Source organism: Oreochromis aureus, linkage group 7 (assembly GCF_013358895.1).
Source record: "Oreochromis aureus strain Israel breed Guangdong linkage group 7, ZZ_aureus, whole genome shotgun sequence".
NCBI lineage: Eukaryota > Metazoa > Chordata > Actinopteri > Cichliformes > Cichlidae > Oreochromis > Oreochromis aureus.
Window position 1 is genome coordinate 40,903,268 of NC_052948.1, and position 66,337 is coordinate 40,969,604.

General features: G+C 39.5%; 1 protein-coding gene across 1 annotated transcript; it reads left to right on the forward strand.

Moving 5' to 3' along the window:
- Positions 1 to 6,207: 6,207 nt before the first annotated feature.
- On the forward strand, positions 6,208 to 41,712 carry si:dkey-1d7.3 (transmembrane protein 132D). Its single transcript, XM_039614199.1, has 10 exons — positions 6,208 to 6,512; positions 9,477 to 10,404; positions 16,525 to 16,671; positions 20,868 to 21,039; positions 25,085 to 25,228; positions 30,923 to 31,131; positions 35,800 to 35,980; positions 36,228 to 36,341; positions 36,431 to 36,622; positions 39,396 to 41,712. Exons 1-10 carry the CDS (start codon positions 6,452 to 6,454, stop codon positions 40,878 to 40,880), a joined length of 3,633 nt encoding a protein of 1,210 aa, XP_039470133.1. The 5' UTR covers positions 6,208 to 6,451; the 3' UTR covers positions 40,881 to 41,712.
- The last annotated feature ends 24,625 nt before the right edge of the window (positions 41,713 to 66,337 follow it).

A 66,337-nucleotide genomic window follows, 5' to 3' on the forward strand; every position in this document is an offset into this window, starting at 1 on the left:
TTTTCAGATACTACAACTAAGAAAATAACACACAACAGGAATTGTCACACAGGGACATTTTGCAAAATTTCACCTGTTCTTTTTTCACTGCAGTTTTTTTGTTGTTGTTTTTGACAAACTAAAGAACAGAATAATTCAAGTTTAGGTACAAATGTTTAAACTGCCTCAAGGCCCCATTAATGAAGCATAAGTAATTACCAAACAAATTCACATTAATCAAATGATCAGAAACTAATTGCTACACTGTAAACCTCCAGCTCTTAGTCCCTAGAGGCGTCTGCTCACTTTGCCTGCAGTAACCCAGCCTTGCAAGGAAAAAAAAAAAGGAATAATTTCTTTTCTGGCTTAAAATGCCACAGACGTACACTACCCGCACAAGTATTAATGGATTTTATGTGCCAGAAAATGCAAAATATAGCCCGATGGTATGTTATCTTTTGGAGCTGTATGCAGTCTCTTTTCACCTTAGGCGAGAAACTTTCAACAAAAAAGCTTGATCACACTGAATAAATAGTTCAACTGTGCACCCATCCATCCCCTCCAACATTAATGGGGTTCCCAGCAGGTGGTTGGAGGTAAGCTTCTAACCTGTCCAACACAGCACTCTGTGGGAAGGTTGCTGGTGGGAGGATATATCACCTGGCCAGTAACTCACTGGAGGCATCCCACAGGGGTTGAAAACTGATGTTCATGGCAGCCACACTCCAAAAAGAGCATTCATTTGTCATAAGAGGATGGCTGTTGGCTGACGTCAGTGAAGGGAAGAGGCCAGGACACAGGCCTTGCCTTGGTGATTTATCTTTGGCTAAGACTGCTTGAAATGGGAGACATCCACAGTGCATGACTAGGCTGAAGAGCTCTGGGAGCTCCAGTGCAATGACTGTTGAAGAGACTGGCTTTTCTTTAGCCAGCTATAGGACTACTGTAAGTGCTATTACGCATGTGTAACGACAGCTTTATGTTCAGAGACTACACTTGAGTACTCCCCAGAGATATGAGCGGAGAATGCAGAAGCAGTTTGCAATGATTTCCACTCAGAGGGATTGCGTATTGCTGCAATTGACTTGGTTGTTTCTGGGCGGCTTTTTCCATTCATTCGTTTTGTTCATGTGATCCCTGCCATATGGGTGAATCCCCAACAGGTTAAAAATTAGTTGAGTTGACTTGAGCCCTGCTTTATACATAGATGAAAGCAAACTTTATTACTTTTTGGCTCAAGATGAATAAGAAGCAGTATTAAGGAACTCATGAGATGGAAAATTGAACTTTTCATTGACCTGGTGATCATGTAATAATTAACATATCATCTTGCCATAAGATAACCTCAATGAACACTAAGACTAGTGACAAGCATGGTATCTGTAACAGTTCAAAAAGGCTGTATGCAACCCCTATTTGTTGTTTTTCTATATTTTATGTTTTGGAAACAGACCTCCTAGTCAGCCAGTATCTTCCTGTGTGGAGTTTTCATGTTCTTCATATTCATGCTCCAGCTTCTGTCCATGTACTCTGGTTTCCTCCCACAGTCGAAAGACGTGCTTGCCAGTTTATCTGGATGTGTGCATATGAGAGTGTGTGGCTGTTTGCCATTTGAGGTAATGTCCTTGTGCAGTCTTCCTCACAGTTAACAGGCAGAGTCTGTTCTGGAAAGATCAGGGATTTTTCTTCATGCAATTGTAGTGTACCTAAAGGTTTCCTTTAAAGCCCGATTTCAATATTGCACTCCCTTTGGATCGATTTTCCACAAAGGTAATATCTGCTTATGTTTCTATTTGTATGCTGATGACACACAAATAATGCCATTTAATCTGCATGACTCCACTTCTATTACTCTAATCTTAAGGACAATTAAAAAACTTTTTCTCTCTTTAATGTATGATGAATATAACTGGAGATTAGGGTTATTTCATGTTAAAATTTGGCAACTATATCAACAGGATGCTTGAATTGCTTTCTTTAAGCTGAGAAACTACACCAAAGTAAAATCCATTCTCTCCCTCTTTCAATGTCATGAACACCACCATGCTAATCTCCTCATAACTGGATTACTGCATTTCACTATGCCTGGATATTGTACTGTCTCATCTGCAGCTGGTGCAGAATGCAGTTGCAAGTCTCCTACAGTAACTAGTACCAGAAAAAGAAAAAAGCATTACACGGGTAGTCTGCTCTCATCAACTGCTTTTAACTTTTCCAGGTTAGTGAGTAATGAGGATCATGGTTTTTGTATTGGCAAATACAACATCAATATAACTCAACATCAATATGATCTGTAGTGCAGCAGATAACTTAACATCGCAGGGAAATCATTCACGGGTGGATACAAGTGCGATGAGTGGTGCATACAGTGTTGATGATGACATTTTTTGATTAAGGTCATTATCAATTTGAAAACTAAAAACAGTGGCCCTTTTAAAGATGGCTGTCAACAAAAGCAAGAAAATATGATTCCCCCCCCCAGTAAAGTAAAGTAAACTAAACTTGCCTTGTCTTTGTTTGTCTGTGTAGGTTCTCAGTCATCCAGGTCATGGTAGTCTAGGGAGCTTGGAAAGAAAAGCGACCGTACTTCTTTAAGTTTCTTGAAGATTTTTCACCTGTCATCCGAGAGGCTTCTTCTTCAGACACAACCTTTTACACACATTGGCTCCTGTAATGAGGCACATGATCAATAGTGGGTCAACAACCCTCTTAAGGGACACTTATGGCTTAAATACCTGGAACTCTCCACCATTTGGTCTTAGAACTGAAGAAGGTTCTCAGATAAGAGGTAAAACATCTTCAAGAAACTTAAAGAAGTCCCGTCACTTTTGTTTCTTGTCTTAGTGTCATATCATGCATATTCAACCATGTAGAAGTTGACTTTAAAAGTCTGAAATTACTTTTTACCAGTTTGCAAACAGGGGAGTGGGGTATATGGGCCTTTATAGTCCTCACTGGTAACTCAGTTCTCAATCATGGTCATAGAAAATATTGTTCTTTATGATGTATGATTGTCTGTTATTTAGAAGGTCTGTTGTTCAATGCCCAGCTCTTGCAAACTTATGTTGAAATGTCCTCGGGCAAAGTACTCAACCCCAAGTATCATCTGATGCATCCATCTCTGCATGTGTGTGTGAATGTTAACAATGCATCTGTGGATGCAGCTTGCAGTGAAAAATACTGAATGGTAGGTGAGAGTAAAAAGGTGTTAAATAAACTGCAGGACTAAACTAGGAAAGGGCAGAACACTAACTAACCTCAGAAACTTGAGAGTGAAGTTATGGGAGATAGCCTGCCAGCACAGTGGTCATTAGTTGTCTTAAAACAAGATGGTTGTGGGTTTGAACCTGTCCAAAGACATTGTTGGCTGCCTCAGAGCTGAGTCAAGGATAAAGGAGTCTTCATGCACTGAATACATAAGATTCATTGAATCTCACTGGAAAAAATTGGCACCCAGTGAATGTTAAATGTCATGGTTGTATATATCATAGTGGTAAAAGAGGTAAAAAGGTGTAAAAGGTCAATCCCTTGACCTGCATAGCATCATGCAGCTAAAGCTATCACTGGACCAATGGAAAAAACACATAACAAATGTGTCATTGCAGTTATTTTGTTTTATGTGAAACAAAGAAGCTCTGAAGATGTTTACTTACTTATAGTGAAAAGCATATAAATCAAGAGCAAGACCTTCTAAATGCATCCAGTTGGTTGAAATTTTGTAGTAAAACAGCACGGACCCCATGCTGCATGATGGCCAGATTTCAAGTGACTAATGGGAGTTTTCAATTTAATGACTCCAGAGGGACAAACATGCAAATTTTGGCACTTGTATCCACTTTTGAAAGATTGTTTCAGTTATCTGCGGCACTGCCTTCACTGACACTTTTAAGAGAAATCTTAAGACATAAATGTTTTCGATGGCCTTAGGCTGTTCTTAGTGGTCTTAACATTTTAGCTTTTAAAGTGCTCTGCCTTGTTCTTTGCATTTCTTTGAGCTTGCCCATCCATAATGTCTACATTTAGCTCTTTGGTCGACTCTGGCTGTTTTAAAACTTTTTGCTAGAGAAAGGACCCCAGGACCTTTGTCAGCACTTGAGGATGAAGAAAACTTAGTGCAGGCTTCAGCTTTCATTGCCAACATCTTTCTCATAAGAGAGATTTAAGATTAGTAAACTTTTGAAGTGTCACATATATGAAGAGATGAGTTATAGATGAATTAGTGTGACAGATCTGGAAAAGCAGGCACTGAAGCTAACAACAGATGGAATACACATAACAAATATAATTACTTCTTTATGTATAATTAATTATTAATGCAAAAGGAATTATTTTGCATGCTTGAAACATCAGATAAGAGCTGAGCATGTTTTAAAACCAGTGTCATTTATAATTTGCAACAGATCTTAATATGCTTAACAGCTAATCTTTTAGCATGTATGTTTACAACAATTGCAATGCAAACACTTACCAATTACTACAAAGACAAGATACATGTAATAATTTGCCAGACATTGCCAGCAAGTGTAGATAAAGACACTGGATGTAATTTCTCCTGCTATTTATCTGTTTCAACAGCTCGGTGAGGTCTTCCATTTAAAAAGAAATGTAATAAATTATTAAATGGATTAGTGTCCTGACTGCTGCTTCACATCAAATGACCTCTAAAAACCTTTGCGCCACCTGGTAGCACCAGCTCTATATCCAGTACTGCAGTCACAGATGGTGACTCCAGCCACATCTCTGTCATCTCTAATGGCACTAGCAGCAGGTCGCATGTCTGGAAAAACAACAGAGATCTGGAGATGTTACCTGACTAAATAATCTGCAGTGTCAGTGTTGGCAATCCCATCCAGCCAAAAACAACAAAACTGCTCAAATAGAAACTCACTGACTTTAAAATGCATTGGAGGGGAACACCAGGTAAAATCAGATTCAACTATTTATACAATGCAGACTGTTTCAGATCCTTAAGTGTCTCTCTGAGGCACATATTTAATAACATGTAGTTAATCAGCCTCTGCTGTAAAGTGGGAAACTATTTATTCACCAGTGACACCTGCATGCTTTATGCTGTCACCCTGGCACAGGTGGCACCTCGTAATAAAACATGCACTAGGGTATTGAGTGCAGTGAGTTTATCTGACATACTGCGCCAGTAATTGCTTTAGAGAATGGGTATTTAAGACGGTGTTGGAGAGTGAACTAGTGAAGAAAAGTCTGACCAAGCTCATTAAACCCTGGTATTCTTTACCACAAAACTGATGCCAGCACTTAGTGTGATGTCTCTGGGCAAAAGAACAGCAGGTGGATTCCATAGTTTCTAAATGCAATCTTCTCCCTGGCCTTGCTTTGGCTACACGACACATACTATGGCAAGAAAACACCATGCTATTTCAGTTTAGCCTTTGAACTGTTCAGTCTATCTCATTATAAAATTTTAGGTCAAGGCAGATGAAGTGATATACTTAAAAAAAAGAAAGGAAAAGAGAGACAAAGAGAGAGTTACAAAATTACCTCTGTGATTTTGAGTGTTGAGAAATTAAATATGGCCCGAGGGCCTGCAGTAGCACAGAAAAATACATCTTAACTTTGAAAAAAAAACCTTTAAAAATATTTTAGCATGTAGCTCTGAACAGAGATCTCAAATAGTAAAAAATAAACGATATGTTTGTTTAACACGGACTTATGGGCCTAAAAAACTAGAGTTAATTTGAGTGACTGCTGATGCTTTGTACCAAGTGTATGTGTGCTGTGACATTAGGAAGCGTTTGTGACTGTATCCATCTGCTCCTTCCTACGCTCCAAGTAATGTGTAACGCTGTCTATGAGTGAGAACATACAGCTGACAGCTGGCAAAAAAAAGCTCTACACTTTTCTTTTCTCCACTCAAGACCAAAAGTCAACCAATGCCACCCTTAAAGGCCGTCTGAAAGTACCGTGCACATGTACGACTAAGTAAGAAGAATTCATTTACATAGTTACTTTTCCCCCCTCATCCACAAGTGAGTTGTAGAACTGTATGATTATTATATGCTTAAGTCAAGAAGGTCTCTATTTATCCTTAATTTGTTAAATCAAAACTAAAATGCGCATGTAGAAATCACTGATCCCCGACCTTGTATGCATTTAATTTGCCTGCGGCCCTTCCGATTATACCCACGTGGGTCTAGTTAATCTGCCCCGCGGCACATGTTTACTGATTTCTATCATGGTAAGAGCCGTGTCTGATGCTGTCCCACAGTGCCAGCTAGAGCACTGATGTCGGAGGGGGAAAAAAACTGTCATCACTTAGAGGACAGGGAAGTACATTTAAAACTATTTTTTTTTCCTAGTTGAGCCTCTACATTCAGAGGAACCAAGACACTCGGCAATGTAATGCTTTGTTTCCAGCGCTTTTTTCCTACCGTGTGCGTGCAGTCACCAAAACTTACCTCCGTGCGTACTGGGGACCAAAACCTGCAACTTCACTAAAATGTTTCTCCTTCGTTTTCTGTTTCCGGTTGTCGCGGCGGCAGTTCTAACAACTGTTGAAGGTGAGATTTATGATTGCTTTTGATGGACGATGATCAGTTTCAGCTTTTATTAATGCATTGGTTTGAAGTGTTTATGGTCTGCTGGATGAGACGCAAATAACGCGTAAATGGAAAGCTTTAAATATGAAAACAACTGGGTTGGAACTAGCTCAGAGGCTTCAGCTGTGTTTACAAGAGACGAGTAATGAAGATAAAATGTGTAGCTATTTTATACTCTTGTATATACTTTGATAGTGCAAGCACATACACACTGGGCATATTAGACCCCCTTTAAATGACTCTGCCGTAGTTTATTACGCACATCCAATATACTTTTGTTTCCTTTTGGCTTTTATCAGCACAAAATTTAAGCAGGCCCAAAAATTGCTATGAAGTTGTCATATTTGCTTGTCATGACTATTTTTTGTATTTGACTGGCTCATACAGATATAAGGTTGTGTTTCATATTTTTGTAGTTTTGTGGTTACCATCCATGGCCTAAGCCCATTCTGTTATCCCTCAGTCTAAATGAAAGTGACAGCATGCTCTCCAGTGTGCATCAGGAAGCCTCATCTGTGGGATTAAAGAGGCCTGAAGCTGAGGTTGCACAGCTGTTTCTCTGGTTGTTTAAAGATAACCCGCATTGGGAGCCACAGAAAGCAGTCTGTCCCTCTGTGATACCGATAGAATGCGAAAGACTACTGTCTGAGATTGCCTGGGTTTATATCTACCCATGCTATCTGTGGGTGCATTTTTTTCATCACACATGCATGTGTGACTTCCGCATGTCTGCAACTGCGGGACTCGGCTGTGTTCTGACTGCGTGTCTAAGTGATAGGGTTCAGCCTTTGATATCTTCCCTGCTTGATCACCATGAATATGCATGACAGCCTTATCTTTTAGTCCAGTCACAGTCTGCTGTCTAATGTGTCTGTGAGCCTCTCTGAGTTAGAACTGCCATTTATAACTGTTGTTCAAAATTGCCATATAATTAATTTTTTCTGTAATATCTCTGGTTTATATACTTAAAGGGATCCCGCCAGGTCTGACCAGATTACTTTCTGATCAATACATTATTCTGTTAAGCAGCAGTGTTCATGAGCAGTGGGATAATTCTGAGGTTACAGCTAAGAAATACTGTGGATTATTTCTGTCTTTATATTTTATGCTTCCATTAATTGCATTAAGTTTCACAGGAGATATTTAAACAAGCTGCATTTATAATCTTGCCACAGTATGGGGAAGTCTTTTGCATAAGTCCCTTCATAATGAAAAAATATCCTATTTTTAGATTCAAAAAGAAGGATAAGATTCAGGCTTTTCTCCCGGGCTGGTTTGAGCAGAATAATGATGGTAAAATAAAGTAGATGGCTCTTAAACTGGAAAGCAAATGCAGCTGCCGCCAAAGCCAACATTTTGATGTTTTTTTTTGCTAGATTTTTAAAAAAAATTGCATTGTATAAAATCTTTGCACTACAGTCAGGTTGTAACAGTTTGAGTACTAATTCAGCAACCTCAGAAATGAATCATCATCAAAATCTAATTAGCTGAAATTTGTGTATCAAATGCAAAAAAAAAATAAATCAATTCATGGATCTTCAAATGTCTGTTCACAGACAAACATGATTAACAACACTGATTGTACACCCTACCAGTGAATTATAAGTGTACAGTGCACTGTCAGCTAAATTAAACAATTATTAGTCCCAGACAGAGATAATTATAGCTGGAAATAGCAAATGAGCATTGATGCGCTTTTGTTTTATCTTAAACCTGCAGACACGAACTAATAATGTAAAACTAAAACTTTTATATTGGCCTGCATGTGAAATTCCTTACATCATTAGTCTGATCTCTGGGATCTATAAGACACTTTTCTTGTGTGTCGTTGTTTAATATCCACCCTGACATCTGATTTTCTTTTCCATTCAGCAAGTAATCTAATTTAAATATAAATTTATTCATGAAATATGGTTTGGAATCAGAAAACAATAATATACCACTTCTAATGTGTCTGAAGGAGAGGAATATTTTATTTTCTAAAAGTTTTTTTTGTGAGGTAAGGGAAAGTCATATTCAAAAATTCATATCTTTGAGCACTTCAGCATGGAGGAGGGCAAATTACCAAGTGTCTCTGGCAGCGGGAAGAGTGATCTGTCATATACAGCGTTCTATCTGGACAAACAGTCATCCCACAGAAGTTACCAGACAGGCTTTTTAGCACTCAGATGCCACATTTCCTTTATTGGCTCGGATAGATGTAGTACGTGAATAGCAGAGAACAGAATATCCGTTGCAGGACAGAAATGACGCAGACCTAATTTCCTCATGTTTTAGAGCTTGAATGTTATAGTGATGTGTATAATTCTCTGTAATAAAGCCACATGCCATGGTTAATCTGGCTGAAAATTTAATCAGCAACTTGTATACCGACTGGAATTGTTACCATCTGGTCGTATGATATGCAATAAGAATTACCCTGTTTGGCTTTCCTTTTTCAAGCCGCACAGTGTTTTGCTTTAGGAAACGTGAATGGTGTATTCAGGAAAAGTAAGGGAGAACGAAAATTCAGTGAAAGAAAACTGAAAGGCCGTTTTTTTTTCTTTTCTCTTTTTAATGCAGGAACTATATTCAGAAATAAACCATGTTTGCTAAATGAAGTCATTTAATTGTCTTGAGTCTTGTTAGCCAAGACAGCCAACTGTCATCATCAGTGTCGTGATCCTGACTCTGTCCTTTTGGCGCCTACCTGAACCTCATGCCATCGCCCCTTTGCTTTGCTTCTTCGACTCTGATCTCTTTTCAACCCTTCATCCTCCTGTCATCCTGTTTGTAATTACAGTAGCAAACTAGCTTTGTGAGCAGTAACTGTGCTTGTCAGTAGATTTGAAACCTAACAATGAACCTTGGAGTTAAAGCATATATATGGAAATTTTCTATCTAATTTCTCTAAAGTCCTAATTCCCCAAACTCATCATTTCACAGGTGCTGAGATTCCAAGAGTGGCTGAAGACACTGGGACATTCACCACTCCATCTCCAGTTTATCCCACCATCAAGTTTCAGGTCCTCAATGTGGACCACATGTTTGTGAGACAGGACAGTCCACAGCCATCTGGGAACTCTAGTCTGAAAGCTCAGACTCAGACTTTTCTCATCACTGGACCTGGTGCCGGGCTTCTCGAGCCATCTGTCAACGCTTCATTTGGCCCCCTGGCTCTAGATGCCTCTATTCCTTTAGATTTGCTCCTCAGTGGGCGCAAGATACTGCCAGTCATTTTGAGCCGCCAGGTTCGTTCCTCATCCCCAGTTGTTAAGATTCTTTTCCACATGCCCACAGAAAGCAATATCACTGCTTGGCAAGAAACAATGGGCTCTCTAGAAGATAATGGGAGGAAAAGTGATGGAGCTAAGGCTAAGGATGGAGCTCACTGTGTCACGGCTTATGCCTTCTGGGAGACCAGAGAAGTTCGTGGGGCTTGTCTGGTGTCTCCTGGTGGCTTTTGTGTGGCACAGCTTAAGCCAGAACCCTCCTGGTTCAGCTCAGCCAGTAGATCAGGAAGCTCTAGCAGGGAAGCAGAAAGCACTGACGGGATTAAGGGACTTCAGGGGAACCTTGTGGAAGTCTACTTCCAGAGTCGGCGGGACCAGACTGGCCAGTGCACCCCACAGGATAGCCTGCAACGAGTAGGAGTGGGAAGAGGCAGAGACACTGGTGGATCAGGGACACCAATGAGGAGGGTAGGAAGTGTCAGCCTGCTCAAAAGTCCACCAGGGAATCCCACCTTTCTTCGGCTGAGGCTGGGAGGCGCTGTGGTGATCCAGACTTCTTCGAAGCCCCTCAAGTCTGGTGATGTCGCAACTTTCTATGTCTTTCTTGCTAGTACGTCCACCTTGGAAAGTTTCACACTGAGGTGAGAGATATTCTGTGTTATGCTATTCTTGTCTGTTAAGCTATTTGGTCTTGAGTAATGACTTCTCGCCAGACTGATTTTTAGTTTTTTAAGTCAGCTCTTGCACAAATTACTTACTGATCTATTCGACAGTATTAAATTCACAATGATCATGCGGGTCGACTATATTCTAAAGTTTTTTTTAAAGTCCTCATGATCTAAAAGTCCTTACAAAAAAACTACAATGAGTCTCTTTTGATTGTCAAATCTGTTAGTATAGTTCTCATACCGTAAGTCGTGTCTGCAGATGTCTGAGTTGCTGAAGGTAAGTAAAGTGAAGAAATTTGCAAAAAGTGATATTTTAGTTTAGTTCTTTTATGAAGTTAAAGTCAATGTAAAAGCCTTAGACTTAAATATTCAAGGTATGCGGACTCAGAGAGTAACAACCTTTTTATGATTTTCATTATTCCTCCAGCTAAGGAGAGAGCTGAATAGGTGTTGTATGTTTTTAGTCCTGTTTGTTTAGGTGTCACAACTCTTATTAAAAACAGTCAGGGAAGTGGACGAACCCATACAATTTTGATGATCTGGATCCCTTTTATGAAAATTAAACAGCAAAGCCTTTCCAGCTCCTTTCTTGTTGTGCTTAAAGGGGCGTTTAGGAAATGAAACAAAGAAAGGAAAACACTGTAATTACTTTCCAGTCATGCTGAGGATGGTAGGGAAAATAGTTTAGGTTGAATTACATAAAAATTCATTGTCGCAATGAAACATGCGAAGCATGAAAAGACACTGGAACCAACTGGAATCATCAGGTCGTACGATATATTGAAGCGTATTCATGAAGGATTAGCTCCATGCATTTAAACTGTTACTTAAGGCACTTGAACACTGATGGGCCTCGCCATCAAGGCCTCGCAGTTAAATGCTTGAGCGCCAGCAGGACTTCTCTTGCCAGCCACATTCACCGGCTTCACAAATTACTGACATGTTATATCTTGTCTATGTCAACTTATCAGTTAGTGGAGGACTTACGGGGCGCACTCTTCCATAAACAAGGAAGTAATTGGTAAATGATTCACTGATTTTCATATCGCAACATGTCAACAGGGTTCTCTGGTTACTTGACTTCATAAATAATGCATCTAATAAATGGAGCAGAAAGACAAATAACTAAAATCTAAAAGGCCCCATTGGCTAAAAGTGAATTTAATATAAATATAGCCCTGCAACACGTAGAAACTCACAGCTGACTTTACAGACTTTTTCCCCTGCTGTTTTTTTTCTTTTTTTTAATGCGCATCACTTGGTGGAGTAAAACTGTTTATTTTTATCAGAACACTTTGCATCAGTCAATAGTAAAGCCATTGCACTGAGGTTTGTGTTTCCGGCCTGTGGTCTGATTAATGATTTTCTTTGAAATGCAAGACAAATTTCTTTCTAATCCCACGATTTAGTGATATTGTGCTGTCGTCATAACAACAGCGTAGTAATCTGCTGCAGGATGCGAGCAAGTGGAGAGAAATATTAAGATGTGCATATTAATCCATAGGGCACACTGTTACCCTGTGGCTGTGTGTCATTCCCAGTGCTCTTCTCAGATATCAGGCAGCATTCACAAACACAAACATGCCTCCACACACACACATGGACACACGCACATGCAGAATCCCACTGACCTGAATGCAGCTCTGCTTGCATTGTTGAAATTACGTGAATAAGATTTGGCAGAGAGACGCTGACCCTCTAACATCTGCTCTTGTTTTGACTATTTGCGAGGATTTACAGCCCCTTCACCTGAAATTCCCCAAATTCATACTCACTGACCGAACCAGTGACATTCCTCTAGTCAGGTCAGTGATTTTGGTCTGTGTATTTATGACCTGCTGCCACATCCAGAATGAGATTGGACAAGAAGAGGGGACTGAGTGCAGCAGCTGAGTCCAAGTGAAGGCTAGCTCTGAGGAGCTTGGCAAAGTGATTGATTCCTCCTGGGAGAAATCCCCGCTCTACTTCGCTCTTTGGCCCAAGATTGAGTCCACTCCAGCAGAGTTAGGCCAGATAATCTGTGCCCCTGATTGAAAGTGAATTAAGAGGTTAACCCTTTAGGGTAGAGATGATCTGGGCTGCCAGGACTGATTATGTGTGGTTTTTGTTTTGGGTTTCTTTGTGCGTGTGTGTGGTTTTCCACCTGTTAACCACAGGCAGCTTTTAAAAAGCAGTACAGAGACATAAAACAGTCTGTTCACAGAGGCCGCTTTTGCAGCAAAAACTAAGTTTAGGTTACCCGAATGCCTAAAAAAAACAAAAGAGGCAAGAGCTTTGCAACTTCCAACACAGCTTTAAACAAAGAGATGAAGTTTGGTAAACCAGGGGTGAAGAGTTGCTCAGTTTAAAGGTCGATATCCGCTCTGTCCCCCACCTGTGGTTGTGAACTCTGGGTAGTGAGTGACAAAGACAAAGCGCGGGGATAAAAGTGGCTGAAATGAGGTTTCTCTGCAGGGAAGCCTGTGTCTGCCTGTGAACAAGAAGCGCAGTGATCCAGGAAGATCCTGACGTTGAGTTACTGCCTCTCCACACTCAATAGGAGCCAGTTGAAGTGGTTTGCACCCCTGGGAAGGGTGGTCATCAGGTGCTGTTGTCACTGTGATGCTGAGCTGGGCAAGCAGCAAGAAAATGATTTACTGCATATAGCAAAGGAATAAATTTATCCTAGGCTGTAATTTCCCCTAACTGAAACACCGTTTGTTGACTTTTTTCTAAACTATGATCACAATGACAAATTATTATGCCTTAAAAACGCAGCAAATTAAGATTTAAGGGAAATGAAAGACAAACATCCTCAAAAATTATTATTGTTTTAAAATTTGTATTCTGATCTGCCTGCCTGAATCAGTGTCTGCATTTATTGTTTTTCAAACATTCATTAAAATCACAAATGAAAACGTGCCTTTGGCATAAGAGTTTTGCTACAGAAAGTAATCTCTGCACAAGTCTTCATCTGGCACGCATTGAATTTTCAGCAGAACGGTATGTGTGTGGGTGCCTGAGTGTGTGTTTAAATGTGCCCTTAATTCTTGCTTACTGTATTTTGCCTTTGAAACCGCTCTAACCCTGACCTCAGTCTCAGGGGTTATTGATCTGTCTGGTCGCTCTTTGATTACAAATCTGTATTTTTAAGTGTGTGTATTTGGATGTGTGTGTCAGTGTGCTAAGCCTAATGGCACACACTTTTCTGCTGACCCTTATTCTAGCAGGAATGTGCTCCAGTCAGCTGTCATATTGTTCTTCAACTGTTTGAAATCTGATTTGGAGCCGAAATAACAACAGGCTGTTAAAAGAGATGGACTGTTTGTTGTAAAATAACAGGTTGTCTCTCCATGTCACTTCTTCTAATAAATGCCTTAAGCCTTGCACGTCTTAAACTGATGGCAGGAAGAGTATTTTGGAGTTGACATAATGAAAATGTTGATCTGGCTTCCTTAAAGACGAGGTAGGTGAAGGAGATTTTAATGGTATTTTCAATGTGTTTACCTCGATATTTTCTTGAAGAACAGGCATTCTGTCACAACCACAGTCTGTCTCTCTCTATATATGCTCTTGAGCTGGTATGGGCTGAATTTCGCTTTGAACATTGCTGGCACCTTGCTGAATCCTTGAGAATGAGAATCTATCTGCTTCACAAATGTCTGGCCATGCCATACAAAGGTTTACCATTTGTTTTGCTCTACATGGGGCCATAAGTTACAAATCAAATCGTGAACAGGACAGTACTCTGCAAAAACCTTGAGTCACTCGTTATTTCTTTATACTTTGTGACCACCTTTTTTCTTCAGCACAGCCTGAACTCTCTTAGGAAAGCTTTCTTGTAATTTCTTTAAGTAGTCTTTAGGATAGTTCTCAAGGCCTCTTGAAGGACATTCAAAGCTCTTCTTTGGATCTTGTCTGCCTTTTGTTTCATTTTCTCCTAAGGTGATCCCACACTGCTTCAGTAATGTTGACGTCCACTATCTGTGGAGTCCAGTCCATGACTGATAGTGCTCCACTATATGTTTTCTATCCTGATATCTTTTTAGTGCATTGGGAGTGTATTTGAAATCGTTTTCATACTGAAAAATGCAGGAGCTACCAACCAGATGGTATTGCATAGTGAGTAAAAATCTCACAGTACTTCTCTGTACTGTGAGATACTGTACTTCTTCTTCTGCAGCTGGCTAAAATGCATTTCCAACCATTACAGAGCCTCCACCGTGTTTTAGAAATAGCTGTAGAATTCACTATTTTACCTCTCTTCTAACCTCCTCTTCACATATTGATAACAAATTGAACATAAGATCTGTTGCTTCTGATTTTCAGTTAAATTCTTGTGTAATTTGGCATCTTCATGTTTAACTTCCATAAGAAGGGCTTCTTAACAGCTGACCTTCACCTGTGACCATTTCTGATGAGGCTTCGGCAAACAGCAAATGGATCAACTAAAGAGCCAGATGTATCTCTGAATTCCTGGGTCAGTTCATGGGTGGAATTTTTCCTACTTCTTTAGGATATGACTCAGATACTGTAAATCTGCTATAGTTAAGTTTTTAGGCGTGCTACTTCTTTTGTCATCTACTTTTCCTCAGATTTTATTAAGGACACAATGTGCCAAGATTTTCAGCTAACAGTTCTTTGGGAACTGACTAGGCTGAAAATGAATGAAAAAGCAACCAATGTCCAAGGAAAAACTTTAAAAACCTCCACAAAGCCTGGAGAACTGTTGGTCAAGACCACTTTAAAAAAATTCCAAGAAAGCCTGGAAGCCCTTGGAAGGAAAATGAGTGGTTTTACACTGTATATCTGAAAAATGTTTCCAATGAGCACCAGCGTAATTTCTCTATAGACGTCTTAACTGCTTTCTTTTTGGAAAAAGAGGGAGTGATCCGCTGCAGGTCACTAAAAACAATGCAGGTTTAAGGATTTCTGCATTGGTTTCACTTCTCAGACTCATTTCCTTTTCATAATATAATTAAACAATCATTGCACCTCGAACAGGGATCTGAAGGATTTGTTGCCCAAGTATCACTTTTCAGTTTTCAGATCTGTAACACTTGTTGTGGTTGAACTTATGAGCTAGCTGGGTGCAGCCTTAGAGACAGGGTAAAGAACTCAGCCATCCAGAGGGAGCTCAGCGTGGAGCCGCTGCTCCTTTGTGTCAAAGGGAGCCAGCTGAGGTGGTTTGTGCATCTGATCACGATGCCTCTTGGGTGCCTCCCTTAGGGGCGGCTTTCTGAGCATGTCCAATTGTGAGGAGACCCCAGGGGAAAACCAGAACTCGCAGAAGAGATTGTGTATCTCATCTTGCCTGTTAACACCACAGTATCCCCCAAGAGGAACTAAAAATGTTGCCAAGAAAAGGAATATCCTGTTGAATCTGCTACCATCATGGCTCTACATCAGAGAAGACGAAGGATAAGAAGACGAAGAAGAAGAAGAAGAAGAAGAAGAAGAAGAAGAAGAAGAAGAAGAAGGATAGATGGACAGATAGATGGACGGTTTGACAGAAAACAAAGCTCGTGGTGATAGCTGGATTTGCAGGATTTTTCTCATTTAGCACACTTGTGTGTGCAAGACATGCGATTAACTGATTTTCAGATCTTCCCATGGCTAATGGGAATTAAATAACCCCACTAATTCTCAGCCTTCAAGCAACCTGTGACTCAGTCTGTCAGTGACTCACCTTGTTTAACATAACATGAGCAGCAAAGCACACAAAAGATTGCAGAGAAAACCCACACGTTGTCAAGCAAGTGCACACAACCCTTAGTAACCTTTGTACCTGTGTACATTATACTAAAAGATATGGCAAATATTGTTGCTGCACATCCAAAAAGACACAGATGCAACAGTTCAAATATTTCTTTTGAGCGTCAGAACATTTCCGTATAACCCGACGTTGCACAGTGTCCTTTACAGCACAAAATCACATTGCATCATGTCCTGTAATAAAAGATTCAGACATTATGAAGCCTTCTTCATTCCTAACCCAGCACATCCCCTGTCCTGTGTTTGTTTTTTATGACATTTTACAAAAAGTCTACAGAAGTGTACAAAGTTGCGCTTTATACTAACTGTCCTATTTATATGTGCATGTCTTTGCTGCAGGGCTGCAGTAAAAATGGGCCTGTCATTCAGTGCAGCTCGGCCCAGTGACTCAGCACTGTGGGACATGGTGGTAGAGCCTGGCAGAGGAGCAGCTCCAAACACGGTGTCTGTTATTTGCCGCAGGAAGGTTGCTGTCACTGCAAAGAGGTCAGTCTACTGTGCGTACAGTACATATCCGTGTTTTCACTAGACCCTTCACATACCCTTCGTAAAACACAGTTTCTCCACACTCATGAAGCAATCTTTTCTCGTTCTTTATTCTGTGGAGACGTCTATTGTCATAGAGATTTCAATAACCCCTGCTGCTACCTGAAGGAAAAGTGATCAACAGTGTGTTTCAGTGTTGCATTCACTTCACAGGGCAAATTGAAAATGAATGTTTTTAGATGAAAAGAAAAAAAACGAGAAGAAAAAGAAGTATTATGCTTGGTGATGCGCAGACTGTATCCATTTTCATATAATAGACATTTTTCTCTGAGGAGGTAAGAGTGTCTCCCTGCGTGTCTCCAATTTCTGCTCAGAATAAATGAGATGTTCTTCAGGTGCAATTTTTTATTCCTTCCCACTAGTAATACTACTCCTACTACTATAACTGCTGCTACTATTAATAATAACAATAACAAAATTATGTCCTGTAAGGACTGACCACCCAACATAGCAGGCATGGGATTTAACAACTACAGGACATCAGACTTTATCCAGTTTCACAAAACCATTACTTCCTGAATATGTTGTGGAACCTTGCAAAGGTGTTGTGATCAATAGTGACAATGCTGTTACGTATTATGTATATGAGACTATGCATAGCAAGATTTTCCTGTGTTTTCTGTAAACATAGTACCGAGAATATGATCAGAAGCTGCGTAGCAGGATTACTCTGCTTCATGTAAAAACATCATGTGACACTGAAAGAATAAGACTGTAAACTGTGGGGAAAAGAATAAATCCAGACAATCCTATACTGTAAATACTTTGATATTGTTGGTTTTTTAATATCTTTTTTTTTAATATCTAGATGTAAATTAATTTCACATATAGTCCCTCATATGCAAACATGTCTTGTGTGTATAATACTTAATATTTAAAGAAAAAAAGAGGTAATACTTGTAGAAGAATGAAAATATTAAGATATTTGTTTAAATTCAGAATCAATATATTCTTCTTTTCTTTTCTTTTTTTACTGTAAAACACATTACATTGTGGAATTATACATTTATGATCATTTATAATCTTAATTCATCTTGGTCCTCTCTGAACTTCCTATAAAACAAAAAGTCCCCCATTTCCCCAGTTCTGTGAGGCTTTACCAGTCAAATAGCTTTGAAATATGAGAAATCACTAAAGAAATAAAAGTGCTTCCCTTTGACTTCATTTATTTTAACAGTAAACAAAGATTAATTTAAACGGGATTCGTAGAACTTTCTCCACCTCTTTTTCCCAATGCACACCAGCTGAATACATCAGTAGTGCCTGATGCTGATGTTGGTGACACACCAGCAGCCAGCTCTACCCAGCAACCCCCGCCCACACAAACACACACCACCCGCCGTCCGTCCGACCCACATATCCGTAATAATCCATAATCATGGCCACGTTATCCGGGCTTAAGCGCTTGCACGTTCCGAAGTGGAGATTAGGGAGTAGAGATATTCCAAGTCGTGTTTCTTGTGCTGAGCTTCCACTGGGGAACACGTACGCACATGCAAGGCCTGCAAACACACACTCGCACACAAATGCACACAAACACACACGTACTCCCATCACTGTGCTCTGAAGTCATGATGCATCCATGGCTTTAAAGCCCGCTCTCCATAGATGGTTTCTAGGAAAGAGGGTCATAAACCCCTCCTGTGTTTATCTGTCTCGCTCTCACACTCTCTCTCTCGAGGTATTCACATTGTGAATCATTTCAATCTGTTTAAAATCTGCCCGGCTCTATTTTACTTACATGAAAACACATAAAGATTAGACTTTTGGACTGAATTTTACACATTTTTTTAAAAGATTTATTTTTAGCCTCTACTGCTGGCAAGGACAATGAAGCAGAGAGAAAAAGGGGGAAAGAGAGAGCAGGGTAACAACATGCAGGAAGTGCACTGGGGTGGAATCAAACCCATATGCCTTGCAGCATATGGGTTGCCTTCTTACCCCAGTGAGCTCAACCAGCACCTGAGTTTTAAATGTTCTTTTTATATTAGATTTGTTTTAAACAGTGTCTTATTTGGATATTTTATACTCCTGCTTTTCCATGACTCTAAAGAAAAATTGAGAAAAAACACTTTTCTGTCAAATTGTATGTTTGGCATAAGAAGCTCAAGACCTCTTTGATAACAGTTTCAAATGAAAATGGACAAAATGGAAGGAAACAGTGAGCCTAACTCTGTACAGAAGTAACAAAATCCACTTACCAGTGTCTCTAACGCTCAATGATTACCACATTGTATCTCTTTAATCTGTACAAAAATCCAAGAGGGTTAAGGGCTAAACCCCTTTTTTTGGCCTGGCAAGCCACTCCCCCCACCCCAGTGTCAGTCTTCACACTAAGCTAAGTTGGCATGGCGCTGGTTTATACTAAGAAAAGCTTAATCTTTTTATCTAACTCTAATTTACGCTTATTTACCACTTAAAAAAAAGGAAGGACAGAAAATGCTGAGTTGGTTTGGTCGTCATTGCCAACATTTTTCCTTTTCACAAACTTCCACGAATCAGCAGATGCCTCTGTATAGAGCTGTCACATATTATCACCGATCTTCTGCGACAAACTTCATGTTACCCACCAGAATCTTGCCCTTTAAATGCAGAAAACAGATTTTCACTTGAACATGTTTCATGTTTTTCCAGCCTAAAGCATCAATTGCAGAACACTTTGATTTCCTTATAATCAATTATTTTAATCTTCAAGCATTTCAAAGCTTATAGTTGCACACAACCAAAAAGAAAATGGAAAAAGTTTGTTTTGTGTCTTTTCAGTTGCGACCTAGAGTGCTTCACATAACCTCATCGTGACCTCGTTCACTGCACTTTGTTATCGTATAGCGCTCAGTCCTTGGCGTACTTTTGATACAGCGCGAGGGTTTCTGTATATCCTGTATGTGTTTGCATTGCTTTTTCTTACTACCGATTTCAACACTGTTGATCCTTTTAAAATTCAAGTTTCAATCATGTAGAGATTCATTGTTTTGCTTTATGCAAAGTTTTGCTCCACTTCAAAGTGCCACACTTCCATTCACACCCTGCTTCATTTTCCCTTTGATCTCTTCCTACTGACAGGTATGCCTACACACTCTCCAACATTAAATAACATCACATCCCATTTCTTTGACAATCCTTTGACCAGAATACTTGGCTGAAGTCTCTGCCAGCTCACTTAATCTTCTCTCCACACTCTCACTTTATTCTTCCATCTGCTGATGGAAATGAGACCTCATGTGTATCGTCTTTACTTTCCAACATAACATGTGGTTTTTCACAGAGTTCAGATTAAGCTCTCTCCATTTAATTTTCTCATTTTTCCCAGCATTTTATTCTCCAAGGAACACTATAGACTATTCACTACAGCTAAGCTCCTTTTGCACTTGGACCATTTTTTGGTAGGAAAGCTGCAATATGTGAGTGAGTGTACAATCAATAGATTATATACACTCACGAGCCACTTCATTAGGTACACCCTGGTAGTACAGGGTTGGATTCCCCTTTGGCTTTCAGGGCTGCCTTAATTTTATGTGGCATAGATTCAACAAGATGCTGGAAACATTCAAAGGAGATTTTAGTCCATTTTGGGCATGTGGTACTAACCTGATATGATAACAGGATGCTAATATGTTAAGTATCAACCAGTATTACCTTATTATTATGAGGTTACTACCACAAGTCAGCATATAAAATGAATAAAATTATATAAATAGACAGACCATTTTATTGCTAGCAGGCTGTTATATTGTTAGCAGAATATTATTATACTATTGTTACCACAAGTTTGTGGCCTATTATAACCCAATTACATTACCCCAGTCACATAAAGTTCAATGTGATATTACTTAACTACGCTTGATAAAAGATTATGACATGGCTTTGTTAATTAAGTGATAATAATTTGCTATTTGCTAAATGTTCCCTACAACCTGGATATGTAATATATATGTAATATATTCTCATATTCTACAAAAATGAAATATTAAACTTAAGCATTAAAGCCACACCTGCAGTTAGGTAGATTTTGCATTAAAAGTAGTCAGTAGTAAAAAATAGACACAATATTGCTGACTGCTCTTCACCAAAACATATCTAGGCTTGCTTTAACTTGCCTAAACTCATTTTATATACCATTTTGTATCTCTAAACAGGGGCCTTCTGGAGGTTTTACAACTGGACTTTGTACCAAAAGCTGTTTCAGAGAAGGTTGAAAGTCAGACCATCTCCTGGCGTCTGGAGTTGCCAGGGAATGTGAAGGATGTGGGCGTAACGCGGATCTACACCGCCCAGAGAGATTACGTGGGGCTGGCACCGCTGGTGATGGTGAGAGTTGTTTTAGCATAAAGTATATTGGAGTATATTTATTTGAAATATCATACTATAGCATAATTCTATGTGTATAAGATTATGCATGTTTCATATATCTTACTGTTGTTTGCATTCATCTATGCCTTACTTTGTTTTTATTCATGACTGTGATTTAAAGATGTTGCATAGCCTGCAGGCTTTGTATTGAATTATTTATTCAATCGGTTGTACTCTTATTAATACTGATAGCAGAGAAAGAGGAAGGCTTAAAGTCAGATACCTGATTAGGCAATCTGCCAGGGCATTTAACTTTATCACAGGGCAATATCAGAGCATGCAAGAGCCCCCAGCTACCTCACTCAGTCTCTATGAAATTGGCATTTACTGCCTTGGTTCAAAAAAAAAACAACACTGTTTCATATTCTCGATGAATAAACAAGATGAGATGGGTATATGGGTGTATATATATATATATATATATATATATATATATATATATATATATATATATATATATATATATATATATATATATATATATATATATATAGCAAGGTAATGCCATAAGAAAGTGAACTCTTGGCTGCTGAGAAAAACGCCACATTTGCTGGACTTAACATGCACAAATAGTCTTTTTCTGAAAGTGTTCAGAGTCTGTCAGCATTTACGATACACTCATTTGCAAGGTTCAATAAACCCGGCAATTAGCATTTTAATTAGTGTCGTCATATCACACTGCAATGATATAAAGAGGACAAAAACCTTAAAATCTTTTGAAAGTCAGCTCAATCAAATAGTAGAAACTGTCATAATTTTTTGTATTTTGTATTTGAATAGAATGAAATGAATGTCATGTTGTCAGGAAGTTGCTTTTGTGACCAGTCTTCCTTTATTTAGTTTTTCTTCCATGCCAACTCATTGTGGGTCTCCCCTTTGATCACAGTATTGTGCATAAATATTCAACATGCTTTCACTGACTCCCTGCTGCCACTTGCAATCTCAAAACATTTCGAAAGAAATCTTTCTAAAATGTCAAAGTAGCTCTACTCTACAGTTGTCCTTAAAAGATGATCCACACGTCTATTTTACTGTAACTGTAATTTGAAGTATCATTTGAAAGCCAACACTATATGTTTCATCAGTCACGTGCATAATTCACATGAGGAAAATACCCTTTTCCCAACAGTGGAGTGAACTGGCCTTTTTCATGAGGAGGCCGCAGCTCTCGTCATACAAAAACAACTATTACAAGCACATGAATCCTCTCCAGCATAGTCACAGCTTTGAGAAAAATTTAACCAACGTAATATCATAAAAATGTAACATTCATTCAAGTGACTGTCGAACAAACGTGAATCACAGTGTCTGGCAGCAACCCCCCCCCCCCCCATCAAAATATGTTTTATACTGTAGCGTTCATAATTTCCTTTACCACTTATACTCGAGAAGTGAATGAATAAACAAATAATGCTAGAGTTTGCAGCAGAGTGAAAACAAGCACCTCTTTTCATAAATCACATGAAAAACAAAGCTGAACTACTTTAGCTGAACTTGATGAAACCAGATTTCTGCTTGTGGTAACATCGGCCATCAAGACCTCTCAGTGTGGCACTGGCATCATCACAGAGCGAAGCTATTGCTTTCTGATTTTCTGCTATCCCTGATCCAGTGGCTTATGTTTGGGTCAGTGTTGGAGTCTGAACTAGAGCATGTCCTTTTGGAATTGCGGTCAGCAGCTGTCAAGCCGGCAGAGTTCAGAATGTGAAGCTGTCAGGGAACATCTGCCGAGCGATGCCTGGCACTTTATTTCGCAAGTATCAAGAGATAAAAAACCCCACTACTGATCACCCAAAGCTTCTTACACACACAACGCCTCTGCCTTAAAAAAAAAAAGACATATTCAGAGATCTTATAAACTGGGATGTAGTTGTAAATCTGTGTAGAAGGAGGAGTTAAAGTGTAAAATTAAAGCTGCATCAGGCTAGATGACAAGTTGCGGGATGTGTGAGGGATAAGCTGTTGCTCTGCACTGACAACGATGTACAGTACAAGGTGGGAAAATAGGTTAGAAGATTAGACATGTAATCAGGTTTAGGTGTTAGTCTGCGTTAGTGCTGATCTGTGGGCAATATAATGCACTAGAGGAATTAGGGAATTTTCATCCAGGTGTGCGTTTGTGACAAAGTCATACTGTCATCGAGGGGATGTATTTTTAAGTTTTTAGGACATTTAACCAGTTTTAATGTGTGCTTTGATCATTTACTCATGGTAACACTCAATCTTGCCTCACATTGCTGTTCCTACAGCTATAACAGTGATGACTGTAAAACATGTATGATATGATAGTCTAGCAGGGTCATGAAAGTTTCTCACAAACTGTAGGTTTATTGCAAACAAGGTGTGGACCCAGATGCAGGACCCAGCAGACTGACATGCAACAGAGAACAGAGGGTGATGCAGACAATATATACACAAGAGGAGATTAGGCCAGAGTGGACACACCTGGGGATCACAGCTGAACAGAATCTGACTGACGAGACAAGAGAAGCAAAACTTAACATCACACACACGAGACAGGAGACTATCAAAATAGAACATGAAGTAACACACACATACGCTGAGATCTAGACTAAGACGTGAACTTGACACTGGGACTGGAGATAAACACATATGGAAATATGACTGACTGGGGAGACAAAAGGATGAAACAGAAGAATATGGGAATAGGAATGGATAAACACAGGGACACGTATTAACTTAATAAGACAGGAAAACTAGATAGAACACAGAGAGACCAGATAAACATGGGAACATGACCGGGGAGACAGAAAGGATAACCAAACATGGAGACTAGACAGCCTACAACATGAGACTGATGACAAGACACAAGTTGAGACCAGGAACAGACTGGAAACAAAAGGGGAACTAACAAGATAATCAAACAAGAACCAGAAACTAAAAATAACAAATTCTGTTTCTCTGCAGAATATAAAAAACTCCAACAGTTCCTTATTATCATCCTTATTATTAAAAAAGTAAAAGAAGAAAAGAAAAAGGCAACAACATGGTGTTTGAACATAAGTGTAATTTTGCCCCATACCTTAACTCATTTAATAATGAACTTAGAATTAAAAATATGTGAGTATGAGTTTTAATGCGGCAGCACGGTGGCACGGTGGTTAGCATTGTTGTCGCACAGCAAGAAGGCCCTGAGTTCAGTTCCACCATCAGGCCGGGGTCTTTCTGTGTGGAGTTTGCACGTTCTCCCCGTGTTTGTGTGGGTTCTCCCCGGGTACTCCGGCTTCCACTAAGACATGCAGTTAGTGGGGATAGGTTAATTGATCAGTCTAAATTGCCCATAGGAGTGAATGTGAGTGCAAATGTTTTTTTTGTCTCTGTGTGTTATCCCTGCGACAGACTGGCCACCTGTCCAGGGTGTACCCCGCCTCTCGCCCTATGACAGCTGGGATAGGCTCCAGCGCCCTTGAAAAGGATAAGCGGAAGCGAATGGATGGATGGATAATTAAAATATGTACCTGTACGTTAGTGTAATTTACAGATGGGAAACATTGCTTCTGCTCTCCGACTCTCCCATGACAATCATGTTAAAGTTCTATATACTATAAATACTATAGCTATAGTATATAACTATAATACTATAAAGTTCTGTCTGTCTCTCTCTTTTTTTATTTGCACAGTCGAGGAGCGTATCAGGTCACATTTCACTACGCTGTATAACCCTGCACGTGACAAATAAAGAATCTTGAATCTAAAAAGATACAAAATAATCTTAAAAAAATGATCCAGAGTCAAAAAGTGCATGTGCTTCTGCGGCTGGTGTGTTGCAAAAGGGGCCTGGATGTTTTGGGAATATGGTTAGAGCAAAGATTCATCCCTTTGGAAGCGCGTGACTCTTTTCACTCTTTCAGCTAAAAATGTTAACAAACAACTAACTGTGTGGCTCTGTTTCTTTGTACACAACACCAAAAAAAGCCATGATGTTGTGTTAGCCTGGACTGCTAGACAGCATGTGCTTTATTTGCCCTTCTTTTTTGCCCAGAACGCGGATATGTTGAATACTGCAGTACTGACGGGGAAAAGAGTTTCAGTCCCGGTGAAAACTCTCGCTGTTGAGGCCAGTGGTTCAGTCACTGATGTGACCAACTACGCCAACTGTAGATCTACAGATGAGGATGTGCTCAAGGTAAGTCAAGAAAACTGTTAGCATGGTTTCTCATGTTTCTGGTTAGTGTTTTTGGCTTTTTATGAAATAAGTAACCTAAGCACCTAAGCTAGAACGCATAGTGTTAACCGTGTATATGAGTTCTGTATTATGCATGAATAATAAATAATTACATCAAAAAATAGCTATATCAGCTAATGCAGTTATTACAGCAGATGTAATTGAAGGTAGATGTAATTGATGTAGATACTGTTTTGAATTGAATGAAAATCAGGACTCATTTGCACAAAAAGTGAATTTTAATACACAAAAGAAATTGTTCATGATTCGTTCTGGTATACGCCTCTAAGACATCCACTGTCACTGTGGCATCACACACAACAAGCCCAACCCTAGTGTGTTAGTGTGTGTTAAAGTATTACAGATAAAAGCAACCTCTTCCAATATAGCACAAGCTTATGCTCACACCACTCAGTCATTAAGTGATTTGACCTTTGTACAATGGGTTCATGTTACTAGGACAGAAAAAGAAGTGAGGGTGACGGAGAAGAACTAGAACATTAGAAAGGTACTTGTTATTTTCTTTCAGACAGCTGACCTGCCATGGGCTGAGTGTAAGGCAGTAAGTAAACAGTAAGAGAGTGAGAAAAGAGCTGAAGAGAGTGAGACTGCGTTTGTAATGATTTAACTTAATCCAGTTATTATGTGTCTCTGAATGAATACCTTATGCTTCCTGTAGTGACTGACCCTCTTAATGCAATACCACTAACTGGGTGAAGTTGAAGGCTAAAACCACAGACTTAGCATAAGCAGAACAGACTGAGCCTTTATTGGGGAATTCAGTTATATGCAGTATATGCAGATGGAGCTATATTACACATTTTCCAAAACAAACCTATCGCACTATCCAGTAGGCTACACAGAAAATATGGGATGCATTGGTATTGTATAAAAGACTGGAGGGAAAATCAAATGTAATCAATTTTGTAATCAAGCAAATCACTCGAGGTTATTTTATATATTTCATATCCAAAACAACCTTTCATATCTAATTTTATTTTATTCTGAAACTCTTCCCTTCCTGTGTTGCCATGCTGGACACTGAGATAACAGTGAGATTTCAACCAGTTTTAAAGACGGGGGAACATTTCTCCTGGGACAATGACGAGCAGTCACCAAAAATCAGTGAATCTGGGATTTCTGCGAAGGAATCCCATAGCATTCATCCCTTCTGCACCAGTTAGATCTTTAAGCTTGCAGTGGTAATAGGCTGATGCAGCCTGATTTTTAGTCCTGCATGTGAAATAGTTATTGTAGATACACCATCTGTGGGGGTTTTTTATATGAAAATGAAGGCACATTACTTCTTCTCTTTATGCTAATTGTGTGTTTACTCTGTTTTTGTTCTTGACCTTAAAGACTAACCTGCGATTACTTTAATAATGCAGTATGCCATTAGTGACCCTTTGAAATAATCAGCCTTTATTTTTATTATTATTATTTTTAATGTATTTTTTTAATTTTCTTATTTTGAGAATACATAATTGTGACCAGTGGGATAATTTCATGCTGCATATCTGAATTAACATATTTCCTTAATGCAGTCTTAAAAAAACACATTAGATATTTTTAGGCATCCCAACACATTAACACATTGAAAACTCTGGCTTGCTCCTAATCTTGCAGAGACCAATTGCTGGACCTTTGGTAGAGAAATGTCCCATTCTTGTCTGATATAGGATTATAGCTGCTCTGGTTTGGGCTCTTCTTTGTTGTATTTTTTTTATTCTAGATGGGCCAAATGTTTTGAATAGCTAAAAGGTCTGGACTGTGGACAGGCACGCTGACCACCTGGACTCTTCTACTTTGACATCATGCTGTTGGAATAGCTGCAGTATGTGGTTGTCTTTCTGAAATATGCAAGGTATTTCCTGAACACATCATATGGTGCTCTAACACCTTTATCTACATTGATGGTGCCCTTCCAGATGTGCCATGTTTTCCAAAAAGAATTTCAGAATTCAATTGGTCTGACCACAGAACAGATTTCCACTTTCCTTCAGCCCAGTGAAGACATGAGTGTTTAGAAAGAAAGTGTACTTTATTGATCCCTGTGGGGAAATTCCTCTCTGCATTTAACCCATTCATTCAGTGAAGCAGTGGTCAGCCTTTGGGCGCCCGGGGAGCAGTGTGTAGGGACAGTACCTTGCTCAGGGGTACCTCAGGGTAGCTGTTCAGGGGAATCGAACCCCGACCTTCCGATCATGGGGCCACCACTCTACCTACTGAGCTATCCCTGCCCCTTTCTGGTTTCTGGTTGTTGTTGTTATATATCTTAAAACAAATATTGCTGTATTTTCATATTTACTGCAACTGATAGATTGTTGTCGTCCTTCAAGCAGGCCATCAACTTCTCTGTTTTGGTCAAAACCTTAGAGGATTCCTGGAATTACCTTATAAAATCCTCCTATGTCATGTTAGAGATTTTAAAAATACCCTGTGTTCCTGTCTGTATAAACCATGTTTGTATAAGCTTAATGTATGCATCCAGCAGCCAGGCTGAACACAGCTAGTCTTTTGTGTTAAAATATTATACTGACCTTTTATCCTATAGTTCTAATGCATGCATTCTTGTCTCATGATGCGAAAAGGAAGAATTAACACTTTTCATGTGGTACTTTACTAATGCATTGATACATAAGTTTTTTGTTTTTTTTTTTAAACCCGTCTAACCTGAAATAGTTTTATGGTGAATTTAGGAAGCATAATAATGTAACTTAGAAAGCAATTTACACAACATGAAGTTCATAGACTGCCCATTCCAACACATTTGAGCAGTCTCCCGAACAGAGATTAACAGAAAACAACACAAGCTGGGAATGGTAGATAAAACATTCACTATTATTAAGGACTGCAGTAAAATTCATTGCTCTGAAATATATCTGATAGGTTGAAATATGCAATAGGCTGAAGTGCAGAAGAAAAGATGCACAGTTAAAAGAATAAAACCGTAGTATAAAGAATATCTAATTGTGCAATTTCAATTTCCTCCAGTTAACATCCTTCTTTTCCTACTTTCCAATTATCTTTTTATAACTGCATGTTAAAGTAATAAGTAAATACACAGTAAAAGTTTATGCAGTGGAATGAGTTTATTCAGGTAGCGTTTTTTTCATGTCTCTCACAATACACTGTAAGCGGGACCCACAAATCCCTGTAGTATTTTAAATTACGTGTCATGAGTCAAGTTTTATGCATATTTAATTGTCTGGACTCCAGTAAAATCCAAGGCAATTTCTTGCTTGTCTCTTCTTTTGAAAATAAATGAGGGTCAAGCGGTCCTCCTGATGCCTTCCTGGCAACAAATTCACAAAGCTGGCAACGCCACTGTGTGCCTCTGATCTCCTCGAGTGCTCCTTATACCTCACACCCTCAGAAATCCCCTGCTTCCCTTTCTAGTCATAGTAGGAGAGGGGGAGGCGGGGAGATGACTTTGTTAGGCCTTTGTTTGAATTGGCTTGAGAGGCATTTAATAAACACAAAAATAACGTATTATTTAAAATTAATGTTACACATTACTCATTACTTTTCTTAAAAGTAATGCATTTTGTTACTTAACTACTCCCCAGTGGAGGCAATTCATTGCACTACTCAATGCACTCTGTAACATAGCCTAAAATAAATTTCATTGTTTAGGTTTGTTAAAAAGTTAAAAACATTCCCAACGGCACTTTAAAACATGTACAGGGAGAAACGGCGTATACAAACCTGACTGCACATCACTTCTTTTGTTACCTGCTGAGACTCGGGCTGCTGGGCTGCAGGGCAGCATGAACTTAGCTTCATCAAACAGAGTTCTTTGCTAGCTTTGTGTTAGTATGCAGTGTGTACAGATGCTTGCAAAGAACCAGCGCTGTGTTAGCAGTATAGCGCAGCTTTTTTCTGTCCTGGACATAGTTTGTGCTTTATTATTGTGCTCTTTTCTTATTGTGCAGTGCAGACAAAATTAATGGTTATATCTCAAAAACTGTAGACCACACCACCATTTTTCTCCTGGAAATTAATCGAATTCAGCTGATTGAAGAGCAAGTGTGTAGGAGGAGAAAAGGCATATTGGACTTTATTTTTATCTGTCTATCATGTAGATAACTGAAGCTTTATGACCCATGTAATAACATAACTACAATTGCAATGTGGTTTCTGGATTTAGTAAAGCAATACAGTACGTTTATATTACTATATTACTGAAAAATGTAATGTCATTGTATAATTGGTACTTGTTGGCTCTTTAAAATATCAAGCTTTAGTTTCTTGGTTATGGACAGCATACACCCAGTTTGAGTCTAAGGATCTTTTGCTACCACCTTTTAATTAGGGTTAGTTTATGTCTTTCCGCATGCTTGCTAAGCTTTGATATCATGGTGTGGGTAGTTGTTGCTGGCCTGTATTTTTTTTCTGTCACACTCTTGTCCCTTGCTGGAATAAATTTGAATTAATGTTTGTTTCTTCACCCCTTAAAATTGTGGGCTGCTCTCCAACTTTTGACATGGTAAATAGTAAATCTAGTAAATCGATAGTTTGAAGTCTGCACATTATACAGATAATTGAAAACATATGTAATAAAGTGACAACATAACTATTTGACTAGCAACATGTTGAAAAAAAAAAAGAAAAAAAGAAAATCATGTTGTTCAGGCCCACAGACAGTCATTTATCTAAGTCTGATAATGGATCAATGAGGTAGGTGAACATTTACAACTGGTGCATTCTTTCCTGAGCTATCACATGAAGATGAGGGGTGGTAAGTTAAAAAGAAATAAATATGATCTGTTTGCTAGCAGCAGATATGGCATCCCTCATCATCCACCGTCAAATCGTCTGCTGACTATAGAAGAGGAAGTTGAATTGGAGAGCTGCCCAAGAAATCTGAGTCATGACCAGTTAGCATGATGGACTGCCCTCTGTCATCATTTCCATGAGAGTTCAGCTCGACTTGCTTCAGAATTCATTCCTCCCTCTGCTTTTTCCTCACTTTTTCCCTCCTCTTCCCTTTCGCCTCCCTCTCTCCAGTGCTCCATTCTATTCTCCAGTCTAGTGCTCTCCAATTACCTCTGTGGAGCCACTGGTTTGTTAAGATAAGTACGGCGGCAGTGGAGATAGGCCTCCAATCTTAAATAAAACACACCAACTGCTGTGTCTCACCTCATTGCGCTCGCTGGTGGGGATTGTGGCACTCCAACCTACAGTAAGGCATTACAGGAACAGTCGTAAGGGAGAGCTAATTTACATTCGGTAACGGTTTCATAGAGACCACAGATGTGAATTTACATGACATAAACACAAACACGCTGCAATTCCCAGGCCAGACTTTGAAAGTGGTGTGAAATTAATAAAATGTTGGTATGTGTGTGGTTTTGCCTTATTGGGTTTGGCGCCTCTGTCCCCTCTACCCTCTCATCATCCATGTATTCAAACTTATTCAGTTTGCATAGGCTTTACATTAAAAGACCTTCACCAGGGTACATCCAGAGAATATTGATTTCACATCACTAGATGACAGTCCAGTCCCAGTTCTGGTCAAGTGACTCCTGTGTACTTTTTAAAATAACTTTCTTGTTCGGTATATTTACAAAGTTTTCGAGCAACTCTGAGTTTGTGAACCAAGACATCACTCTTGAGGCCTTTGTTCTTTATCTTCTCTATTTTTCTTTCCAGGTGTCAGAGCGCTGCAACTATGTATATCTAAATGGGAAGGAAACCAGAGGGAAAAGTAGGATAATGCTCAACTTTACATATGGTTTTCTGAGTGCCCAGCTGGAGATGAGTGTATGGATGCCCCGTCTGCCCTTGCGTATTGATGTGGCTGACCCTGAGCTTAGCCAGATCAAAGGTTGGAGGGTTCCCGTTACTACTGGAAACAGGAGGTAAGGGTGACCAACTGCCGTACATCTATTGTTCCTTGAGGTTCTGTTACCTTCTGTCACCTACCTTACCTGTAAGACTTTGCTTTGAAGTTCTGAGTCAAATCCTAAAGCTTTTTCTATAGCATAGAGAAGAATGAAAGTCACTACCGTGGTGCCACGATTGGCTTCCAAAGTCTTGTTTATAAGCCTTGACATGAGTGTTTCTGCCATCTGCGGGGCGATCGTGGCTCAAGAGTTGGGAGTTCGCCTTGTAATCAGAAGGTTGCTGGTTCGAGCCCCAGCTTGGACAGTCTCGGTCGTTGTGTCCTTGGGCAAGACACTTCACCCGTTGCCTACTGGTGGTGGTCAGAGGGCCCGGTGGCGCCAGTGTCCGGCAGCCTCGCCTCTGTCAGTGCGCCCCAGGGTGGCTGTGGCTACAACGTAGCTTGCCATCACCAGTGTGTGAATGGGTGGATGACTGGATATGTAAAGCGCTTTGGGGTCCTTAGGGACTAGTAAAGCGCTATATAAATACAGGCCATTTACCATTTACCATCTTGACTGCAAAAGAAGAGTAAAAACAAAATGTAGAGAGGGGTAGGTCTGACTGTGAAACCACGCACTCACTGGCTAGCAACTTGCGATTAACAATTTTTATACGATAGAGAATTTTGAAGCATGGTATTACCAAGAGGCATATGACATATAAGAATGGAGTCTGTTTCCTACCACAGCTAACACCATCCTCCACAAATTCATTGCACATATATATGGCACAATAAAGTGCTATTCTATTATTTCTGGTGGTTCAGATAAAAACCAGGTTTAAGTCTAAAGCTGATGTTCAACCTGTAAGAAATCTTTGCTGTTTTTTTTTAAATGTTTTTGTTGACACTGATTCAGAAACAGTCAGCTGGTACATGTTGAGACTGTTAATGGTGGTGTTGAATTGAATGACATTATGCTGAGTGGTGTGTTTCTAATATCCATCTGTGCACTCTTTACAGTCAGTCATAACAAACAACATCACATCTGTGTTTGGTACATTAGTGAGCAGGCGAGTGTAAAGGCAACGCAGTTGCCCTGGAGGTAAAGGTTAGTGGGATTTTACTCAATACGAGTCACTATTTTCCCCACTCAATACTAATGATGATGGCCACCTGATGGGCTGTCATTTCCCAAAACATTCACTACCCAGCTCTGGGCTCAAAGGGACATTAGGTCAGTATTGTGAAACTTCATCAGTGATTGTACTGACTATTCTCTATTTTTCTCTCACTTTTGTAAGTAATAAAGGTGCTCAATGTTATTTTCCATCCTACACTGTGGAATACACTAATATATATCTATATATCTATATATCTATCTGAGGCAAAACTTAAGGTCAGACTTTTTATGGGTTTTTCATATGTTTATATCTTAAAAAACTATGTAGATTCATGGAAAATTTTCACCTCAGCATGTTTTTTACTCTCTTTTGGTTTCAAAATAAACTCTTAAACACTTGTAGAATGTAAAACACTTGTAATCAATGAACACTTATACTGTTTAATTAACACTAATACTGTGATTATTGATTTGCAGCCTAGCAATCCTAAAAAGGCGTGCTGGTTTAAGGGTTATTGAAAAAACTAATTGAAAAGTGAGGAAACACAGAAATCTCAAAGTTTTGTGGTACAGTGTTTTTAAAAGCCAGTGCAGTGATTTATTAAAACATGTCCAAACATACATGGAAATACAGTATAAAGAGCAAAAACAGAGTTTGCGCAGTTCTAATGAGCTTGAAACTCATAGGTGGTATGAGCACTTTGTCTGTCAGCACAGCCTGAACTCTCTTAGAGTGCAGATGGTATTGCAAAATCTGACTACAGTATAACCTGTGAAGTCGTGGTTCAGAGTTTTCAACCTTAGTTGTTCACAGATTCTTCTTTAGAACCTTCCTTGGCAGGTTTTTTGTTTTTTTTTTTTAAGAGGAAAAAGGAGCTTGACATGGTCAAGTACTTGTGTACTCAAACGTACCCAAAGGTACTCAAAGGAAGTATGGGTACGCAATATGAAAGTTTTATTTATCTCTCTTTATTCCAACTCTGACAGTCCAGCATTCACACATCATTACAGTTTACAGCGTGTTGATATCTTAAATCCCTAAAATGCTGCCCAAATGCATATTTAGGGTTTAAACTATTACAAAAAAAAAGGCATTTACAGGCATTTTTTTGACCACATCCAAAAATTTCAGTTTGTCACAGTTTGCGGGTGATCTAGTAAAGTCTCTGTAACCTGCACAAATTTTACGGGTTGACAGGGATATGCTTTTCTGCATTCATAATTCAGTCAATTTTAAAGCGATTCCCAACAACACTGAATGAAATGTAGCACCAAACTGTGACAGAGCATCCACCATTTTTTAGAGGTGGCTGTTGACATTCACTGTTGTACTTCTCTTCTGAACTCCTCTGTACATATTGACAACAATTTTAACCAAAAATTTCCAGATTTGGATTTGTCACTCTATGGACTCTGTTGCCACACATTTTTAAACCACTTATCGTGTAATTTGGCATACCTCAGTCAAACCAAACCTCTGAAACCTTAGTATTATTTTTGATTCAGCCATGCCATTGGAGAGCCATTCTTGTGGATTAATGAGAAACTGTTTTTTAAGAAATATTTCTAAGCTTCGAACTCTTGTGTCAAAAGCTGAATTAGAGATGATTATTCATGGCTTTATTTCATCTCGTCTTGATTAGTGTACCAGCCTTTTCAAATGTTTGAATAAGCGGATCTTGACCGTCTCCAGTTGGTACAGAATGCTGCTGTTAGGCTTTTAACCAACTCATGAAAGAGCCCTGCGTGGTCAAGTCCCAGCCTATATTTCTGACTTTCTAGAACCCTACACCTCTTCTCGCAGTCTGAGATCTTTCAGTCTAAGGCTGTTAACAATCCCACAAACTCATTTTAAGACTAGAGGGGATAAATCCTTTAGAGTTGTGGGTCCCCGATTGTGGAATTCCCTCCCTCTGTTTGTGCTGTCTTGATTCTGCTGATTCTTTTAAGAAGCAGCTGAAAACTCATTTATTCAGACTGGCTCTTAACTTGTTTTAGGTTGTGTGATGTTATATATATATGCTGTTTTATGTTTTTTTATCTTCTGTGTTTCTTATGCCTGTTTTTATTGTAAAGCACTTTGTAGTTTTTGACCTGTGAACGGTGCTGTATAAATAAAGTTTACTCAGCCTTTTCTCTCTGTTTCCTTTGAGAATGGCTTCATGAAAGATTGAAAGACTCAGTAAATAGTAGATGGATCTGCTGAAGGGCCAGATGCATTTCTCAGGCCTTGTTTCAGGTCTTTGGTAGACGTGATTTTCAGATACTGTTTATTTCTTGTAGGTAGTTTTTCACGGATGTCACTTATTCTTTTGTTCTACACTTGTCCACTGCTCACCCATCTTGTGATATGCCAAGTTTTTGGTTTATAGTTCTTTGGGAATCACCTGTTTGGTGCAAAAATATTATTTTAATGCCTATTAAACTGTGTTATCTTTGACATTTTTTTAGATTAAACAAAAGAAATGGGAACAAATAATGTATTTTGTGATAGGCAGCTAGTAACAAAGTGCCTAAGGACATAATTTAAAACAATTTCTTTACTAACTTTTAGTTTTAATGTGCAGACACAACCCTGGTTCATCCTGTGAGGTGTTTGCCTTTTTTAGGGTGAATGATTCATAGGCCAGTATTATAAAGTGCAAGAACTGGATGGAGAAGAAGTGAAAAAGCAGCCAATGTCCAAAAAACTCTGAAAGACTTCCAGAAAGCCCAGAGAAATATTGCTCATGACCTCTTTTAAAAAGTGAAAGCAAAATATAAAGAAATGAGGGGTGACTCAAAAGTTCTGAACAGAACTAGTACAAGTATTTGATGGAGCAAAAAATAAGTCCTGTTCATTCCCTGCATATGGAAGGCCAGCAAGATGCTGATCATTTTCATGAACAAGATTTAAAGTAACTTTGCTGTCTGGTGTTGAGTCACGCTGATTTAAGCAGCATTTCCATCACGTTAAGCTCTCACCTTAGGCTATATAATAATGATGTTTATTGGGACTGTAGCTCTTGACAGGAACTTTGCGCCTGCAGTGTAAAAACATATTCTCCAACCCTCCAGCACACCTGTGGTGCAGTGTGTGGCAGACCAGCTGCGTGTATGATAATTATATGATCATTGCTGAGGGGTTTGAGGATGGTTCACAGCTTAACCTCTATCACCCATAAACAAACCACTCAGCCGTGGGATCCTGTTTAATTTAACTTCAATTCATTTAGCGGAAAAGGTCACTCAGCATGCGTTGTGCCTCTATAGTAGCAACAGCTTCACTGCTGGTCTTCAATATTTTTCTTCAGCTTACCAGTACTTATTGTTAAAGAATAAATAAATGATTTTTTTTGTGTCAGTTGTATGTACACCACTGGAAGCAGGTAGAGATAGCAAGTCTGGCTTTGTTGGTATAATTTCTCCACTCTTAACTGCAACACATTTATATTTATAAAGCTTACAGTCATTCTGATAACCTGTGCTTAGTGTCTACTACTGTATATATTTAAACATATTAAAACAGGCAATATACTTTTATATCCACCTGTCTGTAAGAAACGTGTAGCTCATTGTGTTCCTATGCTTTTTTTGTGTCAGGTCTACATGGGACAGTGAAGAAGAGGAGGAGATGAGGAAAGGCAGGGGTTGCATGCTACAGTATCAGCACTCTACAGTAAGGGTGCTCACACCCTTTGTAGCCCAGCCTGACACTGAGGCACTGCCAGACCCGCTAACTGGGGAAAAAACAGTTGAATACTTTCTGGGTTCTGATTGGCAGGTACAAGCATTTTAACATTTCCAAATAAAGCTCACTTGTCAGCAGGTTTTATAAGGCTTGACATGCCCATTCTTCAGTTTCATGCTTTGTAAGTATAGGGAAGTCATAGTAATTATACACTGTCACATTTCAAAAGAAGAGGATGATAGGTTTTCTCTATATGCTTGTGCTAACTTTGATTAAAAGTCACCTGACCTTTTGCCACACCGTGCTTAACCTTTTTTTCCCTCTTTGTTTTGACTGGCAGATAGATGTGACCAACCTTGTACGCTATTCTCTAAATGTAGCAGATCCGGATATAGCTAGGGTGCAGGACGGGGTGGTGCTGCAAGGAAGGGCTGTGGGCACTACCACTGTACAGGTGAGTCATTTACTGTGTGTGTGTGTGAGTGTGGTGTGAGCATTGTGCAATATCCATCTTTAGCTGGAAGAAGGATGAACTTGTTGCAGGTGCTGTCCCCTTTGACGTCAGCGGTCCTGGCTGAGACGAGCATCAGGGTGGTGGATGATAAAGTGAGTGTGACACAGCTCGGGGTGCAGTTGGTGTCTGGGCTCTCTCTGTCCCTGCAGCTCAGTCCAGGGAGCAACAGGGCTATTGTTGCCACGGCAACCACTAAGGAGACGATCGTGCAGCGCAAACAGGTGAGCAGCTGGAAAATTGTTGCACACAAAAGCATGCAAGTTTAAAGCACATCTCATTTGTTCATGATGGTACTTAACAGGCATGAAAATAGAATTTTTCATGCATGTTAATTTGAGAGTTATTCATTTTTAGCCTCACTGCAAAAGTTTCACTGGGAAAACAGAATGACTGCTTGATCATATGACACTCAATCACATTTTTTTTAGTAGATCTACCAAGTGAGCATGAAATGTATTCTAAAATTGAACTGATAACTGATAGAAAATACACCAAAACACTCCACTCAAACATCCATCCATTTATCTATCCATCTGATCATGTGTATGTAGCAGTTGTTTTTCCTTTTGCATTTTCATCCATCCATCCATCCATCCATCCATCCATCCATCCATCAAAGATGAGTGAGTGCCTTTATGCTGCCGTTTTCATTTTTATCTGATAAATAATATTGTTTATCATAATCAGCCTCATTGTGCTAGAGTGCCCCTAGAAAAAAACAAGTTGAGAATCCCTGATATGAACTTTCCTTTAAAATTGCATCTTTGAAAATTCTGATCTACTGCTGTGGAAGTGTCTATCAGCCTTGTCCCCATAGGCAGGATATCATAAGACATCTTAGCTAAGATCACAGACGGGAACTCAGAATTTGCAGATTTTGTGTGTTTAAATGTTGAAGGTGAGAGTGCACAGTCTGTTCTTTTTTTCCCTTCTTTTTCTTAACTTTGTAAGCCTTTGTCATAAAACATCTTTCTGTCGTTGTTCTGTGAAGGTGTAGACATTTAACAAGTAGCCTCCTGGCATTCATCACCAAGCTCCACTGACAAATTCCCTCCTTTTATTAGTGACACCAGCCTGGAAACAGTTATTCAGATGCATGCATAATAAAGCAAGAGCATAAATAACATCATTGCATTCACAGACTTGTCTCTGTAGTCCAACATTGTTTGTTGTACTCTTAGCAGATTTAAAAAGTCTAACTAAAGTTAAAAAGTTCCACTTTTTCATTTGAAAACAAGTCCTCATACACTACAAGTCATTTGTCTGTTATACAGTTGTTTTCAGAAATTTGCATATAATGATTATGGGAATGAATGTCATGGTGATTTTGGTTTTGATGTGTTCTTTGAACGTTTTTTTTTTCCAGGATGGAATGATTAAACAGCACATGTCTTTAGTGACTTTAATAAAACAAGAATTAAGTGCACAAGTTTGATGTTATTTTAGATTTTCTCTAATCCAGACATGGCTAAAAGTACACATACAGGCTCAAATATATACTTATACCTCCACTAATAATTGGTAAGATGCCTCTCAGCAGGTTACACCTGCTGCATGCTTTTGGTAGCCATTAAAAAGCTGCTGGCATAATTCTGTCTGCATATTTGACCGTCCTTCTTGGCAGATTTGGAACAGACCTCGGTTTTAAGTGTAATCCGCAAATGTTCAATAGGGTTGAGATTGGGGCTTTGGACAGAGACAGGGGTAGATGATTTACTGTGGTGACACCTAAAGGGAGAAGCCAGAAGAAGAAGAAGAAGAAGAAAAACCTTTGTGGTTTGTTATAGTCTGAAACATCCCAGTGTGAGAGCATTGCAGGTTGGCTTTCTCATATATCATGAAGGTTTTCAGCTTCTTTAATCGCAGTCTGAATTTCAAGGATTGCAAACAAAAGTGCAACAAGAGAAATGCCTTGGGTCATAAATGCACTGTTCAGCATTCATTTAAGTGTGTTTCCAGTTAGGGTTCAGCTGTTCCTGCACACAAGGAGCAGAGGTAGTATAAACAACATAAAAAACATGTTTCTCATTGAAAACCTTTTGAGACAGCCCTTAAAATTACACTTGAACTTGCCATAATAAAGTAGCGCGTTACTAACATATCCTAAATATTCATCTTGCAACACAGATATAATGGCCTCCTACAGAAAGAACTTGAATTAAAAGTACTGCCGCAGCAGAGCAGATTCCCATACCAGTGACCTCAGGGGTTTAATAATATTTGTGTTTTCTCCTTGCCTCTTTGAATGCGAGTTCTTTGTGTTCACAGCCTCGACCATCATCTCCAGCCACCATGCTGTGTGAAAGAGCGGGAGAGGCAGACAGGGTGCATAGATGATCATTTTAAAAGCTCACTCACACATTTAGCCATGGCAGCCTGCCCATTTTAAACCAGCTCCCTGTCGCAGGCATGGGGCAGCAATTAGGCGGTCCATAGCTGCTGGAACGACAACTCACTTTACCTCCAGTACACAGTGACTGTTACTGATCTGCCCCGTCAATAACAAACTATTAGAACCATGCCAGTGCCCATGACCAGCCAATTGTGTCTGTGATGGCGGGGTGTTAATGTTTTGCTTAAGGCCATTCATAATGTATTCAAATCCAAAATATAGGTTAGGTCAGTAACTCACATTAGCTACAGGAAATAGGTCACTGTGCATTAATGTAATTTGACTGGCCAATTCTGTTCTTAATGTGACCCATGTTAATTAATTTTTCTTTTTTGGGTTTCTTTTTGAAGGACGTTTATAAGACTCTCATAATATCTTTATGGTATGAAATGCAATTCAACCAGAGTGGATAACTTTAGATAAACTACTTACTGGCATTTACTATGAAGAGATTAACATTGATATTATATACTTTAAAGGGATTGGCATAGGCAGTTTAGTGTTATTAACAATAATGAGACTATAGCCCAAGGGAGGTATTGATTTACCACCGGTATTCTGACCTGATTTTCTACATATAACCTTTTTTCTTTCTTTCATAGGAAGCATTGGTCAGCTGTTGGGTTTCTTTCAGCGATGGGGCAGTTGCTCCACTGGACCTGTTTGACCGCAGTATCTACTCTCTGACTGTTTCTACCCCAGACGAGCGGGTGGCCACAATACGCCGCACTCCACAGTCAGCATTTGTAGTAGCAGAGGGTGAAGGCGAAGGCCAGGGGGCGCCAGTGAGAGTGGAGCTGAGGATCTGTGAGGAATGCCAAAAATCTAAAAGGAAGAGCAAGCTGGCAGTGGGCTCGGGGCTTCTCAAGATCAACTTACAGAGTAGTAGCAGAAGTGTAGCAAGAGAAGGGAAAGGAAGCACTGACAGAAATAAGGATTTAAATGGCAGTGCATCAAAAGTGATGGGCAAAACAAGTACTGCTGCCACAGAGATGGATAAACAGCTCAACAGGGCCAACATATCTGATCAGCAAGAGTCTATTCTGGCAAAAACTACCACTCCAACGACATTTTCTACTAGGAATCCACAGGCGCATGTTGTCTGGATCGGAAAGACAACCAAAGTGCCAAAGGGTTCCACCTATACTGTTACTACCACAGCTTCTCCTACAAGAATAAAGGAATTAAACTTAAATACACAACTTAGCACTGCCAAACCCATAGCAACAGTGGGTGTTGTCCGTAAAGCGGAAGGGCCTGGGAAAAGCTATGGAAACATGCTTGACAACCCCGATGCCTCTCCTGACAATGATACTCCTATAGTAGAAGTTAGACCCGAAAAGGAGCCTCCTAAATCTAAAATTCCCAAAGTAATTGAGAGTGACCTCATTAGGACATTCAAAGCTATGACTGACATGGAAATTGGCATGTATGCCTTGGTGGGGGTCTCCTGCGTTGCCATCTTGGCTTTTCTGCTCAATTGTGCTTCTTATAGTCTCTGTTTCAGGAAGCAAAAGACCCCCATACAGGCAGGCACAGCCCCCAGTGGAGACACAAAGGATCACAAACACGACTGGGTTTGGCTTGGGAACAGCAATCACAGTGCTCCTGCCTCAGGTGCCCCGGCTCAAGCGTCCACACTAAAACGTGAGCCTCATTGCCCTCTGGAGTCCCGCCACTCAATAGATTCCATGGGTCATCGCAGCCTGGAAGGCAATCTGCCTACAGTGAGCGCCGCGGCTGTCCCAGAAAGAACTGCGACCCTAGGACGAAGCAGGAACAGCTCTCAGCACCAGCAGTTTCAAGGAAAGGCAATCGACCCCATGGCAAATCGTTCAGCTACCCTACTGGCGAGGCCACACCGCAGTGAGCCTCTTCATTCCCCCACCAGTAAGAGAAACCAGGTCCAGTTCACCACCTTCACCACGCTGGACATCAAGCACTTGGCTGCGCTAAAGAAGAACGGTGTTGAGTTAGACTGGGCCAACCAGCAGAAGCAAAAGCAACAGCAGGCCCCCGCTGAACCTCAAACACCTTTACCTGACATGCCATGGCCTGTAGTCAAACCTCTAGGAGAACCCCAGTGAGTTTGTTTAGGTGTGTGTATGTGTAAAGGATGTATAAAAGGAAAACAAAGTCTTTAATTTTTCTTTAAAAAAAAGGGAAAAGGATGTATATGTGATTACATGAATGACATTTTCTATATAACGTGTGCCCACTGCAAACCTGTGCACATGAAGATGAAGTGATGTTTATTAGTAAGACTAAAAGAAATTTGCATGTTTATCCTCTGATAAAAGAAACCTATAGGCTCTGATTTATTTCTGTAAATATTAACAAACACTGTCTATGCTATGTTACTTATTTCCACATTTCAAATTCAAGACAACTGCATTTTCATCTCCTCTTACTTTTCAACAGTTCTGTTGCTCCTGCAGAAACCGCTCCAGATATTGCTCAGTTCAGGGTAAAAACCAGTACAGGAGGGACTGTTTCTTGTTAGTAATTCTATTCTTTTCCAGCCTTTTGTACTTTTTGTAGGACTCCTCTAGAGAATACCTGAGGACTCTGTGCAATTTGTCAGAGAATATGCAACATTTATCAAGTTATTTTGAGCAATCTGTCACTACAGTCTCCGCCAGATATTTATTCAAATCAAATGCAGGCTATGCAAATAGTCTGTGCAGAGTTTGAGATGGACATTGTTCCTGAATTTTTTTTTAAACAGAGATACCTTGGGCTTCGGGCTTCTCCTGGGGGCCTGCTTCTACAAATTGTAAAAAACGTGTAATCTTGGTCTGCTCTCACAGTGCACATATTCATTCAACTGTAAGATTTTTCATGTGTGAATGAAAAAAAAAAATGCCTTTTTTTCTCTGTGACATCCTGCTTTTTTAAAACCAAAATGTGATGTGTATTTCCTGCAAGATTCTATCAATAAAGAGAAAATAGATTGATTCTTTTTATAATTGAAAATGGATTTAATTCAGCTACTGTTTTTTTTTTTTAAATAGTAAAGCGATTCATAGGAAACTACAGTGAATGGTTTGGATTACAGGCTAAAGCTTTAGTAGGAATCCGTGGGATTTGATTATGTTTAATCACAGCTGAATGTCATTTAAGGTTGATTTTATCATGGAAATGTCACTCTGACAGCAATGTATTTGTTGTGCCTGCCAATACTGGGATTTTGTCCTGCTGTATAAAATGACTTGTACACTGAAAGGATGTAAAAACTCAGCAGAAAAAAACGGATTCTCATTCTGTGTAGCCTGACTGTGTCCCCAAAGAATTCCAGGTATTTTATCAATGGTTCAGGCTTGCATATTATATCTCATGGCTCATTTGTCTCTTTTTCTCCAGCCCCCCCTCCCTGTGTCTCTGAGGTGACCACAGCTACACCTTTTTAAAATTGCATTCTGTAACTGTGATGCATAAACAACCTCGCAAGCTTAAAGAAGCCCAGATAATCTGATGCCACGCACCTCAGGAATTGCCAGCTTTGGATATGACGGCGCACATTGTCACTCCCTGCTGCACAACAGCATCGGGTGGATTTAGAGTGTTGATAAAAGCAATTTTAATAACTTTCTCCCAAATTCTCTACCTACAGGCCCAGCGTTTTTGTATGTGCACAACCCGTCTCTCCTTTCCAGTCGATTTATCTGTCCAGCAACAGTAGAAAAAGTAAACAAACAGAGATAAGCGGTGATTTAAAGCTGTCTCTGCGCTGCATCATGGCCCAGCATCTTTGATTGTGGACCTTCTGTATCAAACAGGACAGAGAATTCTGAACTCAAAAGTTCAGACACAGAACTGATTAAGATATAAAAGCTGCACAGTTTGTGTGACAACAATAACAAAATATGTCTCACCACGCTTTTCCACTGAAATGCTGTGGCTTTTTGGAAACCTTTTTGCTGTCAGATTCATCCAATCTCGGTCTCCTACATATAAACTAAATGCCATTTAGATGATGTCAGCGTGAAATGTTTGGCTTTATTACAGTTTTGAGAGAGGATTTCAGTTACTCATACTCTTCATACAAGATTTTACTGAAAAAGGAGTGGTTGGAAAACAGCATTATAAAGTATAATCCCAGCCACATTATACTGGCAGTAATCCATTGAGATCCATACGCACAGCAGCCGTTACTACTGCATATAATGAAGTTTGTAAATCATAAATTGCGTGTGAATTTTCAAACGAGACAGGAGTTCCTTAGTATCATTACAGCTGGATCTGTAATCTGGAGCATCAGCTTCCCTGTTGACAGATTTAAGGGATTGAGGTCATTGTGTTGGAGGATTAATGTGCATTAGTGGACCATCTCTATGGCACAGTCCTGATGATGTTGGCCATAAGAGACAAGGTCACTTATTTCACGAGTCTGCTTTTCCAGAGCTGGAACACCTGGTTACAGATGGAGGATGGTGCAAATGAAAAAAAACCCCAAGACTATTTATTACCACAGTGTAACGCATAAAGAGTTTTTCCTTGCGCATATATAAAGTACTGTGAAAAAGCCTTCAGTGACCCCAGTGTTGGGAAAAAGGTGCGGCAATTTACCGAAACGTGTGCAAACATACATGAAAAGAGCTGAGGTCTGTGCTCTGGGGAGTCCAATCCATGACTCACAGTGTTCTGTTATGTGTTTTTTATCCAGGTACAATTTTACTGAATTAGCGGTGTGTTTGGGATCATTGTCATGCCACTGCCAATCAGACACTTTGCAGATGGTAATGCATGGTGGATCCCAAACCTGATATTACTTTTCTGCATTCATAATTCCAATCAATTTTTTTTTATTCCACTGTGACTCGTTGGCCACTCATTTTTGGATCAGTTCTTGTGTAATTTTCTCTGTTTCCTTTGAGAATGGATTATTGACAGTCATCAGGTCTTTAACAGGTCTTTGAAGGAGTTCTTAAGGACATGACCGTCAGATACTGCTCTGAAACCAGCCGGTGTCCAAAGAAAGCTTTGAAAGACGTCTTGGAAAATCTTGGAAAACTATCGCTCTAGACAGGTTGGAAATATAAGAAAATATAAATGAATGAGTGCTGGTTAAAGACTTTTCCACAGTTTTATAATAAAGAAAAAACTACTTTTATGTTTTTAAACTAAAAAACTTTTGTTCTTGTTCTTTTAAAATAAAGCCTTGAAATGTTAAATTAATTTAATACTAAAAAATTATGCTTCAAAAAAAGCACCATCAGCTCAGCTAGTTTTACATTTTCACAGCTAAACACTTTAAGCTGAGTCCTCAGCTGAAGTTCTGTAAACTCATGGGGCAAAGGGGACTTTCTATTCAACTTTTCAATTTTAAACAGGTTAAAATGATTTGCCGTCGTTGAAAGACTTTCTACAGCCTCTTAACAAAGCAGATGAGTGCTAAAGAAACACTGGAATATGAACATAAGCATAAAGGTAGACAAAAGAGACAGGTACACACACACATCAGTCTTATGATGAATAAGGAGATGAGAGAGATAACTCATATCACAGGTGGAGGGGAGCTCAAACTGCATGGCAGCTCATTAAGACAAAGTACCTTGCGCTTTCCTGCTATACTCATCGCTGTCGTTGCTTGTCATCAGACTGTCAGCGCTCAGCGTGCATCAGAAGATAATGTCACTAATTTTACAAAGAAGGGAACTAAAGACAGAAAAGAAGCTCTCTGTGTTAATGAGACAGATTTTAGAAAACAACTTTGTCAGAACAAAAGAAGAAGCAGTCCTACTTTAGAAAAGAGAAATTTCAGTAAGATGAAACTGTGTACAGACAACAGGTAAACAATTTTGGTCACAATAAATGTTTTATTTTTGATGTCTTTTGAGTGAGAAGGCATTAAACAACATATAGTTTATAACTAAACGCCTAAGTAACAAGGAAACTATAAACTAGGACAGGAGGAAACCGATAGGAGGCAAGCTGGGATACAGAAGATGGGATGACTCATTACTGCATGACTGTCTGCTCCTTAGAAACTGTTTAAATTTTTAAATGATCAAACTATGTTTTTTTTCTGTTGTTGTTGTTGCATGGTGAGGCAATTGTGCAAAATATTTTCCAAGTACGACTTTGTAATTCTCCACAGACACTGAGCCAGATCCGTGTGAGATTTCGCGAGTTCATTATGAATATGAGGAGCTTGGTCTTGTTTCCCTGTTAATGTATGAATGAAATAGTTTTCCTGAGATTGCTACATTTGTGAGACCATGACAATAGTCAATAGCCATTTTAGTCTCTGTGAGGCTTGATGTGGAGCTCACAGCAGCGCTTTGAGCTACTATGAATGCTGCCATAGTAACGGTGACAGTGTGATGTAAGCAAGTATAATGTTTATCACCTTCACCATTTTTTTGTTTGGCACGTTGGCAAAAAGTACAGCTAAGGCTGATTCATGATTCATTGTAACGTATGGTTTATGTTTATTATTGTTTAAAATTGACATGAGCGCTTAAATTTAACATGAAAATATGCCAGATTTAGCCACACAAGCAATTTTTTGTCTGCAGTTCCTGGCGGTTTGATCGCATAATAAATTATGCAATAAAACCAAATGTACAGAGGCATGAGAACATAATTAAAGATAAATGTAATTAACATAAAACACATGGTCATATAACATATTTTATAGATTTAAAGAAAGAAGTAAAACATGTCATATTCCTTATTTCTGTGGCTGTATGTGCCACCTGATAGTACTTTTCCTGAGGGCTGTTCTACTGTTTGATTTTGTTGAAAGTTGAGAGTTTTTATATATTCTTTTTTATACCATATAGAATGTCTGCAAATTTAATAAACCGTATTTAGTTTAAATTTTTATAATGATGATACAAATTTGACTTTTTATGCAAAATTTTCAAGGCCTGCTTAAAGTCTTTTTATTGACTGTAATTTAGTCCAGCTTGTGTTAGTGAGAGAATAGTTTATATGACAGGGAATCATGGCATTGAGTTGGATTTTTGAGGCTTTAGTCATTAAATTGTTTCTAATATATTTGACTCTGTTGACTCTATAAATGCTTTATTCATCCAATATACACCCTTTGTCCTTGAATGTTTCAGAGAAGAAACTATTATATGAACTTTAGAATCACTCACTTCTCTAAAAGTCAGAATGGGAGCATTACTATTTAGAATAATTTGAGCCTTAAAAAATCTAAAGTCAGCTTTAGTAATTAGAATAATTTGAGTCAGCTTTAACGCTTTGTTGAAAAATAAAAAAATGGTTGTTGTTGCCACTATATTTCAATCACGAATCACATTTTTCCCGTTTTGTTAAACCACAGGCATTGTATTTCCTCGCTAACTTCTTTAAATTCTGCCAAGTTTCTCTAACATATCCCTTTGCTTTCCAGATAACATCAATAAAAATGCTTACTTGGCCTGAGCTGTGTTTTTTACACCTTATTTTTCAGTGTAATAAAAAAACCACCTGTCATGCTGTGCTTTATTCTGGAGAGCCACATTTAGGCATGGTTCCTTTGTTTCATAAGTAAACACAAACATATTTCCATTTAACCAAGGTAAATAAACGTTTTGGCCAGTTTTACTTTTAAGTTGTCTAATACACTGATATATAGTTTTCTGTAGTAAAGTTATGAAAGCATGACAATTATTATCCATGCTTTCATATAAAAACAACAACCCTGTGCTCTTTACAGTTTATTTCATTGATTGATTTTCCAGATTCATTTATTCATTCTTATACTACTCAAACATTATATCTCCTTTTTGTACATTTTCTTGAAACCAGGATCATATTGCGGTCAGATAACCTCTTCCTAGTCTATTAGTCAAGTCATGTTCCCGAAAACTTGCTATCTCAGTTAGACATCAGTTTCTCATCACCCCTTTTAACTCTTTTTAAATGTATCACTCCAATTTATATTAAAATCACCTAATGACCTCACTATTGTTGCCACACTCTTTAATAAGAATATTCAGTTTATTATAAAACACTTTTTTTTGCAGATGCTGGTCTATATATTTATAATTGCAGTGAAGGACAACTTTCAGCTGAGTATTAATTTGAGAACTGCACATTCCAAGTCATTAACATGACCATTGTATTTGTTTACAGCTTATACTGTTTTTAACATTGAAAAGGACTAAAATAATAAAACCTATTAAAATATAATAACAGTACACATTCAATATGTGAGCAGGAGAGTTTTCATATAGCCATCTCTACAATAAGAACAGAAGGTCCTGGTTTGAGTCATACGTAAGATGTTGTAATTGTTCCACTTTAGGAAAGATGTTTTAATGTCCATCTAATAGTTACTTGGTTTAGCCTGAGAATCTCATAATATGCAAGCTTGAGTCGCTGTCTGGTTTTGTAATAATGTGATCTATCTATCTATCTATCTATCTATCTATCTATCTATCTATCTATCTATCTATCTATCTATCTATCTATCTATCTATCTATCTATCTATCTATCTATCTATCTATCTATCTATCTAGTGCCTAGTAATGTCCTAGTTTTAATGAATTAAGTAAAACTGAAAACCCTCTGGTGGGGGCACTACTGGAATAGTGAGAAGCCCACCACAGTTATTATGACGCATCCTCCTAACTTTGCAGGAATTCATTCATCTTACTCTCATGGCAGCACTACAGCTAAATCAGTCAGTCAGCATGGTGATGAGCCATCTCCTCCAGAACAATAAACTTCTCTACAAAAATTTCACGGCTGTCCACCAGGGAGTTGGCATCGAAAATATCAGGAAAAGAAAGGAACTGTTTTGACAATGCTGTCAAAAGTACTAAATGAACAACTGCAGTTCAGTTCAGAGAACCAGCAGATTGGATGATATAATGATACTCATTCTTATCAGTATTGAAATCTCAACATCTTTTGGTCAGCAGCAAGTCTCCAACTCTTATTAATGAAATAATATTTCATCTCTCTCACAGAGTTCCAGAAAGTGTAGAATGAGTTCCAAAGTGCATTGAAACTGTTCTTGTGGTCACACTTTATATTGTACTTTCATTAGACCAGTTGTAGCTCAGGTTAAATTTAATTCATTGCTACTGATGTAGAAAGAAGTTCAGTAACTTCAAGCTTTGAAATGTATCTGATGTGTTACAGAGCATTAGTAGCGTGAGTGAAAAGGTTCATGGGAAGACCAATTATTGTCATAAAATTGTCCATTTGCAGCATTCAAAGCCTAGCTTTCAGTTCATTGACGCTACCTGGGGAGATTTCATGGAGTGCCTCCTGAAGCAGCTTCAACAAGTTGGATTGGTTTGTCGGGCACTTGTTACCTAACATACATTCATGCTGATCCCACAAGAGTCCAAAAGAGATGAGATTTTCCGGCCACTTCACCAGAGACAGAAACCCAGCTGGCTGCTCATTCTATAGTTCTCACCTTTTTTGGATCTGTGCTTCAGTTGTTGTCCTCCACATGAAAGCAGAGTGATAGCCTTCCTTGTTCCAGATCACTGATATATCTTGTGTGAATCACCCACTGTGCAATCACTGAAGCACCCCAAACTATTACATTTATCTGCCATGCTTGAAAGATGGCGCCAAGCACTTCTGTAGCAACTTCTTATTTGTTTTGTGTCACACGAATGTTCCTGTTTTTAACCCAAACACCTGAAACAAAGATTTATCTGTTAATAAAACTTTTCTGCAATCTTCTTCTGTCTAATGCTTGTGTTGTTTCGCCTATCTTAATCTTTTCTTTTGTGTCTTTTTTTTTCAATCCTTTGTCACATATGGCTTTCCTTTGCATCCAAGAGTTGCCTCTTCAAAGTTGACATTAAGACTGGTGTTTTTTGCTGTTGCCATGTAATGAAGCTGCCAGCTGAGGACCTCTGAGGTGACTGTTTGTTTCTTAAACTAGAGACTCTGATGTATTTGTCCACATGACCTCACACTTCTCAATCGATTTGGTTAGAGCCAGTTTACACTGGTCTATGTGTGAAGGGAGTAGTTCCCTCTGTTGAATGAAAACTCAAGTTCTGGGGGGCAATTTCCCATAAATGTAATAGCATTCATTTCTTAAAGTTAGAAAACTCTAAAGTGTTTGTTTTGGGTGATTTTGATACTAAAATCGAAACCACAAAGACTGATCCAAGAGATATTTAACAAGTCATATGCATAGCTCTTTTAAAGGGCAGTTTTCGGCTGTGTGAACCTTATTGCAGTGTTTCATTGGAACACAAGGATATGGTTGGGGGGCAATAGAATATATATTTTATCTGATTAAAATCATAACTGATTTCAGACTCTGATTAATAACTCTATTGTTCAATAACTGCAATGTCACTGAAGAAGATAAAAAGTTATACTAAACCCGTGAATGTTAGTGTATGTATTTATCAAAGAACACCCTACAAAAATAAGTTGTTTGGATGAACACTAGGAACCACAAATATTAACAAGCAATTTTCTAAGAATAGTGCTAATCTTGCAAATAATACCGAGATGATTTTAATATTGTTTTAAACATAAATATTAATGTTGAGAACTGACAATGTACACAGACCTTTCACACTCACTAGAATCGGTTTCTTCACCTCCAGCAACTCCATCTGTGAATTTATTTTCTAAGGTTGCTAATGTGTTGCACACAGCTAGACCCCCATTTGGAAAAACCATGAAAGACTATTTATGCTTTCTCATTAACAAAACGCATTGCTTGATTGCTGTTTGCCCCCTTTTATGAGTTGTATGCCGCAAAGTTGCAACCAGAAATTATGGTGCTGCTACCTTCAAGAAAAATGAAATGATGGGACTGCATAGCAAGTCAGACGTACCATGGCGACATTAAAGGTGTTTGTAATGGAATAGTTGTATTCATCCCTGAGATAGCTGCAGGCGCCCGTCTGGCTTCTCAGTTATTTTTCCACCTCATTTCAGATCTGAAGAGCGGGGTATGGGCGTGTGTCTGAGAAATATAATCATACTTTCACATAGAAAGAGTGAGCTTGGGTTTGCCTGTGCATGTCTGTGTATATGTGGGTTAAGTATGAAGGCAAAGGAGACAGAACTGGTTTATCAGACAGGAAAAAAAGGAAAATCCTTGACAGGTTGTAAGGAGTGAAAGAATTTCTTAAAGCTCACACAAATGTTTGCAATATTTCTTTTTGTTTATCTGACAAATCATTTTGAAGAAGTAAGCATCAGTGATTCATCCACAGTAGCCTATACTCATTTGAACTGTGGTCTCAGCTTGTACACAGTAAACACCTCTCTATTAATTTAATCCTTGACAACTGTTATATTCCACATCTTACCTCTCTGTCACACTTCCTTCTCCTTCTTGATTCTCCACTTGCTTCACACTTTATACACATGGTGCATTCATCTTGCCTATAGCCCTTAGACAAAGACTGCCTGTCATGCCGTTTTCTTCCCCACGCTCTTTCGCTCCCTCACACCTGCCACTCTCCCTGTATCCTCTTGATATTTGTTTCCCCTCGAGTTTTTTGCTGACACTGTGTTTTCCTGTCTCTAGAATATGTCAGTGCCTGACACAAAGTTAAATCCCAGGATTTAGGATTCATTTCAGGCTAAATCTATTCAATTATTTTAGACTGCAGTATTACACTTCATGAATATTGCTTTCCTTTTGTTCAAGGATTCAAGGAAGCTTTATTGTCATTCGCATCACATGAGGCGGAACGAAATTACGTACACATGGTCCAGGAGCGAAAAGAAACAGAATAACGAAGAAACAGAATTTTTTTAAAAAAACAACAGAAAAACAGAAAATCAAGTAATAACAACACGCCTCGGGAATGAGAACGGGCTCGTTCAACAACCTGAGTACCAATATGAAGTATAGATATAGAAATGTAGAATTTTCTTTTGGGAATAGATGCAGAAAAAAGTGAGAATGTCAGTGAGCTGTCAGACCAAAGCGGCACCCAATAACAAAATTATATCTGCTGTTTTTTTTAATCTTGATTGACAGAAAAAGACTAAACATGGAAATGTCACTTTTAATATGACATTAATATAGAGTTTATTTAACTGCGGTTCATATTGTTAGAGTTTTTTTTAAAAGGTAATTTATTTAATATTGAATACTTTGGGTGCCTGTATTTGAAAGTACATGCTTGTTTCTGTAGGAAAACAAAAATACTGATTTGATAATTATTATTTAATTTTACAATAATGATTATTAAATGACGGAAGAGGATTAGAGCAACTGGGGAAAAAAGCGGGCACGTCTTTTTTTTTTCTTTTCCAGAATTCTGAGATTGAATTCAGAATTCTGACTTTAATCTCGGAATTTTGACTCTTTTCCCTCAGAATTCTGAGAAATTTTGAGAATTCTGAGAAAAAACAGTCAGAAACTCTGAGATTAAAGAACTCTGAAAACAACATGTCTTGTTTTCACTCAACCTATGTTTTTTTTATTCAACTTCTGTTGTTTTTAGTCAACCTCTGTTGTTTTAATTCAAATTCTGTTGTTTTTAATCAACTTCTGTTGTTTTTAATCAACTTCTGTTGTTTTCATTTAGCTTCTGTTGTTTTCATTCAACTTCTGGGGTCCGTTCTTCGTACCTCGCTTACTACATCCAAGATCAAATCATCGCGCCAACTTGCTTGCTATTCTGGTTCTCCGAACACACCTGTTGTTGACGATTAGTACAGCTGGATGAAGTAATGTGAGATCACTGGGTGGCTTAAAAGGGGCTATGCATCGATAGTAGAAACATTGATCGGCAACCCTTTGATTGGTCGGCGAAAATGTCGAAGGCGCGCGCTCAGTATTTTACGGCAGCAGAGCAAGAACTCTTGATTGAGGGATTTCAGGAGTTTCAGAGTTTAATTAAAACGCAAGGGAACACTGCAAAGGCTGCAAAAGGCTCGTAAGTAATTTATTATATTATATTACATTATATCATATTATATTATATTACATTATATCCTCTTTCACATTAGAGCCACAACAGGACCCACTAGAACATGGGAACAAGTAAAAGTGAAATATAAGAATATTCTACAGAATGGTAATATTTATCACTTATATTGCTTTTAGTCTCTTGAAAAGAGACCCTGAAATAATCTGTTTGTTTGTTTATAACAGCAACCAAGAAAAGGGCAGAGCAAATAAAGACAGGTGGTGGTCCTGCACCCCCTCGTCACACCCCAGCAGAGGAGCTGGCCCTAGGGTTGAATGCCACCAGACTTATTGTTGAGGGCATCCCTGGGGGCAGCTCTTCCTTAGACCAGCAGCCGGGGTGCAGTAGCACCAGCACCTTCATAACTGGTAAATGAGCTCATAATTCTATTTGTACAATGTAAAATATTTGGTTGTTGCCTTAATTAAAATGCTTTTTGTACTGTGACATTTATTGACATTGTGGGTTTTTTTGTGTGTAGTTTCACATAACACTCCATCACTTTTACCTGTTCCCATGCAAGGGGTGACTGAAGCATGCACAGTAAGTTGGGATATATATATATGTATATCTTTTATTTAATTATTTATCGCTTTTATAGCCGTGGTCTCTCATCTTGATTACACGAAGTAATTTACTATTACTACTCTAAAATATGAATTACATCTGAAATAATCAAATACATGACATAGAATGATTAATAGTACATTTCCCTTGTTTTAGGAAATGACCTGTATGTATCTGTATGAAATCAATAAAAGAATCAAATACTGCATTATCTTTAGTTACATTGACAATATTTATTTATGGAAAAACAGTGGAGAAATATCGCTGTTGCTTTCATATAAATGAAGCGTACATATTTGAGTGGCCGCGATCTAATCCTGTTTACATAAAGTAAGCCTGCTCCCAAGCAGGTTTACACGGATCTGTTGCTATGACAGCAAGTCCCGGATGAGCTTCGGAGAACCGAATGATCCAAGATCACGCGAAATCGTCAACAATCAAATCCGGCTAACTTATTTAGCGAGGTACGAAGAACAGACCCCTGGGCCCTGTTTCAGAAAGCCGGTTTAGAAAACTCAGAGTTAAAAATGATACTCAGGGTTGAGTAACCCCGAACTGTCCAACTCGGAATATTCGGTTTCAGAAAGGCTGATAACAATTAGTTCAATCAACGCGGAGTTGCTTTAACCCCAAGTTAAGCGCACAAGACGAGGATACATAAAGCCCTGATTAGTGGAGCACAGATTAAGCGAGTCACCATGGAGACGGAGGGAAAGAAGGCGCGGTCAATGTATTTTACAGCGCTTGAGGCCGAAATTCTGATGGCAGCATATGCCGATAACATGCAAATTTTTATGAAAAAAGTAACACAGCCTCAGCTGCAAAGAAAGGGAGCACGCATGGCAAAACATAGCCGACAGAGTCAATGCGTGAGTGTTAATTTAAACATTGATCTAGGGATTTCCACCCATTTAACACGTTATTTTATTATATTTCATTTTATTTTTTATGTTATACATTTTATTTTGTGATGTGATGTGAGCACAGGTGCAACCCAGCAGGCCCCAAACGTTCCTGGCAGCAAGTAAAAATGAAATATAAAAATATAGTCCAAACAGGTAAGGTGTAATTGCATTATGAGCCATAGTGCTTGGTCTGTTTGTCCTATGTAAATCAATTGCAGTTAGAGGCTACATTAATTTTCTTTCTGTAAGCACTTATTGAAATTATCTGAGCACATTACAAGTACATATTTGCTTACTCTGTATGCTCAAATGTGACCCGTTATAGCCAACAGAAAAAAAGCGGAGGGCCGAAAAACAGGTGGGGGTCCTCCACCACCACCACTCACAAAGGCTGAGCAGTTGGCCCTCAGCCAAAACAGTGGGCGCCCTGTGGCTGAAGGCATCTCTGCGGGGACATCCTCTGAGTCAATAACCCCACAAGACGCAAGTTCCTACATAAGAGGTTAATTACTATACTCCATTACTATAATGAAATAATTTGTTAGTTTGAAATGCTACAGGGAACTATGTACCTGTACATTAATGCTGTGGAAAGACTTCCTGTTCACATAGTCTCCTTCATTTACTGAAGGAGCAATGATTGGAATGTGAGTGCCGTCTACACAGCCAATCACGCCTGGGAACCCTGAAAATAAATGTAAAATCTAAGTAGTAGTTCAAGTATCACCACATCATGAATTAAGTTTTGTTCATCCTGATACCTGCAATTTTGTGGAATCCCTCTTTGATAAATCTTGTGGGTCTATGACCGGGGAACACCACAAACGAGTACAGGAGACGTTTCAGTGCAACTGTAACATTCCTGACTGCCCGACAGACGGTAGCCTTGGAAACGTGCTCAGCGTCACCAATATTATACAGAAAGCTCCCGTTTGCAAAAAAACGAAGTGCAATACAAATAATATGTACAGAACTGAGAGAATGTCCGCGCATGTCTCACATGAGCAATATAAGGCCTGAGGATGTTATTCAAATAAATTATAGATTGTGCTGAAAAACGGTAACGTTCACACAGAAAATCATCAGGAAATGATAAAATGTCCAAACGCGCTCTAATCACTCTCTCCGGCGGAGAGCTCTGCGGAGAATTTGGGCTTCAACATCTACTGGCTCTTCAAGGAAGGGCACGCCATGTCTGACACTTCCTACAGTCAGGTTTCCGACAAAGAGGCGGAGAAAGTCAGGGTTAGTTGAAGTAAACCTGCTAGGGGGCAGGTTAGCTTCACGGAGTGTGTCGTCATAGTAACTCACTCAGAATTAATCTAAACTCGCTTTGTGAAACCGAAAACCCAGAGTTTTCGTTAACTCAGGGTATACTTACTCAGAGTTTGCACTAAACCGGCTTTCTGAAACAGGGCCCTGGGGCCCGTTCTTCGTACCTCGCTTACTACATCCAAGATCAAATGACACATCCAAGATCAAATCATCGCGCTAACTTTGAGCTCGCTAATCCGGTTCTCCGAACACACCTGTTGTTGACGATTAGTATAGCTGGATGAAGTAATCTGAGATCACTGGGTGGCTTAAAAGGGGCTACGCATCGATAGTAGAAACATTGATCGGCAACCCTGTGATTGGTCGGCGAAGATGTCGAAGGAGCGCGCTCAGTATTTTACGGTAGCAGAGCAAGAACTCTTGATTGAGGGATTTCAGGAGTTTCAGAGTTTAATTGAAACGCAAGGGAACACTGCAAAGGCTGCAAAAGCAAGGAGAGAGGGCTGGCAGAAAGTTGCTGACAAATTAAACTCGTAAGTAATTTATTATATTATATTACATTATATCCTCTTTCACATTAGAGCCACAACAGGACCCACTAGAACATGGGAACAAGTAAAAGTGAAATATAAGAATATTCGACAGAATGGTAATATTTATCACTTATATTGCTTTTAGTCTCTTGAAAAGAGACCCTGAAATAATCTTTGTTTGTTCATAACAGCAACCAAGAAAAGGGCAGAGCAAATAAAGACAGGTGGTGGTCCTGCACCCCCTCGTCACCCCACTTTTACCTGTTCCCATGCAAGGGGTGACTGAAGCATGCACAGTAAGTCGGGAGTAAGTATATACAGTACAGTAAGTATATATATATATATATATATATATATATATATATATATATATATATATATATATATATATTGTATCTACTCTGGTCAAAAGAATCCACGCTTCGTACTGATGTCCACAATACTTTTATTCCGCTCACAATCATGGAGCACCGTGAAAACTAGAACAAGTAGAAAATAATATCAATAGCACATATATTCATCTCAGCGACATATTTCTTTTCACAAAGTGCACAAGTGTTAAACAAATAACAGCGTAATGCTTTTTACCGTGTACACCTCATAAACCAGCAGTAGAAAAGATGTATATTCGAAAAGTCCGCCGTGTTACCGCTCTGTCTTGTCTCTCCCACAAGACAACTTCCGGTTCCCGCGACTCACAGGAAGTGACTACTTCACAATAATTTTATCAGAAACATTTCTTATAAGAAAGGTGTATCACTGGATTCACAGGTTATCTTTTTCCTACTGCAAATGTACACAAACATCAATACCAAATAAAGAAAACAACGAGAAAACAACATAACGATCTCAGATGCGCTACTGGTGTTGTCATGGCAACCAACACAAACATTTCAGCGTCAGCTACACTCCCACCAATTACCTTTGATTATTACAATTGTGAATGTAAATACACTTGCATTGTTCATTAAATCAATGGTAATTCTCAAGCACCATGTTGTTGTTTTTAAACACTCTTGCATTGACATAAGCAATATTCTTTTCTCAACAATGAATTCAACAATTTGAACAGTAGAATTTACATCTCCATAACATGTGCATGAACTACAGCATAACAACAAGTTCTATTTTGGAAGGAAAATGTAATCAATCAATGACATTTTCCCAATTTTTAGCTGTTTTTACCAGGACCACTAATTTCTGAATGGGTCTTTGAATGATGGAGGGTTGGACGAGGCGTTCGCCTCCTTTTCCTAACCTCCGATCACCAGTCTGGATTGTCACCTTCCGAACAAGTCCATCATCATCCTCATGTGCTTCCACAACCCTAGCGAGTTTCCATTCATTACGAGGAACATCTTCCTCTTTGAGAATCACAATGTCACCCACCTCCACATTACGTCTTGGTGTATGCCATCGCTGTCTCAGAGCAATATTGGCCAGGTATTCCTTTCTCCATCTGTGCCAAAATTGCTCAGTCAGATACTGGACCCTTCTCCACCGTTTCTTAGCATACAGGTCCTCCTTGACAAATTTACCCGGAGGTGGAAGTGGGATTGAGGATTTCATGGTGATCAAGTGGTTCGGTGTGAGTGGCTCCAAGCTTTTGGGGTCGTTGATGTTATCAACAGTGAGTGGGCGGTTATTCACGATGCACATAGCTTCATAAAGGAATGTCCTCAATGAGGCATCATCCAACCTTCCCACACTGCAGGCAAGGACCGTGCTCAGTATGCTTCTCACTGTCCGGTTTGGCGCCTCCCATGCACCTCCAGCATGACTAGATTGGGCGTATTCATCTGGAAGTCGCACTGATTTTCTGCTAGGTATGCAGTCACTCTTTCCTTATCAAGTTCTTTCAGAGCTTTTGCCATCTCGTTTCTTGCCCCCATGAAGTTAGTTCCCTGATCGGACCTAATGTGCCTAACAGCTCCACGAAGGGCAATGAAGCAGCGCAAAGCATTGATGAACGCGTCAGTCGTCAAATCCTCCAACATCTCTATATGCACTGCCCTTGAGCAAAAACATGTGAAGAGGAGGCCGTGCCGTTTTTGATCTTTGCGACCTTGTTTGGTGTGAAAAGGACCAAAGCAGTCCATACCACAATAAGTGAATGGTGGTGTGGGATCAACACGGTCACTAGGTAGATCTGACATCCGTTGCTCCTCTGGTGGTGCGTGGGCTCTCCTGCACTGTACGCACTGCCTGATGTATTGGGCTACAGCCTTACTTCCACCAGCAATCCAGTAACCACTGGCTCTCAGTGCATTGAGGGTTTGTCCTCTCCCTTGTGTTGTATCTTGCTATGATGGTGTGCAATGATGAGGTTTGTAACAGCACCATCCTTAGGAAGGATCACTGGGTGTCTTAACTCGAGAGGCACAGATGCCTTCCTCAACCTTCCTCCTACTCTCATTATGCCATCTTGGAGGTATGGGTCAAGCTGAAAGAGTTGGTGGTTGCAAGGCAGCCTTCCTGGTTTCTGGCTGAGTGTGTTTAACTCCTCTTGAAAGGCATCTTGTTGTGCCAGCTTGACGAGAGTCTGTGCAGCTTGTTTTCTCTCTTCCACGTTTAAAGGCTCAGCGGTCCTGATCCTCTTTGCCAGCCGCTGGATACGAGCAATGACGTTGACAGCTGTAGTCCATCTTGAGAACCGCAGCAGATGCTTCTGGATATCAAACTGCCTTGCTACATCAACCTTCAACACCTGAGTATTCCTCACCTCTGGGTCTCCCACCAGCAAATCTGAAGTAGCCTGTTTTGTGGCTATCTCTTTTCCCATAGAAAGCTGGGACCAGAGAACCAATTTGACTTGATGAGGTCAGCTACTTTGAGGCCTCTAGAGGCATGATCAGCAGGGTTTTCTCCTGTGTCAACATAATACCATTTCCGTGCATCGGTGGTTTCTCGAATTCTCTGAACGCGGTTTGCCACGAACACATGGAACCTTCTTGCTTCATTATTAATGTAACCAAGCACGACCTTTGAGTCTGTCCAGAAATATTCGTCGTCAATCTTGAGCTCCAGCTCCTCCCTTAACATGCTACTCACAGCTGCCGAGGTTACTGCAGCAGTTAACTCAAGTCTCGGTATGGTAACTATTTTGGTTGGTGCAACCCTTGCCTTGCCCATGACCAAGGAGCAGCATATCCTTTCTCTGCTTACCACTCTGATGTAAGAGCACTGGCCATACCCTTGACTGCTTGCATCAGAGAAATGATGAAGCTCGGCTCTCTGAATCTCACCAAGGCTGTCAGGTATGAAGCATCTTGGAATTTCAATTCTTTCCAGGTTCTCCAAATCCTTCATCCAAGTCTCCCACCTTAACTTCAGGTCCTTGGGTAGTGGCTCATCCCACCCTGTGCCTCTCTGACACATCTCTTGCAGCACTCTTTTTCCTTCAAGAATGACTGGGGCTAGAAACCCTAAAGGGTCATACAAGGAGGCCACAATTGAGAGAATCCCTCGACGCGTTGCTGGTTTCTCCTCAAGCGACACCTTGAAGGAGAAGCTATCATTTTCGACGTTCCATCTTATACCTAGCACTCTTTGGACTGGTAAATCATCGTGATTAAGGTCAACATTCTTTACCTCTGTAGCACGCTCTGCAACATCAACGGAGTCAAGGACCTCTCGGCTGTTGGAGAGAAATTTGTGAAGGTGCAGCTTTCCTTTAGCACACACAGCTTGGGCTTCTTTGACCAGTTCAATTGCCTTACCCACCGACTCCACACTTATGAGACCATCATCGGCGTAGAAATGTTTCCGGACGAAACTAGCTGCGGAGGGGTACTCTTTCTCACATTGACTGGCAAGGTGTTTCATCCCATAATTGGCGCAGCCAGGGAGGATGATGCTCCAAACAGGTGAACCTTCATGCGGTACTCTCTGGGTTCAGAGTTTGTGTCTCCATTTTCCCACCAGAGAAACCGCAAGTAGTCTCTATCATCCTCACTCACATGAAACCTGTGGAACATTTTCTCCACATCACACATGATTGCGATGGGATACTTACGAGGCGGCACAGCACAGCTGTTAGGCTATTTGTGAGGTCAGGTCCTGTTAGTAGATGGTCGTTTAAGGAGGTGCCGTCATACCTTGCAGAGCAGTCGAAAACCACTCTGATTTTGCCTGGTTTTCTGGGGTGGTAAACTCCTTGATGTGGGATATACCAGACTTTCCCCAGCTCTGCTTGGTTTTCCACTTTCTCTGCGTCACCATCCTTGAAGACACCTTCCATAAATCTCACGTAGTCTATTTTGAATTGTGGATCTCTGTCCAGCTTCCTCTTTAGGTGCTTCAGCCGTACTAACGCCAGCTTTTTGTTGTCTGGGAGATGCGGACGTGCTTTGAAAGGGAGAGGCATCTCCAGGTGACCATCCTTATTTTGTTGGATTCTGTCTTTCAAGATCTGCAGGAAGCAAATATCTTCTTGAGATATGCTTCTGTCACCAGGTTTTGTGTCTGCAAAATCGGACTCGAGGGCCTTGATGACAGCAAACGGTGTTATGGGTGGCACCTCTCTGACAGACACTCGATGGCAAAACCAGTCACATCTTTAGCCTGCATACGCTGTGGTGCGCTTCCCACAATGCTCCAACCAAGGTCCGTCTCAATAGCATAAGGCTCATAGTCGCCCCAGTGATGACCCTTCTTGGAATTAACGCTCTGGAGCAGTCGTATCCAATCAACAATCCAACACCACAGTCCATCAACGGAGGTATCTCCCGGGCTATGCTGACAAGGTGTTTCCATTTGTTGGCTGTCTGACAAGTGGGAATATGTGCGCGGTCAAGAGGAATGAAGTCCCTTGTGTAGGCTGGAGGCAAGCTGATGGAAATGTTAGAGGAAAATCCTCTAACTTTGAGCTCGCATACTCTTTGACTCTTCACAACGGAGTCTCTCCCCATCATGGTGGAAAGTTTAAGTTTCACCGGTTCCATTGTTGCCTGCAGCTTTTAGCACCTCCTGATCAATAAATGTGTGACTGCTTTGAGTGTCCAATAGTGCATATACTAGAGTTTCGGTGTCCGGAGCACTAAGTGTTGAGATCCACACTGGGACTATCATCGATGTACTCCCACCTTCACCGCCACTCACACAACATGATAATGACGACGTACTTTCTTCCACTGCGCCTTGTGTTGATGCTGCTGTAGAACGATCTTCATGCAATGGCGTTGGGTGACTCTTTCTGCATATGCCACACATGGCCCTGTTCCTACAGTCTTTAGAATTGTGACCCTTTCTTAGACATGCAAAACACAACTTCTTTTCAAGTATGCATTTTTCTTATCCTCTACAGACATGTCCATAAGCCTCTTGCATTTATGTATGGAATGGTTCTCACCACAGCAAACGCACTGGCTATTATTGGAATTTTGTGTTGGTGTGTTCCATTTCTTTGGTTTCTCCGCATCTCTCAACTTGAATTCACCAAGGTCAGATTTGGCGGTGGAGTTTGATGGAATTGGGAGGTTCACATTTGTGGCAAACGTGTTTGCTTTTGAACGCTTCATCTCTCTTGATGGTGCCTCTGCAGAGTGCCTTAAGGCATGTAAGGATGACACTGGATTGCATGCTATGCGTGACTCCTTAGAGATAAAGGAAGCAAACTCATTAAAGCTTGGATAGTCGTTGCCCGATCCAGCTGCTCTGTGACATAACGGTTCCACCTAGATGACACCCAATCAGGAAGCTTGACTAGTATTTTCTGATTCTCCTCGCAGTCGTTAAGAACCTGTAAGCCCTTTATGTGAGGCATGGCATTACTACATGTTTGGAGGAAATCACTGAACTCTCTTAGCTTGAGATATTCCTTTCCACCAATCTTGACCACCCATTTAGCTTCTCTCTGAAAGCCCGCTGCACTACAAAGGAATGGCCATATCTAGCATTTAACCTATCCCAGGCTTGTTGATAGGCTTCTTCATCTTTTCTGTAGACGCTGCCTTCAAGAGAGGATTTTGCCTCACCTGCTATGTACTTTTGCAGGTAGAATAGCCTGTCAGCAGGGTCAGAGCATCGTCTCTCTATGAGGGCTTTGAAGCTTATGCTCCATTCTGTAAACTTCAGAGGATCGCCCGAGAATACAGAAGGTTCTGGAGTTGGCAAGCGAGTGAGAGCTAATGACTCTTGTAGCGATTGGACCAATGATGTCTCGTTTTGCACAACCTGCCGTTCTTGATCTGGGATGTGGTGAGCGAAGGGTGTGCATCACTCACTTTGCTGAATGGAGGACTGCGTGTCCCATCCCTTCCCTCTTCTTCGTGTAGACATTTAGCTTTGCCTGAATTACATCAATGTCCCTCTGATTTTCAAGTTTTCTCAGCTGCTGACGTTGAGCTTCGATGGCAGCTTCCATATCAATTTCGGCTCTCTTTGCAGCCAGCTGAGCAGCCGCTTCGCCCTCATAGCTGAAATGCTAGGTGACTCTGAGAGATGGTTAGAATTGTGACAGCTGGGTGCAGTAACTCTGGAGGCTGTGGATCCATATATGGACCTAGCATATTCATTATCAAGTAGCATGCGTAACCTTGATCTTTCTGCCACCGTGTCAAACTCACCTTCATCTTCAGTTAGACGTACTCTCATCAGCTGCAGCAAGTCGGCCGTCACGGCTGAGCACGCATCGATCTTTTCTTCGAATTTCTTGACTTGGTGAGGTTTGGAGTCGAATTCTGTCATACTGTTCCTTTAATTCAGACTCTAGCTTCTCAGCCTCATCCATCATGTTATACATGTCACTCTCAGAGCATACTTGCTTTAACCTTGTGCGAATGTCTCTTATGTTGCTTTTCCATTTCTCATATGTTGCTTTGAACCTCTTCTCCTTTTGAGTTAACTCTTGATCTTTCAGTTCCTGCATTTTTGGCGTTAATCGCCTTTCACGAGAGGATTTTCTTGTTTTTGTCTCAGATTTCTCAGACACTACACTTTTCCCTCTTCCAAATCCCCTGCATCTTGTACTTCTGACATAACATCAGGGTGACTATGACCATCTTTAGACATTTTAGACTTTAAAGGGGGTATCTTATGAAGAGGACAAGATATCTAAGGTAATTACAAGAATGGAATGGATATAATAGGCGGACAATTATTAAAATTAACACAAAGGCACCTTAGCTTAGATTCTTACGTTATGACAGCAAATAAAACTTCAGTTTCAGCCTTTTTAAAGCTTGCAAACAATAGGTAAGAAAACAACAATAATTTTCAGAACTTCAACAGATTGTCTTTTTTTTTTTTTTTTTTTTTTTTTTACACAGTCTGAAATTTGAACACTATTAATTTCTTGTCCATTATAGCAAATTTGCAGCTCATGTTCTATCCATCAACACAGGAGGCATAATAACTGCGTAATGAGGACTCACGCTTCTTGAAACCGCTTCTTGGGCGTCCGCTGAATCTGCAGCTCCTGATTGGCTGTTACAAAATGCAAAGCAAGTGTCCACTGAAGCCTGTAGCTCACTGCAGGATGAGAAGCAACCAAGACCTGTAGCTTGCTGCAGGATGAGAAGCGCGTTGTAAACCGAGACCTGTAGCTTGCTGCAGGATGAGAAGAGCTTTGCACACCAAGCCTCCAGATGGATTGGGACACGTTTTCACTGTATCTACTCTGGTCAAAAGAATCCACGCTTCGTACTGATGTCCACAATACTTTTATTCCGCTCACAATCATGGAGCACCGTGAAAACTAGAACAAGTAGAAAATAATATCAATAGCACATATATTCATCTCAGCGACATATTTCTTTTCACAAAGTGCACAAGTGTTAAACAAATAACAGCGTAATGCTTTTTACCGTGTACACCTCATAAACCAGCAGTAGAAAAGATGTATATTCCGAAAAGTCCGCCGTGTTACCGCTCTGTCTTGTCTCTCCCGCGCACAACTTCCGGTTCCCGCGACTCACAGGAAGTGACTACTTCACAATAATTTTATCAGAAACATTTCTTATAAGAAAGGTGTATCACTGGATTCACAGGTTATCTTTTTCCTACTGCAAATGTACACAAACATCAATACCAAATAAAGAAAACAACGAGAAAACAACATAACGATCTCAGATGCGCTACTGGTGTTGTCATGGCAACCAACACAAACATTTCAGCGTCAGCTACATATATATATATATAGATATATATATGTAGAGAGAGAGAGAGAGAGAGAGAGAGAGAAAATAATACCCTCACGGGAGAATCGATATCTCTCTATGAGCACACCGTCGCGCTGAGCTAAAGGATCCTGTCTATCCCGCAATATACGCTAAATTCTGTAAACTCTCCTTATCAATCTTGCACCTTCCTTGCTCGCGTACAAACGGACAGGACATGGCTGCGACAGACTTCCCAAATCCACCTTCGCTTTTATAGTCGTGGTCTCTCATCTTGATTGCACGTAGTAATTTACTATTACTACTCTAAAATATGAATTACATCTGACATGATCTACTACATGTTATAGAATGATTAATAGTACATTTCCCTTTTTTTCGGAAATGACCTGTATGTATCTGTATGAAATCAATAAAAGAATCACATACTGCATTATCTTTAGTTACACTGATAATGTTTATGTATGGTAAAACAGTGGCGAAATATCGCTGTTGCTTTCATATAACTGCAGCGGACATACCTGAGTGGCCGCGATCTAATCCTGTTTACATAAAGTAAACCTGCTCCCGAGCAGGTTTACGCTTACGGATCTGTTGCTATGACAGCAAGTCCCAGATGAGCTTCGGAGAACCGAACGATCCAAGATCACGCGAAATCGTCAACATTCAAATCCGGCTAACTTGCTTAGCGAGGTACGAAGAACAGGCCCCTGTTGTTAAATTTCTGTTGTGTTGAAAAAACACTACAGAATTTGAATAAAAACAACATAAGTTGAATGAAAACCACAGAATTTGAATGAAAACAACATAAGTTGAATGAAAACAACATAAGTTGAATAAAAACAACAGAATTTGAATGAAAACAACATAAGTTAAATAAAAACAACAGAATTTGAATAAAAACAACAGAATTTGAATGAAAACAACATAAGTTGAATAAAAACAACAGAATTTGAATAAAAACAACAGAATTTGAATGAAAACAACATAAGTTGAATGAAAAGTTGAATGAAAACAACAGAATTTGAATAAAAACAACAGAATTTGAATAAAAACAACATAAGTTGAATAAAAAACAACAGAATTTGAATGAAAACAACAGTTTTCTTTTTTTTTAGAATTCTGACTTTTTTCTCAGAACTCTGAGAATAAAATCAGAATTCTGAGAAATTCTGAAAATTCTGGGAAAAAAGACTACGACTTTTTTCCTCAGAATTCTGGAAAAGAAAAAAAGACGTGCCCCCTTTTTTCAGTGGCCCTAATCCTCTTCTGTATTTAATTATTTAAACAGTGCCTGCGGAAAAGTTGTTATGGAGGCCCCTAAGGGTCACAGTGTGAACTATTTTAATGGCCTACAATACCTTTCAGTACTTTTAGATTCCCTTTTATTTCATTTCACTGTTGTGTTGTATTACTAGTGCACATTTTTAATCATTTCATGAAAATAATTTAATCAGTTTTTGGCCAATTTTTGCATAGGGCAGTGGAGAAGACAGCAAAGCTGAGAGAAAGACCAGGGAAAGCAAATAACCTCAGGACATATTCAAACCCAGGCCTCTGCATTAGCCTTACAGCACATGGGTTGCCTAACCAATCCAGTGAGCTCAGCACTCTCATTAACTTTTAAATAAATGTTTTAAAGAACATAATTCAGCATAAAGACCCTCTACAGGCTGTAGATGTCTCCTGAGCTTGGACATTGAACATTTCCATTTCAACAATATAAAGCTTCAGTCTGCAAAGCAAAGTTATTACCCCATTCTAATTTCAGAGAGGAACATGGTGTGGAATTTCCAGCACTGAAAGGTAGCATCACCTGAAAATGTAGCCACCCTCAATGGAGACTCAGGTTGCTCAGAGCAACTCATATTTATTTGATTGGAAAATGAGGGGCAGTGCAAATGTGAAAAGGAGAAGCAATATAACATAAATAAATAAATAAATAAATAAATAAATAAATAAATAAATAAAAATAATAACTCCCAGTAGTATTCTCCTCTTGGGGTAGACTAATGTTTGTCGTTATAGCTTCTCTGAACTTTATTTTCATACTTACATACTTTTCGGTTCAAATTAGACTCATTTTACAGTTTTTCTCAGTTGTTTTGGTGCTTTTCTCACATCACTATTAACATTTGCACAGCACTTAGTGTATTTCTCAAAACAATTGGTGCAAACTGCACAACCGAGTGGATAACTGACAAAAGCAGGTCACTTGCTCAAAATCGATAATCCATTCCTCAAAAGCAAGTATTCATGTCAATGAAACTGCCAGTGTCATCAAAAAGAGAAGTCGTGACACCGTCTTTATGAACAAGATAGTCAAATGGCTTTGTCATGTTTTCATTATGACAGTGTACAATATTCTCTCAGTGTTTTCCAATGCAAAGAAAACGTCAGAACCCGGTGACACTACCTGAAAATGTTCAAGACAGCACTATACACTTTTTGTACAGCCATGTACAGTAAAATCTACAGTAAAGTTAGACATTCCTGTAGTTAGGGAAGTAAGTGAGTACAGGACACTGAATACGTATGTTTCACATTTTTACTGTGTAGGCTGTTTGTAATTCTACAACATTGTGCAAAAGAAAAATACTCTACAGTCACTTATTTAGAATAAACATAAGAAACACCCTTTTGGTAGAGCTGTGCACAAATGTGAACAATATACAGTTTTTCTCAGTTGCTTTGGTGCATTTCTCACAACAGAATTGATCTCTGCACCACTACTAAGGCTCTTCTCAAAACAATTAGTGCAAACTGCAAAACATGGTGGATAACTTGCAAAAGTGAGTCACTTCATCAAAAAGAAAAGTCAGTTGTTCAAAAGCAAGTCAGTTGCTCAAAATAAGTAGTCAATGCTTCAAAAGCAAGTCCCTTAATCAAAACAGATAATATATTCATCAAAAGCAAGTACTTATATCAATCAAAGTGTCTGGGCTGTCACAATTACAAGTCAGTACACCAGCACCTTTGGTCACAAAATCAAATGGTTTGAACATGTTCTCATTGTGACGGATTTCTTTGTAGGTGCTTCCCAATGACATGTCAAGTCTGAAAACCATAAATTGTAAAGGAAACTCAAGACACTTCATATGCACTCTTGATAATATTCAATTGAAACTGTGCACAGCATTGTGCAACTGGGGAAATACAGTAAATCAAACATTTTACAGCAAACATAAACTCACTTAGACAGTAAACCTTACTGCAGTAGTTATGAAACAAAAAAACCCCTGAAAAACAGACACTGCTGCATATC

What these genes read in the sequence shown, in the direction of transcription:
- si:dkey-1d7.3 (XM_039614199.1), top strand. Translation starts at nt 6,452, where the DNA reads ATGTTTCTCCTTCGTTTTCTGTTTCCGGTTGTCGCGGCGGCAGTTCTA. An exon ending in GGCTGGCACCGCTGGTGATG is followed by an intron (nt 21,040 to 25,084) that starts GTGAGAGTTGTT and finishes TTTTTTGCCCAG; the next exon opens with AACGCGGATATGTTGAATAC. An exon ending in CAGATGAGGATGTGCTCAAG is followed by an intron (nt 25,229 to 30,922) that starts GTAAGTCAAGAA and finishes TTTTCTTTCCAG; the next exon opens with GTGTCAGAGCGCTGCAACTA.